General features: G+C 50.0%; 1 protein-coding gene across 1 annotated transcript; it reads left to right on the plus strand.

Moving 5' to 3' along the window:
• The first annotated feature begins 14367 nt into the window (after positions 1-14367).
• On the plus strand, positions 14368-41178 carry LOC149857426 (uncharacterized). The gene is made up of 19 exons (XM_090061864.1): positions 14368-14409; positions 16141-16212; positions 16460-16567; positions 18350-18457; positions 19862-19954; positions 20293-20376; positions 26556-26660; positions 28644-28736; positions 29095-29159; positions 29968-30076; positions 30465-30518; positions 32034-32096; positions 33198-33314; positions 36517-36633; positions 37651-37740; positions 39465-39545; positions 39836-39886; positions 40488-40575; positions 41117-41178. Exons 1-19 carry the CDS (start codon positions 14368-14370, stop codon positions 41176-41178), a joined length of 1602 nt encoding a protein of 533 aa, XP_089917990.1.
• Positions 41179-71070: the final 29892 nt, after the last annotated feature.

The following is a 71070-nucleotide window of genomic DNA, read 5'->3' on the forward strand; positions in this document are numbered from 1 at the left end:
TTGGACTAGATGAGCTGCTCAGGTCCCTTCCAACCCTACCTGCTATGAAATGATGAATCAGCGAATTTTGCACAGTCATGGGTTGTGTACTGGGCTGTTGTCAGCTATAAGCCCACTGTTTTCTTTTTTAAGCAACTGACATACTGAATGGTGTTTTCCATAATTCACACTGGCATTGTCAGCACAGTAGACAGACATGAGGGATAAATCAGGCCCATTAAAATCTAGCACTCATGTTATTGTCACTGAAATCACAACTGCTGTCTCATTGTGGTCACTGTAAAAATCCAACACACCTGTCTGAATACCCTGTGTTGGTGCAAAATGCCTCAGAGCAACGGGGAAGGGCTTAGTGCTTCCTTTAATGCATAAGATGATACACTGTAAAACATGTAGGGCTTCTTTAATTTGCTTAGTATAAGCTCTGTGCTATATGGAGCAAGTACACTTTCCGTTACAACCACAGAATTGTGCATCCACATAATATTTTCATTGCCACATCTGGGTTACTAAACGTACTGCTAACCAGCTTGTTTGTGCAGTCTAAAGATCTATGAGAACGGTAATGTTGGTTTGTGTGGTAAACCATGTTTCTCTGGGCTACAGCACATTTATTTACCCATTTACATAATTTTTTTTCACAGGAAATGTTTGCCTGGCGTCAGAAAGAACATTCGCTTTGTGTCCATCTGACTTTGAATGCTTCTTGATATTGTTTTCATCCCAAGTCCAATTCAATTGCAAAACCTGTTCTATATAAAGCACAGAAAGCTTTAGTTGAATCTTGGATATTTCTGAATCTACATATATAACTTAACTCATCCACTCTGAATTTACACGGATGTTAACTTTTTTTCATTGGTGGGATTATGGAGGCTGAGGATCCTTTCTCTAAGTCTGGTGTATCATTATCAGTGCCTCTTACTTTTGGGGTCAGCCATTTTGCATAAAAAAAAGAAAACCCCGGTTGGTTTGAAATTTGGTGCTTAAAGATGTTTAAAAAAACAAAACAAAATTGTGCTTTATTTTAAACTCAGTGTACCCCTGCACAGAGCTTTCTGCATGCCCTGAAGAGGCAGCACATTAGCTAGCCCTGAGTCATCCAATGTGTGAATCAGCTTTAGATAAAGCGCCAAAAAGCCTCTCTGAAAGATGTGATCTATACAGATGCTACAGAGCCAGATTGGACTAACGCTCTGCTGCTTCTGGTAAAAGGTGGGGTTTTTTTTCCCTTTTTTCTTTTCTTTTTTAAACATCTGTAAGCATCCAATGATACTACTGTGTTGAGGGCCATCTGGGACAAATGCTGTCCTGGAGTCATGGGGCACTTGTCCGTGATATTAACTTTTTCCTGCTAAAGCTGTTCCTGTTTGTTTTTAACTGTTGTAATGTACCACAACGAATGACTTAATGTGTACTGTGTTTAAGTCTCATTATGGGTTAATCTGCTATTACTGATAAAAAACACTAGGGGGTGCCACATAACAATTTTACCCTCTTGACCTCCTAGTACTAAATTATACCAGGAGGTAAAGTTTAGGAATTTTGTGATTGGTTTATATTTATTTTATTTTATTTTATTTTTCCTTCCCTGGGCCCCTTCACCAGTGTGGCAGGGTAGGGTTGGGGCTGGTCTGGTCAGGAACACAGCGCAGCTTTGCCTTTGCAGGCAGTTGGAGGTGCTGGGAAGGCCTTGGGGGGCTATAGCCCCACCAAAATCACCTTAGCCCCTCATAGCTACCCCTCCCAGAGCTGCCATCCACCTGCAGAGGCACTCCTGGCTTGAGCTGGCCCGGCCTGGTGCATGTGCACGGGTGCAGGGAAAAAGCCGGGCAGCAGCACCTGCATGTTAGTGAAATGGGACTGGTGGAAAGCGAGATGGCATATGGGGCTGTAGGTCAGGTGTGCAGGGGACCAGCAGGTGCAGGGGGGAGGGGCTCTAGGTTGGGAGTGAAGGGCACTGGCAGGGCTGGTGGGAGCAGGGGGCTGCAGGTCAGGAGTGCAGGGCACTGGCAGGAGGGCTGGGGGGCCAAGGGCTGTGGGTCTGGAGTGCGGGGCATTGGCAGGGGACCACCAAGGTCCCAGCAGGAGACAAGACACTCACCGCTCCTCCACCAGTTCAGGCCACTGCTGGGGGAAGCTCACAGCCTCAGGGCACTGCAGGGGAAGCTCACAGCCATGAACCTCCTTGAGGTCCTTGTAGCAGAGGAACACGGGGTGCACTGCCCGTGCCTGCCAACAGTCCCCCACACACTTGTGCCATAACCACCAGGCCACTGCGGGGAGAGGAGAGGCTTTTAGCTCAAAATGCAGCTTGATTAGACACTCACTTTTCCCTCTGAGAGCTGTTTTGCTAAATAATTTTTAACTGGGCATAACCACATATCCCCATAATGGAGCATATCCTGACAGATTAATTCTTCACACAGGAGAGTTGGGAAGAGGTGGGACATGTGCCTTTCTTGGCTTTGCATGGAGGGAACGGGTGGTAGAGGTGGGGATTGACCCCAGGCCTCCTGAAACCCAGCTCAGAGCCCTTACTGCCCCCATCTCTGACAGCGACCTTCAAGAAAGTGTACTAGCAGAAGCAGAAGGAGCTGCTCAAATAGTATGAGAAGCAGGAGAAGAAGCTGAAAGACCTTAAGGCCGGTAGAAAATGCACAAAACAGGTGGTAAGTCCTGAGATCCAGACCGACTCCAGGGGCACTGCCTAGCCCAGGGGGGTGGGTACATAACAGGAGCCCTTTCCCCTCTGGAGATACTGGCTGTAAGCTGCTCCCCAGTCAGTTGAGTCAGGCTGGTTCCCGGTGGTGCGAACTTTTCCTATCACATTTCCCCACTGTAGTAACTGACCGTCTTGCAGGACACATTGCTGGGGGAGAGATTCCTGACCCACAAATCATAACAGTGTTACAATAGCAGGGCATGGTGGGGGTCAGGAGGGTCCCAAAGGAAGCACATATTCCAAGCTTGGGTCAGCCGGCTCAACCTGGGGAGATTACCTGTCCCATCTGGCATCTGTGGAGGGGCAGGTCTTGCGGCTAGGTGGGCTCATGATGCTGCTTATCTCCAGGAAAAACAGACAAAAGAGGCCTTGACCCGGAAGCTGCAGAAATTCTGCAAGGAGAACCAGGACGAGAAGTCCAGTGAGGCTCCAAGCTGCTGAAGAGGCCTTGGGAAAACAGTGAAATTCATCTTCCCCAACCCCCTACTGCTCAGCCCTCCCATCCTGGGCTTGCATGGTAGGCCCTGGACACTGGGAAACACTGTGCTGCAAGGGCTTGCAGGGGGCCCTCTCCCTTCAAGATACAGGGGCCTCAGGTGAATTTTGGGATGGTCATAGTTCCTCCCAGCCACCCTAGTGCCACCTCTGTGCATCAGGCTCCAAGCCCCAGCCAGGCTTTGTGCCAGCAGTAGCTGTTTGCACCCCTTGGTGGACAGCAGGTATGAGGCAGTGCATCCCAAATTGCCTCCCCCACCATCTGCTCTGAAGTGTGCATGCAGTCTGTATGTCTGTGTCTAGTTCTGTGTGTGTCTGTGCACACGTGCACTCGTGTCTGGTTCTCCGTGTTCACATGAGTCTGGTTCTCTTTTTTCTCTCTTGTCACAGCATGCTAAACAAAAAAAGAATATGCAACAGCAAAGGTAGCATATGACATCCTTAGAATTTTTTAAAAAACAGGTATTTACTATAAAAAATGATAATTATTAACTATATTAATGTGTGGTGTGTCCTGCTGTGTACCCCCTGTAGTGGGCCAGTAGGGGGTGCTCCTGCGCTGAGCCACCCACCTCACTGTGCCCGACCACCTTCCAGGCTCTGAGTGCCTCCCTGGGGATGCCTCACATCTGGCCTGTCCCCTTCCTGGAGCACACTCGCTAGCCTGGGAGTAGAACTGCCACCACCCAGGGATGGGTTTGATTCTGGCTCTGTGCCCCCTGGGAAACACAGGCCTAGGAGCCCTCAAGGGTACTTGACTCATTTCAAGAACTTGGGATGCTTCCTTTGGTCAGAAGCACAAGTAGTGGTCTCCTTTAGTCAGCTGGACCAAGGGGACCCCAAGGCATAATCTAGACCCACTCCCAAAAAGTCTTCCATGCTAGGGACAAAGGAGAAATGTATTGGTTACAAGGGGTAGGGTTGGAATAGGTTACAGGATAGAGAAATATCAGACAAATCCCATACAGCAAATTGGCATGGCTGGGTAGCCTTTGATCATGCATCTGAGTTACTGCAAGCTATATATCTAGTTAGATCTCAGGTAGCTTACTCACAAGTATCATCCAGAGGCAGGTGGAGATTCCCTCTGGCGGCAGGCAGTTCCTTGATCATGACTTTTGATAGAGAGAGCAAGTTTCAGATGGTCCAGCTCTTCTCTCTCTCTGAGTCTTCCTCATGGCTGCTGCCCCATCCTCCAGGCAGTCCTTAATTTATATAGCCCTTATGACCTCATTTACCTGGTCCAATGGAGGCCAGCACCTGTTGGCTGTCAGCCAACCAATTTGAAATGTATCACTAGTTGCTGGGCAGACTGGCAGTTCCTAGCTCCCCAGGGAGCCCAAGCCCCTCACCCAGGTATGTGATGCCAGTCACGTAGGCAGAGGGAGCAGGATTCCCCCCTCCCTCAGGAATGTATCCAGCTCAGGTTACCTAAAGAGATAGGGTAAGGTGTGTGCCCTCTGCAGGGCCCATCTTAACCAAATTGTCACAGAGTAGAGTTTTTGGGGAGAAACAGAGGTGGCCTTCTGCACACCTCTTCCCCTCCCCACCCCAGTTTTGTTTTTCTGGCATGCTGGCACTCCAGCACCTTAGAAAGTAGACATCGTGTATTTTTTGGCACTCTGGCCAAAAATGTTACCTACCCCTGGACTAGAGGTTGGGGAGTGTCTGGAACCTTTGCCTGAGCAAACGGGTATGGTGCAGGGTGAGGGGCACCGACAGAGAAGTGGGGGACTCCTGGGCAGGGCTGTGTGGTACAACAGGGGTGACTCCACCCCTTCTGTCCTGGCAGGAACTCGGGTTCTTCAACCAGCAGTATGCCGACCAGCTCAACTAGCAGGAGATGGCCACTGTGTACCTGCAGTGCAATTTCATCTTGCCCGACCATTGCTGCTGAGTGCCGCTGGCTCTGCCGCCAACATTGCCAAGTGCTGCCAGCTCCAGCCCTCCCTTCCAACTCCCTGCTGTGCTTCACTGGCTACGGCCACTCACCACCCCTCCTGCCCCACGCCCCACACAGGCTGATATGCCCCAGGCCACATACACCCCTAGGGATGGCTCCGAAGCTGGCTGCCTGTTATGCAGCCAAGCCCCTCCACCAATCAGTAGTGATGGACAGCCCTCTTGGCCAAAAAGCAGTGATGGGCGGGCCAGCTGTGAGCCAGAAGCTCCTACTCAAGAGCAGAAGTGTTCAATCCCTGAGAGAGGATGCCTCACCATCAAGTGGGCAGTCACAGCCACCTCCTAGGAGCTCCCATCACACGTGTCACGAAGCACACACTTTTAACCTGTTGGTAAGTGGCTTTGCAGCCCTGTGTATTAGATATGCCATCACCCTGGGACCGTGCATATGAATGTGGATTTATTCAGGGTAAGTACAGAAGAGTGAGTCTGCAACTTCACTCTTAAGGCAGAAGGTGTGTAACAAGGTGGTCTGTGTTCCTAGGAGAAGGCAGCTAGCATAGCTGAAGAGCTGCAGCCCTGGGAAGGCTGATGGGGGGGGGGGTATGTGGCCAGCTGGGAATGAAAAGCTCCATTAGGCAGAGCCAGGGGGTGGAGTCCCCAGGGCAGGAGACCTCTGGGCTGGGAGGAGCACAAGCCTGGAAAGGAAGGCTGAAGCCAGAGCAGACCCATCCCAGAGTCCAGATCATAAGGGTTTGTTTGTTTAGTTTGTTTGGGGGAAGGACGGTACAGCTGGGTAGGGTGGGAGGTGCTTCAACAGCAGAGGCCAACAGGTTTCAAGCCTGCATCTACTGAGGCTTGTCGAGAGACACTTGGGGAAGGGCAAAATGCTAAGTGAAAAGACACCAAGGCAGCAACCCACTACAGTCCTGCTGGTTCCAGCCCAGGTGATTTTCCTGACCTGGCAGGGGAGATCCCACCCTTCCCGGCACCGGGTGACTTAGCATAGCTGAGGGTGAAGGCCTGTCCCTTGCACTGGGGCACGCTGAGCACTGCCAGAGTCCATCATGCCTCCAATGGGAGAATCTTGGCTACGCAGTTTATGGTGATGGGCATAATCAACTGGTAGGGGGTGCGCATGCCCCCCATGATGGGGCTGGTGGCCCCACTGACGGCTGACACTGATGCTGTTGGTAGGGCTGATGCCCCCCTGACAGGGTCGGTGGCTTCTGTGGGTGCCCCCCCCCCGATTCAGGAGGCACAGGTCCCTCATGGTGTTGGGGCATTGCTCCCAGGCTTTCGCCATCACTTGCTCCTTCAGCCTTTTGGCTTGGGGCAAGTGAGACTCAATAGCATCTGAACCCTAAGGTCTCCAGGCTTGCATATCGGGTGCTGCTTTGGATCTGGGGGTGTCTGAAGCCCTAGGCTGAAGAGTCCAGGAGGGAGGAGACTTGCCAGTAGTTGCTACACAGACCTGAATGATGCAGCTCTACTTGGCTGATTCGACCCCTGACAGGATTTCCAAAAAAAAGAACTCAGAAGGGAGGGAGGGAGCCTGCCCCTGAGTGTAGGGTCCATGAAGCATAGGCTATGCTTAGGGGGGCAAAGGACGGCATGTGCCCCCCCGAGGTTGACTGCTGACGGCTTCCGTGCCCCTGCCCTCAGTGCCAACATGGCTGCTGGTGGCTGCGGGCAGTCCCCACCCTCCGCTGACAGCGCGGATGGCGGCTGCGGGCAGTCCCTGCTTGCCGCCTGCCACTTGCCACCCACCCTTTGCTGCTGACACTGCCGTGGCTGCCTGTGGGCGGGTGGTCCCCACACAGCCTGCCCTCGCCACTGATGTCACAGCGTCTGCCTGCAGGTGGGCACCGTGCCCCCCAGCCGCTGGAGGCACTTGTTGTTCATGCCGTGAAGGGAGCAGGCATTGACTTCCAGTGTGTGACACCACCTGGCAGGGGGAGGCTCTCGCCTCCTTTCATGCCCCAGTAAGGGACTGTTGTGCACCCCCTGTCCCACATGCTCCATCAGCAGCTGCCTCTGCCACAGTCCTGCCCCTCGAACCATGTGTGGCTGAAACTGGTGCAGCTGCTCCATACTAAGAGCAGCTTAACAGCAGTGGGACCTTGCAGCAAGCTTTTCCTGACCCCAGGATCTCGCCACCCAAGCCAGGATGGCTCGCATGACCCCTGCTGCCCCTAACCCCACTCTCTGCTCTGAACCAATCCCAGTTCACTCAGACACATGCAGATTTTAGTCCTTTAATTTTTTACAAAGCTTTTTTTCACTCCTTTCTCTTTATTCCCCTGCCTCACTTCATGCAGTTTATCCAGATTTCTCCCCTCACAACCTCTGCTCTGGCAGGTTTCTGCTGGGGGTGCAGGGATAAATGACCCCATGCTGGTTCCTTTGGCTCCCAGCTACATGCCACCCTCCTCTTCCTCTCCTGCCTCAGGGGAGGAGGAATAGAGCCCTGGCTCCTGTCCTCACCTCTGCTTGTCAGCTTTCCTGTGGCCAGTCACAGTCCTGCGGTCTGAAATGACATGAAGCCTTCACCTGGGGCTGCCCTGAAAGCACCTTCACTTCATGGCATCATAACCGTCCCCAGATTTCTGGCGTTATACAGGGAACTTGTTCCATGGCCCCACAGGAGTTCACTCCTAAGACATTTCTGTCCTCCTCAGGTTTTGAAGACTTGTATCATGATACCTGAGAGACTGCACAGTTAGTCTGTGCCTCTTTCCTCTCTAAAGAAAGAGTATAAAAGCTCCTGCCCCCTTCCCCTCCAAGGTCAAGATTATTTCTAGCTGCGCCGGTGACCGTTTTCCATCTAGGAGCCGAGATATGCTGAAGTTAAAGGCTTCTGCTGGGAACAGGTTAACCTGCTGCAGACTTAGGGGAGGGAACCTTCTTTGCTCAAAATGACAATGCAGGCACTCAGGAAATGGTCAGCACCACGTGTTGTTTTCCCTGGGGTCAGCCACTGCAGAGGGAACAGGAAGGCCAACTGCGAAGGCCTGAGAAGCCCCCTCCTCACTCACAAGCTTCAGACGCTGCTCTCTAGCGGTTTGTAGTATAGAACATGCTGTGTTTGCAATGCTGGGGCCGACTCTACCCACGTCCTCACCTGCATAGCGGGAAGGGGAGCCTCCCTTGACAAGCCAAATAACCTTGCAGACCGTTATAAAACTATTTACAGAATTTAATTATTTACAGGATAAAATATAACTAATAAAATAAAACACGGTGCTATACAACATAAACCCAGATATGGTGGCTTGAAGATTAATGGCTTCTCTGATACACCTTATATCATGGGAAGGCATACAAATTACCCAGGCTAAATAAAGAACTGATAAATCAACATTGATACACCACTAATACCCCATCAGGATCTTATTTAAACACTTAGTCGATAACTTTTATGCACAAGGTGACCATATGTATGCTGTCCCCTGGCTTGGTGTCTGAGGGAGTGGGACCGCTTCTGTGTCCCTCACATGGGAGCTGTGGGTGGGTCCCTGCTGCTTGCCTTCCTCTGTGCGAAGTTCAGAGGTCACGGTGTGGCAGGCAGTGGCTCCTCCCTTGCAATTCCTGCGAGACGGCTCATCCTGGCACAGCAGGGAGCGAGGTCTGGGCTGCAGGTTCTAGCAATTCCTCCCGCCAAGCACACCTCGCACCACCTGGCAAATGTGGCCTGCCCTCCCTGGGCCCTGCCTGGCACCGGGGCTTCTGGTGGGCTGGAACAGTCCCCTGCCCCCACCCCCACTCTCCCAGTGCTCCCTCTGGCGCGCTGCGCCCGCTGCTCTCGGTTGGGTCGCTGTCTCACCTGCAGGGAAGACCAGGGCAGTCTCTCACTGGTCCTGCTTTCTCCTCCCCCTTTTTCAATAAGCTGTCTCCGTCAGTCCCAGGCTAGGACTCTTCCCAGGCTTTTTGTTAACACATTTTCTCCCATTCAAAATCCCTGCTGGGGTTACAGTCACTCTTCCCACTTCAAAGACAGCTGCCTCCAAAGCAGCTTCACTCACCCTCAGTGCAAACGGGGTCCCCATTGGGACAAACTCCCTCTCTTTCCTCACACGCTGTCCCTCTGCAAGGGCAACACTTGCTGTCCATTCAGGTGGGTGCAATTTTAATGCTGCTGCATGTTAAAGTAAGCACATTATGGTAGGATCATGGGAAAACAGAAAGGCAAAGGGTTCCAGCAAGCACCAGTGAGAAAGACATGCCTCTTGCTCAGTCTCCTTTCTGCTGTTATCCCACCTTCAACCCAAAGAGTAGATGTCAGTCTCTGGGTCTGTGCATCATTTCTCCTCAACATGTATCAGGAGAGTTCCCTGTTATCCCATTTCACTCTTCAGTCCGCTCCCTTCTCACAGGACTGCATCTACACCAGCTGGTCACGAGCCCAACACTAGTCAGCCTACATTAGGCAGTTATTGTCATCTGTGTCTTTGTAGAGGGGATGCCTATATGCAGCCTCTCTCTCTCAACTCATACAATCATATTTCAGAAAGAATACCTACTACAAGAGAAGATCTTCTCAAAAAAAGAGTGGGGTTACAGAAATCCAGTCAGGCCCTGAGTGCAAGGTTAGTGAAAAAGGCGCTGACATGAAGATAATTCCCATATTTCAGGAAACTAAAGGAGGGGCAGGCTGAAAACTAGCAGTGTATGCTAAGGCATTGCTAATGGAAAGATGCTTCGTATTACAGGTCCAGGCACAGGAGCATAAGGTAAACCAGCACTGATTACGAATTTAATATTTACTCTAGACAAAACTGGGAGTTCGTACATCAAAAAGGAGAAAACACAAACTCCAAAATGAACTTGACATTGAGGAAGCAAGAAAGGACGTCATCAAGTGGCTGCATACATAGATCTGCCAAAAGTAGGAAAACAGGCACATTTGTAAAACAAAACCCAAGTGTTATGTTGCTGAGCCATTAGTGTGGGGAAATTTGATTTTAGGGAAGGAATCTATCCCCCACAGTCCAAGGGCTTCATTTGTTCTCCTGACAGTCACGTGGGGATGTCACTGAGGGTAAGGGAAGTTGTGGGCATGCACAGAAAAATGCCACTCTGGTGCAAGCTGTCCTGCAGCTCCTCAGGCTGTGAGAAGGTCAGTGCCAAGGTGAGCGGGGCTGTGCTTGGACAGAATGTAGATTGAGACTTCCCAGGGAAATCCAAAGGTCACAATGAGTAGCACCTCTGCTGACTCTGATGTGCAGGGATGGTCCAAGACCAACTGGGTACTGGGCCCACCCACCAGAGGAGCCTGTTTCCCTGGTGCAGTGTCTACTCACGGCACTTGCACCATTAACTAAGGACAGTTGGAAAGAGCTGTTGGATTCACTGTGTTTTCCCTGGGTCTGCTCACATATCTGTTCACACACCAGGATTGCAGCACGTGGCTGTTTGCACAGTGCTGGCTAAAATGTAGGAGAAGAGCCCTCCTCCCATATCCCCCAGGGGTGAATCATAGAAAATTAGGACTGGAAGGGACCTCAGGAGTTCATCTAGTCCAACTCCCTCCTCAAAGCAGGACCATCCCAAACTAGATCACCCCAGCCAAATCACCCCAGCCAAATCTTTGTCTAGCTGGATCTTAAAAACCTCCAAGGATGGAGCTTCCATCACCACTCTGGGTAACCTGTTTCAGTTTTTTACTACCCTCCTAGTGAGAAAATTTTTCCTAATATCTAGCCTAAACTTCCCTTGGTGCACCTTGAAACCATTGCTCCTTGTTCTGTCATCTGCCACCACTGAGAACAGTCTAGCTCCATCTTCGTTGGAATCACACTTCAGGTAGTTGAAGGCTGCTATTGAATCCTCTCAGCTTTTCTCTAGGCTAAGTAAGCCCAGTATTCTCAGCCTATCCCCACAAGTCATGGGGCCCAGCCCTCTGAACCATTTCCGTTATCCTCCACTGAACTCTCTCCAATTTTTTCACATCCTTTCTGTAGTAGGTGGCCCAAAACTGGACACAGTACTCCAGATGTGACCTCGCCAGTGCTGAACAGAAGGGAATAATTACTTCTCTTTACCTGGTGGCAACACACCTACCAATGTAGCCCAGTATGCCATTAGCCTTCTTGGCAACAAGGGCACACTGTTGGCTCCTATTTGGGTTATTGTCCACTGTAACCATCAGGTCCTTTTCTGCAGAGCTGCTGCCCAACAAATCAGATCCCAGGCTGTAGCGGTGCATGGAATTCTTCCACCCTAAGTGCAGGACTTTGCATTTGTCCTTGTTGAACCTCATGAGACTTCTTTTCTTCCAATCCTCCAATTTGTCGAGGTCACTCCAAATCCTAGCCCTACCCTCCATCATACATACTACACCTCCTAGTTTGGGGTCATTTGCAAACTTGCTGAGTGTACACACTATGCCAGGGATTTTCAACCTTTTTTAACACGTGTACCCCTTCTGACTCAAAGTTTCTGCTCATGTACCCTTTTATATTAAAATTAATTGGGGAGGGGACTGAGCGTGTGATGGTGAATTCCAGCAGGTGATGATCGCTGTCGCCCAGGTGGTCAAGCACCCACAGCCCCCTCACCAGGTAGTCACCCGTGGCCAGCACCAGGTCCAACAAGGCATCTCCCCTAGTGGGGCTGTGCACCTCCTGGGTTAGATGGAGGTCCTACATTTGGGCTAGGAACCTATGTGAGCGGTCACACCTGGCTGACTGCTCTTCCCAGCAGATGTCTGGAAAGTTCAGGTCACCCATGATGACCATGGCCTTTGACCTAACTACCTCCGTGAGCTGACTTAAGAATTCCTGGTCTAGCTCTTCCCCTTGGTTGGGAGGTCTGTAGTAGACCCCCACCGTTAAGTCTCTTTCCCCTCGACTGCCTTGTATTCTAACCCAGAGCACTTCCATGTGCCCCTCCTCTGACTCTGTGCTACCTGATGAGGATGTGTATTCCTCCTTAATGTAGAGTGCCACACCCCCGCCTTTCCTCCCTGTCCTGTCCCTGCTGTACAGCCTATAGCCCTTGATATTCACCACCCAGTCATGCGTTGGGTCCCACCACGGTTCACTGAGCCCCACTATGTCTGGGTTGGTGTCAGCTAGCAGGAGGGGTAAGTTCCTCTTGCTTGGTTCCCATACTACAAGCGTTTGTGTAGAGGCATTTGAGGCCTCCTGTGGATGTGTGCACTGGCCCCCTACTCTCAGCATTGTCCTGGTCCCTGTCACTTACCTGTGTATTTGTTCCACTCGTCTGTCTAGGCTGGGCTGTACTTGTGAGTGCTGCTTGGTTTAGCAGTCCAAGACTTTCTCTGCCCTTGTCTTCCCCTTCCCCCAGTGAGCCTAGTTTAAAGCCCGCCAGAGGAGATCCGCCAGCCTAGAAGAGAACACATGCTTACCTCTAGAGGAAAGGTGGAGCCCATCCCACCCGAGCATGTCTCTTGGTGTGATGTGTGGGTCGTTGTCAAGGAAGCCAAAGTCCGCCTCAGGACACCATTCGCGAAGCCGCCAGTTGGTCTCTGAAATGCACATCTCATGCCATCTTCTACATCTGCTCACTGGTAAGACAGAGGAGAAAACCACCTGTGCATCTACCTCCTTCAGCATGCAACCCAGAGCATGGTAGTCTGCCATCAGGTGGTCAGGGCTTCTCCTGGCTGCATCATTAGTACCCACATGGACTAAGACCATGGGGTAGTAATCGGTGGGCTGGATCACGGCCTGGATCATTCCTGTCATGTCCTGAATCTTTGCTCCAGGTAGGCAGTAGACCTTGCGTGTTCAGGGGTCCTGGCAACAGATGGGGCTCTCTGTGCCTCTCAGGATGGAGTCGCCTATGACGATCACTCGACGCTTTCTCCTCCGGGACTGCTTAGCTCCTTCGGCCTGTTCGGGGCATGGAGAGTGTGGAGTTGCCTCCTCTCCGGTTGCCTCCTCTCCCTCCTTCTCCTCCAGTGTTGCCAGGGCCTCGTACCTGTTCTCCAGCCGGACTGGAGGAACTGGTACTGCTGTGTTGCGAGCAGCCCTGGTTCTGGAGGTGGCCGTCTGCCACTCTGCAGTGGAGGCGCCTCCCGAGGTGCTTCTTCCTTGGGTGTGTGGCCCTGCAGGGAAAGGAAATAGCCATCAGTTTCATCCTCCGCCTCCCTGATTCCCCTCAGCCTGCTAACCTCCTCCTGGAGCTCCCTCACCTGCGCCTCCAGGGCCCTAAGACGGGTGCCTGCAGGACAGGTGTGGGGGTCCCCAATCCCTCCCCCCTGGGCCTTGCTGGGCAACCCCTGCAGAGCAGGGGGTGGGGGGACGCCAGCTCCCCCATGGGCTCTGTCTGGGTGGAGGCCTCAGACAAGCCCCGGGTAGGCTGCGGCCCCCGGGCAGGGGCCCTGGCAGCACTCCGCGTCATCACCATCGTAGGAGTTGCTGCTTGTTATTAGTTTAGTGCACTGCCTTCGCCCTGCCCTAGTAGGAGTCTCCCTCCTGCTCGCCCGCTGGCACAAATGCCAACACAAACACCAGCACGCTCTATTCGCGTGGTGCAGCTCGGGAGCGCAGCTTCCTACCGGCTCAGCTAAGAGGGATCTGGGGGGCTTCCCCACCAGATCCGGCTCAGCCGCATCCGGTCCCTCTGCCCACTTACCTTAGGGGCATCAGCTGATGTTGCCCCTGCTGCTGGCTCCGCTGCTGCTGCATCTGCCTCCGCCTTGGGTCAGGTAAGGGGGCACACGTGTGTCCAGTACACATGTGTGCCTGGATCCCTCCTCTCCTCCCTGCTCCTGGCTCCCAACCTTCTTCTCCAAGTGCTTCTAGATGGATTCCTTGAGGATCTGCTTTATGATTTTTCCAGGGATTGAGGTGAGGCTGAAGCGAATGTCCAAGTGTCTTCTGCAGACCCCACTGGATCCATAGTCTGGGCACACAACCCCCCGGGACTCTCTTCGCCCCCCTCTCTTCCCATCCTTCCTGACCACTCCCCACCTCTATGCTGTCACCAACTGCTGTGCAGTTGTGATGTCATGGGGGGTTCCGGTGTCCCTGGAGACAGAGGTACACACGGGCTCTGTGGCCAGCAGGGTTCAGTGCGGAGGCAGCGGTGGTCGGAGGTGGAAGCTGCATCTGTGCTCAGTGCTGCTCAGGGTGCAGTAGTTTATCCGCAGCATAGGGATCCCTGCTGTGCTTCTCTGAGTGTCAGAAGCCGAGACACAGGGTGTGAAGGGAAGGGATCTTCTGGGCTCAGGAGCAGGGGTAACTCCGTCCCCTCCCTGTCCCAGGTGCCAAACAATGGCATCAACAGGACATTTTTTTCATCGGCTTCAGCAACAGGTAAGAAGAGATGTTGTCTGGAGGGTGAGATTTGGGATGGGGAAAGAAATGGGGGTGGATTGGATGGACAAGGGTCCAGAGGGAGGGGAGGGGTGTGGAGACGATGGTGGAATGGCTGTACCTGCTGAGAAGAGAAACATGACGGAAGAGCTTGAGGATGGGTAGGGTGGGGAGGAAGGACAGATGGGAGAGGAATAGGGGACATCAGAACAGAGGATGGTCAGAATCGGCAGCCAGAGCGGGGCCTTGTGGGGAAATTTCAGGGTCAGCAGGGAGCTCAGGGCATCATCCAGTCCATCCCCTTGCTTGTAGGCAGGATCAGTGACACCTAAACCACCACAGACAGAGGGGTGTCTCACCTGGTCTTAAAATCCTGCAGTGAAGGCGATTCCACAGTATCTTCCAGTCCACAGTTATCCTTACAGCTAGAAAGTTATTCCCTATTTCGAACTTCCTTTGAGATGGTTTGTTCTCATGCTTTTCCCTGGGAACAAAGAATCACATAATTTTTAGAAATAAGTCTTTCACACCTTTAAAGATTGGGAACCTATCTCCCCCTCAACCCTAGGCTGCTAGGAAAAGGAAATAAATCCAGTTCCTTTCATCTTTTCATGTGAGTCATGTCTTTCAAGCCTTTTCTCATTCAAGCCCTTCTTCTCTCCCCCCAGTATGTCAAGTTCTCCGAAGGTCTGGGGTTCAGGACAGGACAGCTGAGCCCTCCCAGCACTGGGGAGAGCAGAGTTGCTTCTCATGTTGGATAATGTACCTGTCAACATTGGCGACACATAGGGGGTGCATGTGGGTGCACATACACTACTGAGCTTGGCAGTACACTCCCTGCAAAAAGTGTCACCAGTGTTGCCAGCAGTGCCTGTGGGTGGTCATCACTTACCACCCCTGCCCCCTTGCCGTCAACACCGCCGACGTCTCTGGGCAGTCCCTGGTGGCTGCTGGTCACTGCCACCACTGCCAGCGGCATCTATGTATAGTTGCTGACCACTGGTCAGCACTTGCTACCTCCCAGGCCCTGCCCACCCCCAACACCGCTGCAGCCACCTATGGGAGCTCCCTGCTTGCTGCTGCCATGCCCCTGCCGCTGCTGCATGTGGGCGGATGCTAGCCTCCAGGGGCACGTGGCATTCATGCCCATCAGGACAAGCTGGAATGACATCCAACCTTTTTTTTGCCTCACTTCGTTTCTGTCCCACTCCAACTTCCAGCCCTTTTTCTGCCCACCCTGCTATTCACCCATTCTGCATTTCATTTCTCTGCCATACTGCATATGTCTGTTGAATTCCATCTTGCTGATTTTGGATTTTGTCTCCAGCTGACCTAGAGTATTTAAAATACTTTTCCTGTCCTTCAAAGCAGTTGCTACTGCTCTTTGCTCTGGGACCTCCACAAACTTTATCAGATCATTGACAATGCTGCAAAGGTTACTGAAGGTAGTGTCTAAAGCACTCAAGGATGCAGTTTATTGGACTCTGTGGAGTTGGACACTCTTACCTGTTCTTTCCTTTACTTTCCTGCCTGTGCTCCTGTCCCTTTCTGAATTCCCCTATCAATACAGGGCATAGGTTGGGTCTGGCAGCCACCCCTGGCATGCAATGCAGCAGTGGAGGGGGTGGGATGACCATGTGGTGCATAGCCTGCAGGCCTGGGACTCACCCTTGATCCCGCTCACTAATGCAGTGTCACTGTCTTTCCTTGCAGACATCCCACCCAACCCAGCATGGACAGTACCTCCACGAGGAACAATCCATTATCCCGAAACGGGCCAAGATTCGCCGCCTTTCTATAGAGGTAAGAAGGAAGGGAAATTGATGGGGTTTTTTGTCACAGAGCAGAATGGACATGCTCCACTGTCAGGGAAGGACAGCAGGTCCCTCCAGTGGGTGCCTTGATGGGAAGGTGAATACTCCAGGCACTAGATGAGAGGTGCCCACACATTGCAGCTGTGAAGGCAGCCGTGGACAGTGGGTGGCTTGAGGGGGCTGTGGCTCACTTTTGATCCGCCTCACTTATGCTCTGTCCATGTGTTTCCTCACAGGCATCTCAACAGACCTCAACAACCAACAAGATCCAGCTTGGACGTCGTGTCCATCAGGAGGAAGAGGCCTCAGCGAGTCTGAACAAGATTAGCTGCCTTTCTGCTGAGGTAGGAAAGCAGGGGAATGGAAGGGGCTTCATGTCACAGAGAAGAATGGACCCAGGGGAGACTTTTCTGCCTGGAGGTGCAGGAGTGGCTGGGGGGGGTGCCATGCAGTGTAGCAGTGTGAGTGCCTGCACATCACAGGGGCCCGCGTCTCTCCCTGGTCTGGCCTGCATGGCTTGCATTGCAGGTGCAGCCCTTTAGGCATGCAGCCCACATACAGGGAAACTGGGCAGCCCTGGGATAGGCAATGCCATGAAGAGCACCCCAGGGCTGCAGCTGTAAAACACACATGGGTCATTCATACCACAAAGCCTGCACAAGAGACAGTTGTATAAAGCTACCTCTTGCCTCAAGAGACCAGGCCATAGCGTCATCACACTTGTAGGACACAGAGTTCTCCATTCCTCACTAGGACCATTGGTAACTTGACTGGTCACTTTACCAGGTCCATGGCATAGTCCAGATGCTGGTATAGTGGTCGGCACTGGATTTCTGACCCAGGTACCTTGTTCCAGGCAGACCCAAAACTGTCAGGCCGACTACAACCTCTCCATTCAATAATAGGCATTTTTTTTTGATACACAGTAATAGCAAATAAGAATAATGCAAACAAGTTTACATCTACCAGTCCTAGAGCTGTCACAGAGTCAAGGTACATGTGGCTAGTACATGAGCTTCACTCTGAGGTTCTCTCTTGAATGTCAGCTGTCATCAGCCTGGAGGCTGGAGATTGAGGCCTGGCTGGGGTGTGTGCAATGGGCTGCTGGTGTGCCCACTGTCCATGGTGGTGTGCCCACTGTCCACTGTAGTCATCATGCTGTCCACATTCTGTCTTGTCAGCGTATTTCTTTGTTCCAACAAACCCATCACATGCACACATCTTAATTTGGGCTTTTTCCCGTCTCTCCTAATTTGATCTGTTTACCAAAATCGGAAATCCCAAGGGCTCTGCAATTTGGCATTGTGACCTAATGCCAATGCTGCAGTCCCATATCTTTGTTTGGTTACACTGTTCATGCCTTCAATTTCCCATTCTGTATGTCTCTTTGCTGCTTACCTCGAAGGAAACTTTGTCACAAATAGGCTTTTAGAAATCAATTAATCCTTGCCATTGCTCTGGACCATTGTTCTAAGGCAATATCTACCTTACTTACAAGCCAATACCCAAAAGTATACCTCTAAATATCATTTTGTAGCCAGACCCCAGGAGTCCCCACACACTCCTCACTGCATGGGCTGCACCGCTGGTGCATGGAATTCCGGGCATGTCCCTGCCACGTGGCAGCGGGAGAGGTGCCCTCTGCGGCTGCCAGTTGAACAACCCTGCTGGAATCTAGCTGCTTTTCAGCAGCACTGGCCAATGCACAAATCAGAATGAGAATTTCACCTCCCATGGGCTGCAGCTGCCTTTCCTAGAGCCTGGAGTCTGCAAACCACAGAACAGGATATGACTAGTATTGCCACTGACCCCATGATGCTCTGCATCTACCTCCTCTATCTCTCCCTGAGCTGTGCCCATACATTTCACTTGTTAGGGGATGAGGATTGGGGGCAGGAAATGATTCTTAGTCCTCACTCAGATTCTTCCCTTGAGAGGGGCTTCCCTGGACTCTGCATAGTGGTAGCTTGGCTCTCATACATGGATCACTGTATAGCTGGCTGCAGTCACACAGCTGGAGCTGTGGTTGTTAGTGGGGAGCTAAGTGCGACTCACACCTGCTATTGGTTTAGTTGACTCACTCTTGATTGCACGCACTCATGTTCTGTCACTGTGTTTCATTGCAGGCATCCCAACATGCTATAGACACTGGAAACCCCCCTCCTGGACATCACATCCATCTGGGAGGAGAGGTCTTGTCTACACCGGTTGAGATTCACCATCTTTGTGCTGAGGTAGGACGGGAGGGGAATGGAACAAGCTTTTTGTTGCAGAGCAGAATGGACCCAGTGCACTGTCACAGGAGAATTTCTCTCCAGAAGGTGCCCAGGCCCAGCACCACCTTGGTACAAACTGAGGGAACTTTTGCATCTGGAAAAATTTGTCTACCATGTGGAGGTTTATCGCTGGAGCAATGGCCTGCCACAGAGATGGTTCCATGAGCTTATCAGCTAGCAGCACTTTAGCTGTTGTAGCCAAAAACGAAGTTTTATGCTGGATGCTCACCTGCAAGTCCCTTGTTCAAGTGCAGAAGTTGTTTTCTGCTACTTTGGATGTGGAACTTTCTTCTGTCTCCTACCAGAGAGTCCCTTTGGAGGTTCTGTTTCTGAAGTCTAGTTTCAGCCCATGGATGCTCATTTGGGTGGTGGTGGGTGTTTCACAAGGAATCTGGACATCTAAACCTGCTGGAGGTTTCTTATCCACAAAACATCTGGTTTTCAGTCTCACTTGAAAGTCCCTTATGTTTGAAGAACAGTAGATGTGAGTAATCCCAGCAGCTTCAGAGGAACATGCACAGGAGCTGGGGTAGCAAAATCAAGGCCCCTACTCTTGTTATAAGATCATTTTCTTACATGCGAAAGTCCTGCAGAAGAAACTCCTCAGTGCACAGTTCTGGGTGAGAACTCAAACATGTACAAAATACATTTCTTGGAGCCCTAGACACACACTCACCATTTTCTGCACCTGCTGTTTACACGGCAGTGACTTCTAACATTTGCCATAACAGGAGCAGCTAAGCCTTGTATGACAATATCCTGCACTATGTGCAGAAGGGCTGTGGCCTCACTGCCTAGACTCATCTCCCATTCTCTTTTCTTTTCCCTCAGTTTGAGCTCCAATAAACCAGTGTCTTGCTATGAGCACCCCCTTGCTACAAATTCAAAATGTTCAGCCCAAGAGGATGAAACCTTGTTCCTGCACAAGCAAAACTCAGGAAGGTTTAGTTAAAGTTGAGGTTTTCTTTTAGAACCTAAGTGTTCTTTGTCATAAAACACCAGGCTGGACTGAAGTCCTGCATTGCCATGGACATATTTCCAGTAAACACCCTGATGAAAGAATTGTGCCTCCCATTTTTTCTCTACTGGTCTCTGCAGGGACTAGATCCAAACTCTATACAAGTCAATGAAGAGACTCATTGACTTTCTGGGGTTTTGCTTAGTTCTTTACCTGGTTTCTAATGTGCTAGCACTGGTTGTAATGGTCTCTGGAGCTTTCCACCTCTCACTGTTGCAGCACATGTTTTGCCATCTTAAGCACTGGGTGATGTTCTTCTACTTGTCCTTTGCTTAACTCTTGCCATCTCAAGCAGCTTTCTGGCTTCTAAAGTCTTACAAATAACACAAAACTTCACTTTTCAGGCAAGAAAGAAGCCCATGCCTGGCTCAAGCCAAGCACCATCACGTAAGATGCTGACATGGAGAGCCAAGCATACTCCTGCCCTATGGAGGAAGGTATGAAATCCTTTTAGAGGTAATGGCACCTTTGCAGTTTACATATCATCAGGAAGGATGCTTATTAAAAGTAACTGACAGTTGCCCTGTTCAGACTGGCTGGAGATTTTTATACAGAATTACTTTAAATGATGACTCTGGCTCTGCTACTGGATTGGGTTGATGTTAAAGGGATTCCATGTGTTGTTTCTTCTCCATTGTCTCCTGTAAGGACAGGTACAAGCCCTGGAGAGGCCAGTGAATACATTGCCTTGAGTTTCCTGGCTTTCTTTAAGTGTTTTGCCTGTTATTTAATGATTTACTTTCCTTGGAAGACTGTCTGTGTTTTCTTTCTTTAGATCGTGGCAAAACAAGAGGCTGCATCCAAGGATGGCCAGGCAGCTGCATCAACCCCTTCCCAAGGACCTTGGCTTCTATTTCAGGTGACAATTGAATGCTGCTGTACTTCAATAGGTAGAATCTCTTTCCCCCTGTGGGGGCTCATTGCATCCAGACATATGGAGACTACATAGTGTTGTGAGCTCTGCTTTGAAAAATGCTCCCCCTCCAAGCATTTTTGGATAAGAACGAAAAGAATAATAGTTCCTTCTTTCTAGGTGTCAGCTGGTTTTCTGCCCCTACCTGGACTGTTCTTCCTCCAGGATTTAGCCTTGTCTTTTAGGAATGGGACCACTGGAAAGAAAGCCGAGTATCTGTTGTTCTGGGTTTGGGAGAGCTTGAGCCAGAGGAGATGCTTTGTTCTGTCTTGTGTGAGGGAAATGTTACAGTTTCTGTTCAGATCTGAAGTTAAATCTCACCTGTCTGTCCATGAGCGGTGTCTGAAGCATAGGCGGCGGAAAGTGGGAACTAGCGGGGCTCAGTCTCTCCAAATGCAGGGCAGCAGCAGGCATTGCCATAGGGCAGCCCAGCCCTAGGCTGCCGCTGCAGTGTGGGAGGGGTGAGCACACTCAGCTACCCCACGTACTTGTAGTCAGGATCATAGCTTCAGTCCATGGATGCTAATTTAGGGTGGTGGTAGGTGTTTCACAAGTGATCTGGACAGCCAAACCTTCTAGAGGTTTGTTATCCACAAAAAATCTGATTTTCAGTCTCACTTGCAATATTCCTCACATTGTATAAATCAAAGCTTGTTTGAAGAACAGGAGATGTGCAGGATCCCATCAGCTTCAGTAGAACATGTGCACAGGTGCCTGGCTGGGAAAATGAAGGCCTTCCTATATTATCATTTTGTTACATTACAGTCATAACCTCCTCCATGCACAGCTCTGGGGGGGAACTTGGGCACAGCTCTGGGTGGGAACTCCAAAACCCCTGGAGTTCCCATGTGATATTAGTCAGGACCAACTTCTAGCCAAGTGGACAGGATGGACAGAGAGACAAGGTGATAGAAATGCAACATGCCCTCGAATGCCCATCTGGCAGCATGCCACTGCCATCACTCACATTAGTGCCCCTGCCAAAGAAGCCAACTTTGTGATGCGGGATCAGACCTTTGGTACTGCTGGAAGCAGAGGTTTATGGCCCAGCCTCTCCCAGGCTCATGATGCAGAAAACATGAATGGTTGCTATAACAGGTCTCATATGACTATATCTTGTACCCAGCGCATAAGGGCTGTGTGCCCCTTGCCTAGACTCACTGCCCATTCTCACTTCCTTCCCCTCATCTTCAGCTCCAATAAACCAGCCTCTAGCGGGGAACACCCTCTTGTTACAAGTCCGAATTTTTCACTCCAACATGATGAAACCATGTCCCTCCATAAGCCAATGTCTGTCCAAACTCAAGAAGGTTTAATTAAAACTGAGGTTACCTTGTAGAACTTAAGCATTCTTTATCTTCAAATACCAGGCTGCATTGAAATCCTATGTGGCCATGCACATATTTGGACAATTTTTTGGTGGAATGGGGATCAGTAGCTATTCAGCACGGAGCTAGGGATACAGGCTCTGAATCAGAACATCCCAGACCTTAAATGCTGGAAGATGCACATGGGAGAAGAACAGTGGAAGAAAAGCGTGGTCAGACACGGTTCACTCTCCCTTTCAGCATCCAAACTTTGCTGCTGTGCAACATGGGAGACTAGGCCAAATGAACCTACAGCCTGACCGAGTAAATAGCAGTTTTTATGTTTATAAGCCATGTGAAATCCAATTCTGTGGAACTTATTTAGTCCCTAAGCCAGTGGTATGCAGCTCTTGCTGTCTGTGAAACCATTGGGAGTAGTTCACAGGCCCAGGACATGAAAGGCCAGCTGAAGTGGAGCAGGAGAGCAAAGTAGCCCAGAGCACAGTGCTTGCGGCGTATTGGTGCTTTTCAGCTAGTGAATGCAGGGGATCATGGCCTGAGGCAAATGAAGCCTTTTAAAACCCTACGCAGAAGGAAGATCTATATTAAATCAATCTAAAGGTGACTTCTAATAGCAGAGTGGACACCTTTATACAGCATCTTAGCTGAAATAGTCTTACAATGCGATTTAACTCACTGATGAATGAATTGCCTCTCCCAATTTTCTCTTCTGGTCTCCGCAAGGACTGGATCAGAACTCCACAGAAGTCAACGAAGAGACTCATTGACTTCCTGGGGCTTTGTTTAGCTCTTCACTTGGTTTCTAATCCTGTCCTGTCCTGTAGACGGCCCCTGGATCTTTTTGCCTCTCACTATTGAAGCACATGATTCACCATGTTAAAAGCTGGATGATGTTCTTCTGCTTCTCCTTTGCTAAGCTCTTGGGCTTCTTGGTAGACTTATGGGTTCCAAAATCTCACAAGTAACACAATGCTTCGCTTTCCAGGCAAGTGGAGAGCCCAAGCCTGGCTCAAGTCAAGCTCCATCGTGTAAGATGCCAACACGGAGAGCAAAGCACACTCCAGCCCTTCGAAGGAAGGTATGAACTCCCCTTAGTGGAAGACGTCACTGCTTCATTTTACCAGTGTGGATGCTTATTAAAAATAGCCAACAGTTGCCCTCTTGAAGTGGGATGAAGATTTTTATACTGAATTTATTTTAAAGGATGACTCTGACCCTGCTATTGGATTGGGTTGATGTTAAAGGGGTTTCATATGTTGTTTCTTCTCCATTGTCTCCTGTAAGGACAGGTACAAGCCCTGAAGAAGCCAGTGAATACATTGCTCTGAGTTTCCTGGCTTTCCTTCGTTGTTTTGTCTGTTATTTCATGCTTTTCTTTGGCTGGGGGCACAGAACCGTTGGAAGACCGTCAGACTACTTGTGTTTTCTTTCTTTAGATTGTGACAAAGCAAGAGCCTGCTTCCAGGATTGTGCAGGCAGGGCAAGAAGCCTCTTCCCAGGGATTTCCACCTCAGGTGATAGTTGAACACTGCTGTGGTTCAGTGGGTAGAGTTTATCTCTGCCTGTGGGGACTCATTGTCTCCAGGTATGAGGAGAGCTCACAATGTGAACTCTGCTTTTAAAAGGCTCCCCCTCCATTCAGGGTGTGAGGTGTCCCGTGTTTCTGGGAGTCAGCTGGTTTTCTGAGCCTACCTGGGCTGTTCTCCCTCATGGCTCTCCCTGGGCAGAGACTGCCAGCCCTCTGCTCCTCTGAGTTTCCAACTATTTGCTCCCCTATTGTCCGTCAGACAGGATCTTTCTCCAGGGCATGTTTATGGTCAAAGAGTAACTTATCAGGTCAGAGGGAAGGCCTTTGGGGTTTCCACAGTCTCCCATGTGGATCAGTTGTCCTGTCTGTGAAAAGGAAATAGCCTCTGCTCTAATCCCTAAACAGCATGCAGAAGCTTAGTGACAGGGCCCCATCCAAGACTTTTCCTCAGGTGACTATCCCCCTGGCTTGAATGGGACACAGCCCCATGGCCAGAGCTTCAGGGTCAGAATAGAAATGCTATGGACATGGCACCCAGTTAGCAAGTTGGAAAACATTTTGGAGCTAGGAGTTGTCCCTGTTCAAGTGCTAAATGTGACCTGTGAGATGCCTACAGAGCTATTCCTAGTGAACAGGCACAGGACTTTTCCTGTTCGGGGCAGCGCTGGCCCTGGTTCAGGAGCAGGAGTAGCTGGGATAGTGGGGGACATACTCCCTCTGCCCCAACCCAAACCCCAGGGACCCTCCAGGAGTTGCGTGCTGTCGCAGTGCAAGAGCTAACTCTGTATTTTACTGTCCAGGCTTGGGTCACTCCAGATGCCAGCCCAGGGATGTCAGGGAGGGGCACCAGCAGGAGAGTAGAGGAATTGCCTCGCCCACTGGAGGAGTTGGTGAGTGTGAAAGTCAGGTTTCCTGGCTCAGGGAATTTTTTTAAATTCAGCCTCTTAGTTGCAGGAGCACTTTGCTGGGAGAAGTATTTGACTTGCCGTTTGGGATAACTGCTGTGTGAATGCCCAGCTTCCCCCTAGCCACTGCATGGGTGAGACCATCTCCTGTGCTGGAAGTTCAGTGCCGAGGCATCCCTGTGCGGCCAGTGACCTGTACCGAGCTTAGATGGAGTCTGGGGCTAACTCAAAAGGTCACGTAGCCCCGGGGAGAAGCTGCAATCTGGAGGCGTTTCTGTGAGGGAAAAGTGCAGAGTGATCAGTGACGACTCCTTAGTCAGCAAATGCCTCAGTGTATGAAAGGCGCCTTCTGCTAATGATCCGATCTTTTCAGAACAGAGACAGCGCCGAAGCTGCCGTGTCAGGGAAGCAGCTGGGCCAGGCAGAGGTGAGTTTCCCTTTACAGTTGCTGCTTGAACCTGGTCTAGGATCCCTTCAGACTGTGGTCATTGCTTACCCCTACCCATGGGGACACTTCAAACTGCTGGAGGCTGGATTTCCAACATGTGTCCCCAGCAGGCAGCAGCTGTCAGTGCCGGGAGGACAGTAACCCATGGGGGCCACCTTATGTGGCCCAGATGGAAGTTTCTGACTTGTGGGACTTTACTGATATTAGTCAGGACCATGTGGGTCATTCATACCACAAAGCCTGCACAAGAGACAGTTGTATAAAGCTACCTCTTGCCTCAAGAGACCAGGCCATAGCGTCATCACACTTGTAGGAGACAGAGTTCTCCCTTCCTCACTAGGACCATTGGTAACTTGACTGGTCACTTTACCTGATCTTTGTACGGGGAGAGGGTGGGCCACAGCTGCAGCCTGGACTCAGCCTGTGCTCCCTGCCTCGGTGCCTCATCGTTGCGGCTTTGAAAGCGGTGGACACTGCCATGTGTCTTGCTGCCTGGCACGCCCAGCAGCAGGATGCACGTGGTGGCGCCTGCCGCATTCAAAGCAGTGGTGGCGAGGCATGGAGGCAGGGAGTGGAGGCTCAGCTGAACTCACACCTGCGACCTGCACTTGTCCTGTGCAAAGATAGGGGGCCATGTGCCACCCCCCCCCCCCCACCTGGAGGACGAGGCAGGCACAGGGATCCCAGGGTTTCCATCACCTCCAATGGCGGTGCAGCCGAGGCTGGCCCTGCTCTGGGCCCTGGCTCTGGGGCTCCCCAGGTGATGTGCAGCTGGGGCTGGGGTGGGGAGGCAGCCAGGGTTAGCGCAGCCAGGGCTGGGAGGCAGCCGGGGTGGGGGGTTGGGGCCAGGGCCAGGACTGGTGGGGTGGGGACTGGTGTAGCCAGGGCCGGGAGGCAGCCATGGCCGGTGCGGCAGCCAGGGCTGGTGTGGTCAGGACCAGGAGGTGGCCGGGAGATGCCGCTACCCTCCTGGCCCTTTCCCCTCCCCCCTCAGACTTTCCCATGGCGGGGGTGGGCGTGTGTGCATGCATGTGTGCGCGCATGCTCAGCCCCAGCCCCCGCAATTTTTTTTCTTACACCGCCTGTGGTCTCAGGACTTGATTTTTCAGGCTGGTGGTCATGACAATGGTATGTTTGGGGGAATTACTAGCAAACTAAGAAGTCAAAGAATTTCATTTGAATTTAGGGATTTGCATTTCAAAACAAACACCTTCAGGTGAAGCATCAAACAAAGTTGCTTTTCAGCTAACGTATGAAACATCTCATTTTAAAAATACTGAACTGAAGTGTTACATTTGCTTTGTCCTTTTTTCCATTTTCTTAGGCGATGGAATGGGAGGATTTTCAAATGCCTTCACAGAATGCTTTGCCTAGCTTTATGCTTGGTGAAAAAAAACTTTAGTGCAAAGAATTTTGTCCTGCCATCATGCTTGTTAGAGTCTTGATTTCACATGCATGACATACGTAACACTACCTCAGTGTGGAAGCATCTGCTTGCATTTCTGAGAGTCTCTGAAATACAAATTCCTCAGCGAAAGGGAACCATATTCCAGTCTTCCAAGGGTAATTGGAGAAGGGGCTGCCCATGAACACGAAGGGCCACCTCAGCTTCCACACAGAAAGTCTCTCTTGAATGTCCATTTCCAGCTCCTGAGACAAGTTTGCTGTTCCCATTGTAATGGTGCCCATCATGTTAACTTGAAATCCTTTAACTTCTGCCCACCTCTGATTGTCACTCTGAGAAGGGCTTCAGCTCAGCTTCCATCTAGGGGCCACTGTATAATTCACTGCAGTCATGCACCTGGAGATGCAAAGATTGCCCTTGGGAAGCTAAGTGTGATGAGCGTCTGCTATTGGTTTCATTGGCTCACTCTTGATTCCACTCACTCATGCTCTGTGGATGTGTTTCCTTGCAGGAGTCGCATCATAGGAGAGACACCAGAAAATTAACTCTTGGGCATCATGCCCTTGAGGAAGATGTCTCAGGGAATGTGGCCAAGAGGTACCGCTTTTCTGTTGAGGTAGGAAGGAAGGGGATACGGGAGGGGTTTTTATCACAGAACATAATGGACCCAGCGCACTATTAAGGAGAAGTTCCCCATGCCCAGTAACACCATGGTACAGACTGAGTGAACTTTTGCATCCAGAAAGATTTTCTTGTTAAGTGGAAGTTTATCGCTGGATCAGTGCCTGTCACTCTGACCCTTCCATGAGCTTACCAGCTAGAGGCACTTTAGCCCTGAATACCAGGGAAGATCAGGCTTTATGCTGGATACTGATCTGCAAGTAAGTCTGTCGTTCAAGTGCAGAAGCTGTTGTCTTCTACCCTGGATGTGGAACTTCCTTCCATCCCCTACTGGACAGTCCCTTTGGGGAGTCAACATTTTAAGTATAGCTTCAGTCTGTGGATGCTCATTTAGGGTGGTGGTAGGTGTTTCACAAGTGATCTGGACAGCCAAACCTTCTAGAGGTTTGTTATCCACAAAAAATCTGATTTTCAGTCTCACTTGCAATATTCCTCACATTGTATAAATCAAAGCTTGTTTGAAGAACAGGAGATGTGCAGGATCCCATCAGCTTCAGTAGAACATGTGCACAGGTGCCTTGCTGGGAAAATGAAGGCCTTTACTCTTCCTATATTATCATTTTGTTACATTACAGTCATAACCTCCTCCATGCACAGCTCTGGGTGGGAACTTGGGTATGTACAAAGCAAAATCCCTGGAGTCCTGGGAAATCCCTACATCCACTCTATACACAGCAGTGACTTTTAATGGTTGCCATAACAGGTCTCATATGACTATATCTTGTACCCAGTGTATAAGGGCTGTGTGCCCCTTGCCTAGACTCACTGCCCATTCTCACTTCCTTCCCCTCATCTTCAGCTCCAATAAACCAGCCTCTAGCGGGGAACACCCTCTTGTTACAAGTCCAAATTTTTCACTCCAACATGATGAAACCATGTCCCTCCATAAGCCAATGTCTGTCCAAACTCAAGAAGGTTTAATTAAAACTGAGGTTACCTTGTAGAACTTAAGCATTCTTTATCTTCAAATACCAGGCTGCATTGAAATCCTATGTGGCCATGGACATATTTGGACAATTTTTTGGTGGAATGGGGATCAGTAGCTATTCAGCACGGAGCTAGGGATACAGGCTCTGAATCAGAGCATCCCAGACCTTAAATGCTGGAAGATGCACATGGGAGAAGAACAGTGGAAGAAAAGCGTGGTCAGACACGGTTCACTCTCCCTTTCAGCATCCAAACTTTGCTGCTGTGCAACATGGGAGACTAGGCCAAATGAACCTACGGCCTGACCGAGTAAATAGCAGTTTTTATGTTTATAAGCCATGTGAAATCCAATTCTGTGGAACTTATTTAGTCCCTAAGCCAGTGGTATGCAGCTCTTGCTGTCTGTGAAACCATTGGGAGTAGTTCACAGGCCCAGGACATGAAAGGCCAGCTGAAGTGGAGCAGGAGAGCAAAGTAGCCCAGAGCACAGTGCTTGCGGCGTATTGGTGCTTTTCAGCTAGTGAATGCAGGGGATCATGGCCTGAGGCAAATGAAGCCTTTTAAAACCCTACGCAGAAGGAAGATCTATATTAAATCAATCTAAAGGTGACTTCTAATAGTAGAGTGGACACCTTTATACAGCATCTTAGCTGAAATAGTCTTACAATGCGATTTAACTCACTGATGAATGAATTGCCTCTCCCAATTTTCTCTTCTGGTCTCCGCAAGGACTGGATCAGAACTCCACAGAAGTCAACGAAGAGACTCATTGACTTCCTGGGGCTTTGTTTAGCTCTTCACTTGGTTTCTAATCCTGTCCTGTCCTGTAGACGGCCCCTGGATCTTTTTGCCTCTCACTATTGAAGCACATGATTCACCATGTTAAAAGCTGGATGATGTTCTTCTGCTTCTCCTTTGCTAAGCTCTTGGGCTTCTTGGTAGACTTATGGGTTCCAAAATCTCACAAGTAACACAATGCTTCGCTTTCCAGGCAAGTGGAGAGCCCAAGCCTGGCTCAAGTCAAGCTCCATCGTGTAAGATGCCAACACGGAGAGCAAAGCACACTCCAGCCCTTCGAAGGAAGGTATGAACTCCCCTTAGTGGAAGACGTCACTGCTTCATTTTACCAGTGTGGATGCTTATTAAAAATAGCCAACAGTTGCCCTCTTGAAGTGGGATGAAGATTTTTATACTGAATTTATTTTAAAGGATGACTCTGACCCTGCTATTGGATTGGGTTGATGTTAAAGGGGTTTCATATGTTGTTTCTTCTCCATTGTCTCCTGTAAGGACAGGTACAAGCCCTGAAGAAGCCAGTGAATACATTGCTCTGAGTTTCCTGGCTTTCCTTCGTTGTTTTGTCTGTTATTTCATGCTTTTCTTTGGCTGGGGGCACAGAACCGTTGGAAGACCGTCAGACTACTTGTGTTTTCTTTCTTTAGATTGTGACAAAGCAAGAGCCTGCTTCCAGGATTGTGCAGGCAGGGCAAGAAGCCTCTTCCCAGGGATTTCCACCTCAGGTGATAGTTGAACACTGCTGTGGTTCAGTGGGTAGAGTTTATCTCTGCCTGTGGGGACTCATTGTCTCCAGGTATGAGGAGAGCTCACAAAGTGAACTCTGCTTTTAAAAGGCTCCCCCTCCATTCAGGGTGTGAGGTGTCCCGTGTTTCTGGGAGTCAGCTGGTTTTCTGAGCCTACCTGGGCTGTTCTCCCTCATGGCTCTCCCTGGGCAGAGACTGCCAGCCCTCTGCTCCTCTGAGTTTCCAACTATTTGCTCCCCTATTGTCCGTCAGACAGGATCTTTCTCCAGGGCATGTTTATGGTCAAAGAGTAACTTATCAGGTCAGAGGGAAGGCCTTTGGGGTTTCCACAGTCTCCCATGTGGATCAGTTGTCCTGTCTGTGAAAAGGAAATAGCCTCTGCTCTAATCCCTAAACAGCATGCAGAAGCTTAGTGACAGGGCCCCATCCAGGACTTTTCCTCAGGTGACTATCCCCCTGGCTTGAATGGGACACAGCCCCATGGCCAGAGCTTCAGGGTCAGAATAGAAATGCTATGGACATGGCACCCAGTTAGCAAGTTGGAAAACATTTTGGAGCTAGGAGTTGTCCCTGTTCAAGTGCTAAATGTGACCTGTGAGATGCCTACAGAGCTATTCCTAGTGAACAGGCACAGGACTTTTCCTGTTCGGGGCAGCGCTGGCCCTGGTTCAGGAGCAGGAGTAGCTGGGATAGTGGGGGACATACTCCCTCTGCCCCAACCCAAACCCCAGGGACCCTCCAGGAGTTGCGTGCTGTCGCAGTGCAAGAGCTAACTCTGTATTTTACTGTCCAGGCTTGGGTCACTCCAGATGCCAGCCCAGGGATGTCAGGGAGGGGCACCAGCAGGAGAGTAGAGGAATTGCCTCGCCCACTGGAGGAGTTGGTGAGTGTGAAAGTCAGGTTTCCTGGCTCAGGGAATTTTTTTAAATTCAGCCTCTTAGTTGCAGGAGCACTTTGCTGGGAGAAGTATTTGACTTGCCGTTTGGGATAACTGCTGTGTGAATGCCCAGCTTCCCCCTAGCCACTGCATGGGTGAGACCATCTCCTGTGCTGGAAGTTCAGTGCCGAGGCATCCCTGTGCGGCCAGTGACCTGTACCGAGCTTAGATGGAGTCTGGGGCTAACTCAAAAGGTCACGTAGCCCCGGGGAGAAGCTGCAATCTGGAGGCGTTTCTGTGAGGGAAAAGTGCAGAGTGATCAGTGACGACTCCTTAGTCAGCAAATGCCTCAGTGTATGAAAGGCGCCTTCTGCTAATGATCCGATCTTTTCAGAACAGAGACAGCGCCGAAGCTGCCGTGTCAGGGAAGCAGCTGGGCCAGGCAGAGGTGAGTTTCCCTTTACAGTTGCTGCTTGAACCTGGTCTAGGATCCCTTCAGACTGTGGTCATTGCTTACCCCTACCCATGGGGACACTTCAAACTGCTGGAGGCTGGATTTCCAACATGTGTCCCCAGCAGGCAGCAGCTGTCAGTGCCGGGAGGACAGTAACCCATGGGGGCCACCTTATGTGGCCCAGATGGAAGTTTCTGACTTGTGGGACTTTACTGATATTAGTCAGGACCAACTTCTAGCCAAGTGGACAGGATGGACAGAGAGACAAGGTGATAGAAATGCAACATGCCCTCGAATGCCCATCTGGCAGCATGCCACTGCCATCACTCACATTAGTGCCCCTGCCAAAGAAGCCAACTTTGTGATGCGGGATCAGACCTTTGGTACTGCTGGAAGCAGAGGTTTATGGCCCAGCCTCTCCCAGGCTCATGATGCAGGAAACTTTGTACAGAAAGTTTCCCTTTGCAGGCTCTGCCTTTCTCAGACTTTCGCACTGAAGGGCCAGGGGATTCATGTTCTGTACAGACATGTATAAAACCCCGGCGTGCCTAGGGGCTGTTGGCCAATGTCTGCAAGCCTGGAACCTGTAAGCTCGGGTCGTAGAGCCTGGAGGAAGAGAACCAAATTGTGGGGGGAGTGAAAAAAAATTGTGCATGTACATGCCCCCGTCCCCACGGAAGAGTCTGGGGGGGGGAAGGGCCATGGAGAGGAGCGGCATTGCCCAGCACTGTGCCAGTCCCAGGCACCTGCCCCATTCCCGGCCTCGGCGGGCACCGCGCCGACCCTGGCCTGGGCCCTGTTCCTGGCAAGCATTGCACTGACTCTGTCCCCAGCGGGTGCCGCCCCGGCCCTGACTCTGGCCACGTCTCAGCCTTGGTCCTGGAGGGTGCCACGGCAGCCCCATCCCTGCGCCAGCCCTGGAACTGGCGGGAGTTGTGTTTGTGCCAGCCCTTCCCCCAGCCCTAGCCCCACTCCCCCCCTCACTGCTGCCTGTGGGCACCCCTCCCCGCTCCTGCTGCAGCCGCAGGAAGGCCGTGGCTGAGCTGCCTCCCTGCCCTACCACTGCCCTACGTTTTGCTGCCTATGCTGGCAGCCTCAATGGATGGGTGAAACTCCCAAGGAACTTTTGTTGGCTGGTTGGAGCCGTAGCTGTGGCTTGAAATGCTGTGAGTGATCCCCTTGGTTTAACGGCACAATCTCCCCTTAGCTGGTTGAGCAGATGTGGACCTTTACCGGCGGGAGCAGGTTTTGGAAACTGCTCGACCAGTTAAATTCCCTGCAGGGAAATAACCGTGGGAATGTGCTGTGCCTACAGACGAGTTTTCTGGGAAGGACTGGCATCTGCCTGAGCCCCAGTCTCCACCACCCAGTTGTCTTGCCCTTCTCTCCTCACAGAGCAGACACAGCCACTTCACTTCAATGTTTTCTGTGTTATTTAACGCTTTGCTTGGGCTTGGAGCAGAGCCCCTGGAAGACTGTCTGACTACTTCTTGTGTTTTCTTTTTTCAGATGCCTGGAAAACAAGAGCCTGCTTTCACAGATGGCCAGGCAGTGAAACCAGCCCCATCCCAGGTACCCTGGCTTCCCTTTCAGCTGACAGTGAGTGCTGCTCTGGCTCCCTAGGTAGAATCACTTTCTGCCATTGGAGATTGCTTGTCTCCAGGCATAAGGGCAATTCACAGTGCAGTGAACTTTGCTTTAAAAAGTGCTCCCTCTCCCTTCAAGGTGTGAGGCACAGTCCCTTGTCTCTGGGTGTCAGCTGGTTTTCTGCCCCTATCTGGGCTGTTCGCCCTCTCAGGATTTAGCCTGGTCTTTTGGGAATGGGTCCTGGAAAGGAAGCTGAACAGTGCTGGGGCAGTGGTTCTTCTGTGTTAGGTAGATCTTGAGCCAGAGACGATGCTACATTTTGTTTGGCCTGGGGGAAATGTTCCCATATCTCTTCAGTCCTGAAGCTAAATCTTCCCTGTGTGTGTCCATGAGAAGTGCCTGAGAACTTGATTTTTCAGGCTGGCTGCCAAAGCAAATCTCGTTTTGGGGGAATTAGCAAAAGAAGCAGTCAAAGAATGTTTTGACATTTCCATTTCAATTTGGGGATCTGCATTTCAAAACAAATATGTTCAGGTAAAGCCTCACACAAAGTTGTTGAGCAGCTGGAGTGTGAACCATCTCACGTTTAAAATACTGAAATGAGGTGTTACATCTCTTCTGTCCTTTACCCCTTTTTTAGCCCATGGAATTGGAGGAAATTGAAATGCCTTTGCACATTTATTAGCTTAGCCTTAAGATTTGGTGGAAAAAAGTTTAGTATAAAAGCTTCTCTCACACTAACATGTTCCTAACAGCCTTGACTTCACGTGCATGTGACAATTAACACCACCTCAGTATGGACACATCAATATGTGACTCTAACAGTCTTGGAAATACAAATCCCTTCATTGAAAGGAACCATATTCCCCACTTCCAAGGGAACTGAGACATGGGCTGCCCATATAAATGAAGGGTCGCTTCAATATGGACCCCGTGCACTGTCAGGGGAGAATTTCTGTCCAGAAGATGTCCAGGCCCAATACCAACCCCAGGTCTCTCTGAACCAGTTAGTCGTGAAGGCGCCCCCCCTGCTCTACCTTCTGCCTGACTCCAGTCTAACGCAGCCGACCCCCTCTCTCCACTCAGGGATCGCCGAAGGTGCAGGAGAGACGAGCCCGGAGAGACATCTGCTTGTTGCCCTGCGTGTATTTTGGAGCAGCTTATAGAGAAAGCCTGGCTAAGTCCCCCCAAATATCCGCTGAGGTAAGGGAAATGAATAGGGAAATCTTCAAGTCATGTTTTTCCAAAGAGAGCGGTGGGTGGAGAGTGAGGCTTTCCCACATTCACCTCCTCTCCTTGGAGGCAGAGGGGTGGAGCTGTCTCTTGTGGGGGCCCAGGCCAAGTTACCCAGGCACCAGTGCCCAGAACCCCTGGGCTCAAGGTCAGCAAGATTCATGAAAGAGAGACAGACTCCTCCTGCCCTAGAAAAATTGCTTTGTGTGAGTGCCTGCACATCACAGGGGCCCACGTCTCTCCCTGGTCTGGCCTGCATGGCTTGCATTGCAGGTGCAGCCCTTTAGGCGTGCAGCCCACATACAGGGAAATTGGGCAGCCCTGGGATAGGCAATGCCATGAAGAGCACCCCAGGGCTGCAGCTGTAAAACACACATGGGTCATTCATACCACAAAGCCTGCACAAGAGACAGTTGTATAAAGCTACCTCTTGCCTCAAGAGACCAGGCCATAGCGTCATCACACTTGTAGGACACAGAGTTCTCCCTTCCTCACTAGGACCATTGGTAACTTGACTGGTCACTTTACCTGATCTTTGTATGGGGAGAGGGTAGGCCACAGCTGCAGCCTGGACTCAGCCTGTGCTCCCTGCCTCGGTGCCTCATCGTTGCGGCTTTGAAAGCGGTGGACACTGCCATGTGTCTTGCTGCCTGGCACGCCCAGCAGCAGGATGCACATGGTGGAGCCTGCCGCATTCAAAGCAGTGGTGGCGAGGCATGGAGGCAGGGAGTGGAGGCTCAGCTGAACTCACACCTGCGACCCGCACTTGTCCTGTGCAAAGACAGGGGGCCATGTGCCCCCCCCCCACCTGGAGGACGAGGCAGGCACAGGGATCCCAGGGTTTCCATCACCTCCAATGGCGGTGCAGCCGAGGCTGGCCCTGCTCTGGGCCCTGGCTCTGGGGCTCCCCAGGTGATGTGCAGCTGGGGCTGGGGTGGGGAGGCAGCCAGGGTTAGCGCAGCCAGGGCTGGGAGGCAGCCGGGGTGGGGGGTTGGGGCCAGGGCCAGGACTGGTGGGGTGGGGACTGGTGTAGCCAGGGCCGGGAGGCAGCCATGGCCGGTGCGGCAGCCAGGGCTGGTGTGGTCAGGACCAGGAGGTGGCCGGGAGATGCCGTTACCCTCCTGGCCCTTTCCCCTCCCCCCTCAGACTTTCCCATGGCGGGGGTGGGCGTGTGTGCATGCATGTGTGCGCGCATGCTCAGTCCCCGCAATTCTTTTTCTTACACCGCCTGTGGTCTCAGGACTTGATTTTTCCGGCAAGGGGAGGGGTGAGCACACTCAGCCACTCCGCGTACTTGTAGTCAGGATCATAGCCTGTAGCTTCAGTCCGTGGATGCTAATTTAGGGTGGTGGTAGGTGTTTCACAAGTGATCTGGACAGCCAAACCTTCTAGAGGTTTGTTATCCACAAAAAATCTGATTTTCAGTCTCACTTGCAATATTCCTCACATTGTATAAATCAAAGCTTGTTTGAAGAACAGGAGATGTGCAGGATCCCATCAGCTTCAGTAGAACATGTGCACAGGTGCCTTGCTGGGAAAATGAAGGCCTTTACTCTTCCTATATTATCATTTTGTTACATTACAGTCATAACCTCCTCCATGCACAGCTCTGGGTGGGAACTTGGGTATGTACATAGCAAAATCCCTGGAGTCCTGGGAAATCCCTGCATCCACTCTATACGCAGCAGTGACTTTTAATGGTTGCCATAACAGGTCTCATATGACTATATCTTGTACCCAGCGCATAAGGGCTGTGTGCCCCTCGCCTAGACTCACTGTCCATTCTCACTTCCTTCCCCTCATCTTCAGCTCCAATAAACCAGCCTCTAGCGGGGAACACCCTCTTGTTACAAGTCTGAATTTTTCACTCCAACATGATGAAATCATGTCCCTCCATAAGCCAATGTCTGTCCAAACTCAGGAAGGTTTAATTAAAACTGAGGTTACCTTGTAGAACTTAAGCATTCTTTATCTTCAAATACCAGGCTGCATTGAAATCCTATGTGGCCATGGACATATTTGGACAATTTTTTGGTGGATTCATGAAAGAGAGACTCCCCCTGCCCTAGAAAAATTGCTTTGTGGAGTGGAGCTGAATGTACACAGTAGTAGTTCAGTTATGGTAACAAGAAGGGCCCATCCCTGACAGTGCCGGACCACATGCTTCATTACATATCTGCTGAGAGCCTGCCAGCCACCCTCTCCTTGGTGTTCCCAATTTTTCCTCCCTGTTGTCAGACTGGATTCTTCTTCAGTTCATGTTCATGGCCATATTGTAAGTCATCAGGTAAGGGGGTTTCCACAGTCTCTTGTGTGGATCAGTTGTCCTGTTCGTGAAAAGGACATAGCCTCTGCCCTAATCCCTAGACACTCTACAGAAGCTTAGTGACAGGGACTCATCTGAGACTTTTCCTCAAGTGACGATTCCCCCTGGCTTCATTGGGACACAGCCCCATGGCCACAGCTGCAGGTTCAGAACAGAAATGCTGTGTTTGTTAAGTTACAAAATGAAACAAATTACCCCTCTCCCCATCCTGAATATCTAAGAATCCCTAATTCAGGCTAGAAAGATACTGTGGACCAATCCCATGACATCCAACTTGCATGTGGGGAAGCATTTTGGAGCTAGGAGTTGTCCCTGTACAAGTGCGCTCGTAAATCTGACCTGTGAGTTCCCTACAGCTAGTCCCATCAAAAGGGTGCACAACTCTTCCTCCTGCAAGAGCACGAACCATCTTACATTAAAAGTTCTTAAGTGTGTAAAGCAATTAAGTGTTTAATTTAAAATCCACCACATTTTTATTGAGTCAGGAAGGAAGGAGAAATGGGATGGAGTTTTTGTCTCAGATCAGAATAGACCCCGTGCACTGTTAGGGGAGAATTTCTCTCCAGAAGGTGTCCAGGCCCAAGACCATCCCAGGTCCCTTTGAACGAGTGAGTCCTGAAGTTGTGCTGTTTCATAGGTCAGGAAAAGTCAGGAAGACTTCTTGCTCTCAACAGGGCTTTATTGTAGCTACTAACACCCACAAAAAGATGGCTGACAGCTCCTTTTCGATGTTTTCATGTCAACCCTCAGGAAAGGAGTAAACCCTTACTGCTACAGATGGTGCCTTCCTGCCCTGCCTTCTGTCTCACTCCAGTCTAACACAACTAACCCCCTCTCTCCACTCAGGGATCGCCGAAGGTGCAGGAGAGAAAAGCCCAGAAAGACATCTGCTTGTTGCCCCGTGTGCATTTTAGAGAAGCTTGTAGAGGGAGCCTGACTGAGTCCTGCCAAACATCTGCTGAAGTAAGAGAAATGAATCGGAAAAATACCAGGTCACAGTTTTCCAGAGAGAGCAGTGAGCAGAGTGTGAGGGTTTCCCACGTTCACCTCCTTTCCTTAGAGGCAGAGGGGTGGGGCTGTCCTTCATGGTGACCTAGGCCAAGATACCCAAGCAGCAGTGTCCAGGGCCCGTAGGCTTCAGATCAGCAAGGTTAATCAAAAAGATCCCACTGCTCTCGAACAATTGCTTTGCAGAGTGGAGTTGAATTTACTCAGCAGATATTGAGACCTCAGTTTAGCTATGATAACAAGAAGGGCCCATCCCTGACTGTCCTGGAACACATCGCTTCATGATCCTATCCTCTGTTCCCAGTGCTTTACTCCCCCATTTTCCATCAGACAGGATCCTCCTCCAGGCCATGTTCATGGCTGAAGAGTAAGTCATCAAGCCAGAGGGAAGGCCTTTGGGGTCTGGCAGTCTCCAGTGTGCATCAAATGTCTTGTCTGGGAAACTAATTTACCCCCTGCCCTCATTACTAAATATCATGCACTAAGGCAGTGACAAGGCCCCATCTATGGCTTTTCCTCAGGGGAGGAATCCCCCCGGCTTCAGTAGGATATAGCCCCATGGACAGAGCTGCAGTCAGAACAGAAATACTTTGTCTGTGAACTTACAGGATTCAACAAATTACCCACCCCCCGTCTCCTCCCAAATATCTAAGAATCCCCATTTGAGCCTCGAAAGTTACTTTGGACCAATTCTATGGCATCCATCCAGTGCGTGGGAAAACATTTTGGAGCTAGGTGTTGTCCCCGCCAAAGTGTTTTGCTAAATCTGATGTCTGAGATGCTCACAGAGCTATTCCCAATGAACGGGCACTGGACTTTTCCTGCCTGGGGCAGCGCTGGCCCTGGATCAGGAGCAGCAGCAGCTGGGATAGTAGGGGAAATACTCCCACTGCCCCGACCCAAACCCCGGGGACCCTCCAGGAGTTCTGTGCTGTCGCAGTCCAAGAGCTAACTCTGTATTTTACTTTCCAGGCCTGTGTCATTCTAGATCCAAGCCCCAGGATGTCAGGGAGGGGCACCTGCAGAAGGACCAAAGAATTGCCTTGTTCACTGGAAGGATCGGTGAGTCTGAGACTCAGTTTTCCTGGTCCATGTGGAAAATTTTTATTCAGCTTCATAGCTGCAGCACCGTTTGGCTGGGAGATGTCTTTGTCCTGCTTCTTGGGAAGCTGCTGCAAGAGCACCCAGTTTCCCCATAACCACTGAATGGGTGAGACCTTTCCCTATACTGGAACCTGAATGTGGGTCTCCCCTGTACTATCAGGGACCTGTGCCAGGCTCAGGTGGAGCCCAGAGCAGACCCAGATGGTCACATGGCCCTGGGTGAATCTGAACGAGCTTCAGAGGCAGCCCCATCACTTGTACCCTCAGATTAGGTGGGTGTTACCAGTGATGTCTCTTGGTGTTTAGTAGCCCCACAGCTGGGACTCAGGAAAGCCTTAGACACATCATCTGGGGAGGGGCCCTAGGCAGGAACTGATAGCAATTGTGTGAGGTTTGGGAGGCCTCATGATGGAGCAGGGGCCAGCAGCTGAAGTGCTGGATGAAAGTGCTGGTTAGCAATGGAGTTTTGACTGCACCAGTCTGCGAGCTGTCAGCGTTCACCTGGGCACATCCATGGGCATTGCCAGGGGTGCCTGTCAGTGGGGATTGGACTTTGGCTAGGGAATTATGTTGGTTTTAATCAAACGAGTTGTCTTGGTGGAGTCACAGAATCACAAGACATTTGGCTGGAAGGGACCTCCAGGGGTCAGATCTAGCTGAACCCCCTGCCTGAGGCAGGATCTGCCCTATCCAAACCATCCCATACAAACCGTAATCTAAACCAGTGGTGGGGAAAATGGCAAATCTAGTTGGTGGCTGGACTCTGGAGACCCAGCAGCCCCTGCCAGCATTTTCCGCTGGACTCCATGGAGACCCCAGGAGCAGTGGGACTGTGACAGCATGGGGCCAGGGTCTCCATGGAGAGCAGCCCGAGTGGTGCTGGCAGGGCACATGGCTGGGCCGGGATCTGCTCCAGGGCTGAGGCTGGGATTTTGTGGCAGTGACAGCACAGTGCCCTTCTTATAGAGCAGACACAGCCAACTGTCCCTGTGTCCACAGTAACTCAGCCCCGCACAACCCCCAGGTGCACACTGCAGAAACTGCCTTCTCTGCCTGTAGCCCCTGGTCCATTCTCACTTACACAGTGCTGGACCCTTAGCTGAGTGTTTGAGCAAGATGCCTGGTGGCTCCCGGCTAACAGTCACGTGCTGTGTGAGTGAGGGAGAATGGAGCAGGGCTGTGGGAGGAGGACATACAGTCCCTGGTGTGCACAAGAGGTGATTTGGAGGCAGCGGGAAGGCAGAAGGGGTGGCCTTTCTCTGAGTTCAGATCTTTTCCAACAAAAGTGCCGTATCATCATGTTGTGACAGGGTTTGAGTGGTGGTGTTGCCATGGTGGAAACATGCGATAGCTAAAGGGATCTGTGGACAATATCAGGCCAAAGCTTGTCTCAGTCTATTCCAACCATGCAGCTGATCTCCCCCAAAAAAGAGCTCAAAACACAATAGTCCTTACTTCTCAGGTATTTGTCTCCTCCTCCTCTTTTATAGAGTTGAAACTGAAATCCCGTGGAGATGTTCTCCGCAGCCAGCTTCTGTATCTTTCCATTTATCCCAGTTGCAGCACCTGAGCAGCGACTGGAAGTGCTGGGCTTTCTACTGCCCCAGTCCTAACACAGTGGGGCTCCAAGGCACCTCTCAGACTTCACAGTCCTGGCAGTAACATTGAGTTAAATTTTCCAGGCAGGAACGCTTCGGAGTCCTGGTGAAGCAAAAGTGGCTGAGAAGGGGATGGTCCAGTATGTCCTGGAGTCACTGCAAAAGGTATCATGTCTCTTACCAGTGAACCACTTTTCCAGTCCTGCACTCCAGCAATGACCATGTAAGAAGCAAGCAGTCGAAACTGACCTCTCATGTGTGCGTTGTAACGTCTTCACATGGCAACTCAGCTGAAATTATACTGTACTGGTTTCTAATTCACTTGATCCCACATGAATTCTGCTGGCCTCTTGTTCTTAGTTGTTTTCTGTGACTTGGTTCTGAATGTTTCTTTTCACTGGGGGAACTGAGAGTCAATCTGAAAGATTTTAATGTTTTCTCTCTTTTAGTTCCAGATTCCAGGCAAAAACAGTGTAGTTTGGCGCAGCGTCCGAAAACTGACCTCGGTTAGTCTCCTTTTCAGCTCCCCCAGTGCCCCCTTACAGTAACTGCTTCATGCAGCCTCAGGCCTGTACAGAAAGTATCTTCAGACCTACATGAATTGGGGGCTTCCAAGCCCTCACGTGATTTATAGTGATGGGAACTTTGTGTAAAGCATAAGTGGCTGGCCTCATGAGCTGGCTGAGTTTTGAAGGTAGCTCCATCACCTCTACCATCAGACTTGGCTTGTGTTATTCACCAGTGATGTCTCTTGGCACCTAGTAGGAGCCCGAGATTTGGGACTCAGGGGAGGTCTTCTAGGACACATCCTCTAGGAAGGGGCCCTGGGCAGAAATTGATTGCAGCAACAAGAGGTTTAGGAGGCCTGACCCTGGAGCAGGGACCAAGACCTGAACAGCTGGATGGAAGTGCTGGTCAGCAGCAGAGCCAGAGGCTTTCAGTGTCCCACCTGAGAGCTGTGTCAGCACTCACGCAAGCACAGCTATGGGTATTGCCAGGGGTGTTGCTTAGTGGGGATTGGGCTGTAGCCATGGCGTTGTATTGGTTTTAATCCAATGAGTTTTCTTCTCTCTTACTGATGCCGTGTCATGATGCCTTTCACTGCAGACACTGAAGAAGATCCTAGGAGCTGTACTCCAGCATTTCCCACACCCCACTGGGAACACAGACTGGGACCCAAGGCTACCAGCTCCCCTCCCGGTAAGATGTGAGAACAGTAGGATCTCAATGGCTGCTTGGTGGCAGAGCTCAGTGGGGCGAGGTCCCAGGGCGTGGTGCCTGCCTGCTCTTGGCACCTTGGGAAATCTTCCTCATTGCATGGAGGTGTTGTGTGGGCATTGCTCAGCCCTACCCCAGGGAGACAGTTCCCACTGCTTGAGACTGGATTTTGAACATGTGTCCCAGGCAGGCAGTAGCTGTCAGTAGTGTGGGAACAGCAGCAGCTTGTGGGGTCCACCCTGTCTCTCTGGTGTAGGTTTCTGAGTCTTGTGACTCTGCTGGTGTTAGTCAGGACTAACTTCTAGCCAGTTGGGTTGGATGGACGGGTGAAGAAGGCTCTGATGGGCTGGTGCCCTGCATGTCATCAAGGTTGTCCTCAGGCTATTTGCTAAAGGTCCTGGCAAGCAATTCCAGCTGCATGATGGTCTCTACTCACCCCTATACATCACCCTTTGCTTTTTCCCCCTCCTATGCCACCTGGGAAGTTGATGATAGTTTTTCTGTTGCTTTTTTGTGTTTCAGGATCTGGTCTGTAGGGCATCAAGCTTGGAGGAGTCGATATGGAGGCTGCACAGTGTAGGGAGGAGAGAGCAGCTGTGAGGAACATGAATCTGTAGGCAGTTAGGGCATAAAATCAGCACCCGAATGATACGCCCCCTGCTTAGACCCCTCCCTCTCCACCCCTCACCACCCTCTCTGCCTCTCCTCTCCCCTTATATATTATGTTAGGTTAGGTTAGTTTATATTGTATTGTATTTTTATGTAATATTGTATGGGATTATTTCATATTATATTGTATTGTCATACACTGCCTTGTATTTTATATAAATAGATGGTTATTTATGTGCCTTTGTGTTTCTTTAGACAGATGTAGCCATTTATTGTAGCCTGTCCATAAAATGCAACTGCACTGACATCCATCTGGGACAGCTGGGTACAAAGCAGCAGTTGTTCCATCCTGCTCCCTCTGTGTGGAGCCGTGCCATGTGTGTAGATATGGTTGGGACCACCCCTGGTTTCCTGTTCTGCCCAAGTGCTGCTGCACATCTCCTTCAGGCCTTGGCACATTCTGGAAGGTGGGAGGAAAAATGCATTGGGAATGCACAGACTGGGGTACAGCCTGTGTTCAGTCATGCAGAGGAGGATGCTGCCTTCTGCTTTCTTGTTTTGTGGACCTAAAAAGTCCTCAGTGGCTGCTACCTTGGTATGGTCTGATCTCAGGTCCTGCCCCAATTCATAAGGACACCAAGGTATCTGGGTCAGCAGGGAATCAGTGTCACCAGCATGTGAGTTATGCAGTAGATGTAGGGGTGTGACCACACCACTGCACCCCTGGAAGAACCAGAAGCGTCTGCAGCAGGAGGAGAGGCCAGGACCCTCTGCTGTCCCTGCAGCACCCGCTGTACTCTTATCTCTCTTCCCTGGCTCCCTCTCGTCTCTGAGCACCGGGGCTGAGTCCCACAGTACAGCAGAGCCAGGTCTCACAGCTTTCCCAGCTGCACTGAGAAGCTGGCTTGGAAGAGGGCTTCTTCCCTGCCTGGTGGCAGCTCCACTGCAGTAAGCGTCACTGCTCTGGGTGGGCAGACCCCTGCAGTGCCTGCAGAGCCCCGTGGAGAGCTGTGTAAACCCTCCTGCACTGCATCAGAACAAGTGGACTTTGGAGTTGCCCCTGTGTGGGAGGACTTGGCGGGAAGTGACAAGGGCAGGTTTTCAGGGTGACACCCCCTCCATGATATCACTGTGCATCTGCCATCATCCCACACCTGCTGTCCGGCTCACTCCAGCAGGGTGGGGGAGTGTACCTGTGGGGAGAGAACAGCAACACCAGCACCTGCCTCAGCAGTGCCCGTGTGTAGGTGGCTGGTGAGTCCCAGACTCCTGCTCCCTCAGGGTGAAGGCAGGGCCCCCATCTTGCTCAGATTGACATTGCTTTTCCCTGCATTTTAGGAGAGGCTCATTTTAACCACCTTTGCAGCAGCAAGATGTTGGCTGCTGTGGTCCCCCCGTAACCATAAAAACTGACAGTGTCCACTTCTGTGAGGCATTGCATAGTAACTGAGCTTGTGTAAAAGCCACTAACTAGTTAAAGCAGCTGCAAATTTGGTCAAAGTAGAAACTTTGTCAGGGACAGTGGGACGAAGATGTTCAGAAAGAGAGAAAGTGTAATGAGAAAAGTCTCCCTGGCTGGGGGTATTTGTGCCAACAGGATTTTAGAGAGAGACCCAAGAGTGAAACCTCAGTGATGCAAATAACCTGTAAACAGGCAATAGTGGCAGCCACCATCATGGAGAAAGTACTGAAGATGCAAATAACAAAAAGCATAATGGTTGGACGCAAAGAGTGGGTGTATTACTAGACTGCTGCATTACTAGACTGCCCCCTGCACAGTCCAGCCAGACCCTGGACTGTCTCATCAACAAGGTAGAGAGCAAGACTCGCTTGCAAGGTAGCTAGTGTATTTCTAGGTATGGGGAGTGTGCGCTGTCTGCTGAATAAACCTAAGTGAGTGGAGTGGAAAGTCCAGTCTCTAGAGCTTTCTTTCTCCCAGATTCCCCAGTCCAAGGTGATGGCATCATCTCTCATCTTTAGCTGCAGCAGGTTCATGTGTTATGTCTGATGTGATAGGGCTGACTGTAGTTCGCTAAGCAGCTAGACAGTGGATAAATCTGGGATGGTTTGGACAGAGCTGATCCTGCCTCAGGCAGGGAGTTATTAGATGTGGAGGTTCTTCTGGCCCCACTGCTATAGGATTCTGTCATCTGACTTGAGCAGTGCAGCCCTGCTGCTGGGGGTCTGTGTGTGGGCTGCCCAGAGTGACTGCAGAGTGAGACCTGGCTTTTCCTTCCAGTGTGCCCGCAAGAGCAGGAAGTCTGTTCAGTTATCAGCATGAAGAATTGAAGCAGGGGTGGGTGGCATAGAGCTGTGTCTCCCTGGAGAGGCAGGAGGGGTTCAGCACAGCTGGGTTTGCAGGGCAAGGGGTTTGGCTCCCCTCATTGGTGACTTTCTCAGCTAAGTAAGTGCCAGGAGCTGGCTGGCATCTGCATGTACGCAGAGGTAGCAGGGAGGCTACCTGGGGAGATGTGTTCCTTTGTGTGGAGCTCCCTTAGCACACAGCCCTGGCACCGCATGAGCTCCAGCAGGAGACACAGGGCACGACTCACCCCCATGGTCACTGAAGAGTGACCCCTGCCCTCCAGTCCTGCTGCTCCCATGGGCCCACTGTCCATCTCTGCCCACCCACTCGCTGCCCCTGTGGCCCCTGTGCTCTCTGCAGCAGGGATACCTTCTTGCCTGTGTTGTGCTCCCTGGCCCCACCCTGCTCTGGTGGCTGCATCCCATGGGGAGGGCCATGAGCCCTCTCTGACCAACCCATGAGCAACATTTATGGGAATGTTCCCCACTTGTGACCTGTGTGTGACCGTGGTGTGACCCCTTGAAACATGGCACAGCCTGGGCTGCTTAACAATGCATCAGTGCTGCTGGGCCATAGCACCAAGGGCAGTGTGTGCAAAAGCTGGTGCCCTCTGTTCTGGAAAGCACTGGTCATGTTGAATAAGGGCTCAGGAGTGCAAACCAGTGCAGCCCAATGAGTTTGGTGCTGAGAGCTCTGGAGACCGCCCCCCGGTAAGGCCTGAGGTCGTATGTAACCCCTCCAAAGAATGGCAATGGCTCCTGGGTGGGAAAGAGTGAGCACATCCCATGTCCATCGTCCCTCACTTTAGACTGGTTGTTTCTCTCTTCTGGAGCCTGCTTCAAGTCTGGGCATTTCTGATCTAGGTCACATACAGCTGCCGCTCTGGAGGAAGGCAAACTTCACTGGTATGGGGGCATTGTCTTCTTGTCTGTCAGCCCCAAGATCACGGTGCTGCCATGAGTGCAGAGATGTCAGTGCTACAGCTCCTAGTAACTGTCTCAGTTAGAGCCTAGTGCCAGTACAAAGCATGCTGGGGATGTAAAGCAAGGATGAGCAACACAAGGCATTGGTGACAGGTCTTGTGATAGAGTCCAGAGGAGTGAAGGAGGCTCCAGCACTGTGTCCAAGGGGCTACTGCCTCCCCTCCCACCCTGGCCATCATGCCCAGATGGCCATGTTGACTGGCTGAGATGGGTGACAGGCTGAGTTGGGGATTACTGAGACTCATCTGGCCCTCTGACTACTACCCCATACTGCTCATCCAAGTGGGCACCAATGATACTGCCAGGGAAGACCCTGAGTGGATCAAAAGTGACTACAGAGCTCTGGGTGCAAGGGTGAAGGGGTCTGGGGCTCAGGTCATGTTCTCTTCAATCCTTCTGATAAAGGGAAAGGGCCCGGGCAGGAACGGGTGCATCCTGCAAATCAATACCTGGGTGCGCAGATGCTGTCTCCAGCAGGACTTTGGCTTCTTTGACCAAGGAATGACGTTCCAAGAAGAAGGATTGCTGGGACGAGATGGTATCCACCTGACCAAGACAGGGAAGAGAGTCTATGCGGACAGGCTCACTAACCTAATGAGGAGGGCTTTAACCTAGGTTCACCAGGACATGGAGACAAAGGCCAGAGTAAGTCGGGAAGTGAGAGACCTGGAGGAAAAACATGCAGGAGCGGGCAACAGGGGAGGTGCTCTCATAGCTCCTGAGAAATCAGGGCAATCAACTAGTTACCTCAGGTGTCTGTACACAAATGCACGGAGCCTGGGAAACAAGCAGGAAGAATTGGATGTCCTTGCACAGTCACAGAGCTATGACTTGTTTGGAATTATAGGGACCTGGTGAGAGAGCTCGCATGACGGGAGCACTATCGTGGAGGGGTACAAACTGCTCAGGAAGGACAGGCAGGGAGGATGAGGGGGAGGAGTTGCACTTATGTAAAAGAGCCATATGATTGCTCAGAGCTGCAGTATGGAAGTAGAGATAGGCCTGTTGAAAGACTCTGGGTTACGGTTTAGAGGGGAGAGCAAAAAGGGTGATGTTGTGGTGGATGTCTGCTATAGACCACTGGACCAGGAGGAAGTGGTGGATGAGGCTTTCTTCAAACAGCTAGTGGAAGATTCTAAATCACAAGCCCTGGTTCTCATGGGGGACTTCAATCACCCCAACACCTGCTGGGAGGGCAATACAGCAGTATGCAGGCAGCTCAGGAAGTTTTTGGAGAGTGTTGGTAACAACCTCCTGGTGCAAGTGTTGGAGAGACCAACTAGGGGCCATGCTTTTCTTGACCTTTTTGTGACAAAGATGAATTGGTGGGGAATGTGGTAGGGGGTGGCAACATAGCAGCAACCACAAGATGATTGAGTTCAGGATCCTGAGGGAAGGAAGGAAGGACAGTAGAGTAAGGACCCTGGGCATCAGAAAAGCAGACTTTGACTCACGCAGGGAACTCATGGGCAGGATCCCCCGGGAAACCAATCGGAGGGGGAGAGGAGTTCAGGAGAACCGCTGTACTTTAAAGAAACCTTACTGAGAGTGCAGGAACAAACTATCCCAATGTGCAGGAGGACCAGAAAGTATGGCAGAAGATCAGCCTGGCTTAGCTGGGAACTCTTTACTCAGTAAACTAAATCACAAAAAGGAAGCTTATAAGAAGTAGAAACTTGGACAAATAACTAGGGGGGAGTATAAGACCATTGCTTGGGCATTCAGGGATGAAGTCAGGAAAGCCAAAGCCCAATTGGAGTTGCAGCTAGCAAGGGGCAAGAAAGTAACAAGAAGGGTTTTTACAAGTATGTTCGTAACAAGAGGAGGATCAGGGAAATTGTGGGTCCCTTAATGGGGGAGGCAGAGGATGAAGAAAAAGCTGAAGTGCTCAATGCCTTTTTCGCCTCAGTCTTCATAAGCAAGACCAGCTCCCAGACTACTACACTGGGCAGCACAGTTTGAGGGGGAGATGAGCAGCCAACAGTGGTGAAAGAAGGTTAGGGACTATTTAGAAAAGCTGGACATATACAAGTCCATGGGGTCAGATTGGATGGACCCAAGAGTGCTGCGGGAGTTGGCTGATGGGGTGGCCACTGGCCATCATCTTTAAAAACTCATGGTGATCAGGAAAGGTCCTGGATGACTGGAGAAGGGCAAACACAGTGCCCATATTTACAAAAATATCCAGGGAACTACGGACCAAGCAGCCTCACTTCACTCGCTGGACAAATCATGGAGCAGATCCTCAAGGAATCCATTTCTAAGCACTTGGAGAAGAAGGTGATTAGGAGCAGTCAGCACGGATTCACCATGCCTGATCAACCCGATTGCCTTCTATGACAAGATGACTGGCTCTGGAGGCAGGGAGACCAGTGGATGTGGTGTACTTTGACTTTAGCAAGTCTTTTGATATAATTTCCCACAAGATTCCCGCATGGAAGCTAAGGAAGCATGGGCTGGATAAACAGACTGGCTGCACAGAAAACTGGCTGGAGCATTGGGATCAGAGGGTAGTAATCAGTGGCTCAATGTTTAGTTGGCAGTATCAAGTGGGGTGTCCCAGGGGTTGGTCCTGGGCTGCTTTTGTTCAATGTTGTTATCAATCACCTGGAAGATGGACTGCCTGGGCAGCAGCTCTGCAGAAAAGGACCTGGGGGTTACAGTGGACAAAAAGCTGGATATGAGCCAACAGTGTGCCCTTGTTGCCAAGAAGGCTAATGGCAGACTGGGCTGCATTGGTAGGTGTGTTGCCAGTAGGTCAAGGGAAGTGATTATTCCCTTCTATTCAGCACTGGTGAGGCCACATCTGGAGTACTGTATTTAGTTTTGGGCCCCTCACTACAGAAAGGATGTGGACACATTGGTGAGAGGCCAGTGGAGGGAAACAAAATGGTTAGGGGGCTGGGGCACACGACATGAGGAGAGGCAGAGAGAACTGGGCTTATTTAGTTTGGAGAAGAGAAGATTGAGTGCGGATTTAATACCAGCCTTTAATTACCTGAAGGGAGGTTTGAAAGTGGATGGAGCTGGACTGTTCTCAGTGGTGGCAGATGACAGAACAAGGAACAATGGTCTCAAGTTACAGCAAGGGAAGTTTAGGTTAGATATTAGGAAAAAGTTCCTCACTGGGATGATAATAAAACACTGGAACAGGTTACCCAGACAGGTGGTGGAATCTCCATCGCTGCAGATTTTTAAGACCTGGCTGGACAAAGCTTTGGCTGGGTTGATCTAGTTGGGGATGATCCTGCATTGAGCAGGGGGTTGGACTAGATGACCTCCTGAGGTCCCTTCCAACCCTAATTTTCTATGATTCTATGATCCCTGGCCCGGTGGAAGGGTCCCAGGTTCAGCCTTGATCTGCCATAAGGCCTGGCCTGGGGTCTGTGGCTCTCAGGTTGTCCCCCCAGAGGGTGCTGGCCTGGCTGCTGTCAACATAGGACCCACCCTGACAGACTTGTGTGCAACTGGCTGTTCTGCTTGGCTCCAGTAGACTGAATTTGATGCCGGGTTTGTCTTGGAGCACTCTTCACTGAACTTGGAGGGCCTTCAAGTGACCAAAAGCCACCACTTGTATTGCCAGGGACCAGTGAGTGCCAGGGGGCACATAGGAGGGGCTGCTCCCTGCTGTAGGGTCCAGCCCCATCCAGTGGCCAGTGAGTGGGCACCAGCCACAGGCTCTGGCTGCACCAAAGCATTAGGTGGGGATGTCTGCCTGTCCTCCTTCCCACCCCTCCCTCTACCTCTCCCAACTCTGCTCTCCAGGCAGCACTGGCACACTATGGGGGATGTCCAGGCCAAGTGAAAGCCCAGCCCAGCTGTGCCCTCACCCACCCCTGAGGCAGAGCAGCCTGGACAAGTCCTTGAAATCGCCCTGAAAAGTGACGTCTCCTTTCAAGTCCCCATGGACCTAATCACAAGCCCCCCTGTATGCACACACATGTATGCAATGCATGTCAACACCTCCATGTGCACATGGACACACCTGTACACACTCACCACAAAGCGCCAGGGTGTAGTACCAGTAACATACAGTGTCCGCACTTCTGATTTCTCTCAGTCTGTAGCCACCCACAGCTGTTATCATCAGACCAGTGATTTCCAGTGAGTAGCTCTGGTGAGGAAACCTAACTCTCCCTGTACCTATGGTCTGGGGTAGCTCTCCAGGTCCCCACAACATGATGACTGCCAGCAGCACCTCATTTCCTGACACAGCATGGAGAGTGTTAGGTGGGGACCACATGATGTGTCTGAACTCCAGTCCCTGGGAGAGCCCGAAGCAACAGGGAACCCAGGGTTTTCCTGGGGTCAGTTCCTTCCCAGGCAGGACAGCCCTGTGCAGATGGAGCTTGAATGTCCCCAGCTCCAGCCCTCCCTGTCCCTGAGTGACACCCCTATGTTGTGGGCACTGGGCATGTTGTGCTCATGCCATGGCTCTGGGCAAAGGCTGTGAGCATGGCTCCCTGCAGTAATGCCCGTGGCCTCAGGGCAGTCGCACACACACGAAGGCCTGCTTTGAGGAGGGGAGGGAAATGCGCTTCCCTTGCCCAGTGACACTGGCACAGCCCCAGTGCAGAGATGGTCAGACTGGGATAAAGGCCTGGCACTGTTTCCCCATACACAAATGCAACAGGTACAGACCCAGGCAGATGTGCAAATGTTTGAAGGTACCAGCTTGGGATTTAGGCTTGGTTTGTTTGTTCACATCAGGCTGTTGTAACAACTCACCACCTTGCTCCTTCCTTGTGTTGGGAACAAGTAAAGGTCCACATCTGCTCAGTGCAGGCACCACCTGGATGGTGGAGGATCAGCCCCTCCCAGGCAATGCTTTGCCTCAGGGCTCCCCAAAAAGCCTTGTCTGGTCTCCTAATCGCAGTCTGACTGCTCCCTGCCAGCAATGCCAATGCAGACCGGGGAAGTGTGTGTGTGGGGGGGACCCCTCAAGTTTGGGCTTCCCCTTAGCCCCTTCCCCCATCCCCCCCAAAGCAGCTGCCTTTTTTTTTTTAAAGGATTCTTTACACCCCATAATCTCAACCCCAAACACAACCAAAGAATTTATGACTATGGATGGCCGATTGTGGCGAATGACCAGGGTTTCATAGTTAACTCAGCCAAAGCGTTGGAGCAAGGGGTGGGGGAGGTAGAAGAGAAGAGGAAGTTTGTATTCTCCATTGAGTGTAGAAAACCAGCTGTCATTTAAAGACAGTAATAATAACATATAGCAACAATAACGATTACTTTTTACTCCCAGGCGAAGGTTTCTATTCCTCGTTCACTTTTTAAAATAAGCGTGGCCAGCCTCACAAGCCAGAAAGCCCTCAAATCCTTTTGCAACTGCTATGGATTTTGCAGACAATCCTTTTATTCTAATACGAATAGACAACAATAATGAACAAGAGCAACCCTGCCGAGCAGGACAGGAGGGGTCTTCCCAGGACAGTCGACCCGGGTGACCGTCCCAGCACTGGGCGGGCAGGGAAGGGGAGCCCTGCCGAGCTCCGCAGCGCCGACCACCTCGCACCTCGCCGTGACGCGGCGCGCGCATCCACCCGAACCGGCCCAGGCCGCTCCCGCTGCAGCCCCTGCGCTGGGCCCCGCCCCACGGCCAGCGCGCACCTCCCCGGCCACGCCCCCTCGGCCCGCGGGGCGGAGCCAGGCAGGGCCGAGCGCTTCCCCTGGCCACGGCAGCGCTCACTGGTGGGGAGGTGGGAGCGGATTGGTTGTCACAGACGCCCTTCAGGGCGGAGCCTTTAAGTAAAACCACAGCGCCGCTCCTTCCTGTTGCGCGGGGCGCTGGGCGTCGGGGCGGTGCACGTTTTGCTGTGTTAGGAAGACCGCGCGTTAGGGGTGCAGCCAGGGGCAAGGTGGAGGCAACCGCAGCGCAGCAGGCTTACCTGGCAGCACAGACCAAACCCGCCGCTTTTGGGGCCGGGTCTCTAAGCCCCCACATGAGCACCAGCTAGTAGGGGTGCCTGGGCTCCAAGCCAAGTTTGTGGAACTTTTGGCTAAAGAGGGTTGGTATCTAGGGACCTTGCTGTGGTGCAGATATTGGGAAGAGCACTCCTGGTAATCGTCCAACTAAAGATAATTAATGACTTAAGTTGAACTGTTTGAACGGCAGCAAGAAGATGTAGGATGCTGCCAGATGCTTGTGCAAGGGCCTTGAAATACTAGTATTGCTTGCCTTGTTGGAGCCTACTGGCTTTAGGTCCTGATTCCCAAGCTAAAAGAATAATAGAGATGAGATTAACTCAGCCACAGACATTTGGGTTGAGCTGTTAAGAAAGCCTGAGATTAGGAGGCTGCAGAAGGTATTGGGCCAGGAAGACCTAGAAAGAAGTTAATAATGTGGGTATCAAGGAAAAAATAGGTCTTAGCAATATTCCAGAGGCAGCAGCAGGTTTTGATGATGATAAACGGGTCTAGAACAGTGATTCTCGACCAGAAGCCACATCACAGGTTCTCAAGAAAAAACTAGAGATTTGAAGTGGGAATCTGTAGCATTAAAAAATCTCTGACCTGTCTGTCGTGATTGATTTGTTTCCAGGTTTGTTGCAACAGAAGAATTACTCTTTTTCTCCAGTCAAAACATGAGTGAAAACTAAGCTGGCATTTCCCATGGGGGCCTTCAGTTTCCACAAGCGAAGATTAAAATCACCAGTTTAGAGGAAGGGGGAAGGCTGGGATGGTATCCAGATTATAGGCCTGAATTGTCAGCTGGCGGTGTAGTGAAATAGGATTCTGGAATAATTGATTAAGAACCTTAACGCTTGCTCACTTAGATTGTGTGTGCGCAGATGTTTCTAGCAAGGTGTTAAGCTTCTTGCTTTGTCTGAGATGATCTGGTTTTATTGTGATGGAGATTTCTTAGGTATAGAGGACCTGCAAGTGATGATTTTGACTGGTAGTATAATGTTGGTGCCTTTTCCCCAAGTGTTATGGTGGGAATCATCAGCTCTTACTGTTTTGTACACATACATCAATCTTCTCTTCATTTTGCACATCCACCACAGCATACTCACGATTCCCAAGCATACTTGTCCAGTTATAACCAAGATAATGGGGTGGAGCAGGAAATTCCACACTCCTGTCACCATAGGAGACAATCCTAAAAATGTCTCCCACCACTGGGAGTCAGTCTTTGCTACTCTGTCCAGAATTTTTACAATCCCGGTATTATGTGTATGACTGCAATATACATTTGTTCTGCCTTTTCAGCATTGGCTTGGAGTAATTCTTTGACTCCATCATGCAGAATCATTATTTTTTAAAGCACTAGGTCCATACCTACATGTGTTGGCATTAATTTGTCATAAACTAAACTTCTCTACAATGGAAAAATTATAAATTGTTGGAACAGACATGTCCATTTCACACCCATGAATGTGTGACACATGAGAAGCATGAAAGATACTATTTTCCCATGTTGTGATACCTCTATACCAATGATTCAATATGATGGAATTGCACCATGTACTTGTACAAAGACATTGTTGATCTAATATACATATAGTGGTAGATGTGTTGTATGCCGGAATTATGTCAAAATGGCATTGATAAATAGAGGTTTTTACACCATTTCTACAACCATCTACCAAAGTATTATATACATCTTTGCATATGAAATCATGTTGGTTCAAGTTACAACAGCTCACATCTACTAATTCTGTAATTCCACCAGTTTCATTAGTTCTGTACTTTATGTTTGCCCACTGGGTCTTTATCTCAGGTTTAAATATTGATCCATTAACTCTTCTCTCAAAATATATAAGAGGATGTATAATTTTTACTTTAGCCTCAATGATAGTGTGAACATTGGCTATCAGTGCCTTTTCCTTTGGGCAATATTCAAAATATTCTAATGGCCACCAATTACACAGTCTTAACTCAGTCTTTGTAGCCACCCTTGTTATTAAATGGCTTATTTCTATGGGAATTATGTCAGAGTATCCTTGGCATACGATACTGCTTAATACGTTCTGTATCCAAGCCTGGGCCTGAGCACATGATAATGCAAGACCAGTATCGTTTTGTGACTTTAAAGTTCTGATAACCAGTAATTGCTCGGGTTGGTTGATTTTTGTGCCAAGTGGGGAGTACTTTGGTGTTGTTGACTGCTTGTCTTCCCAATTCAGACAATGAGGTAGTGATAGGGCTGCGTAGCTCTCTTAACTGCTGAGTGGCTTTAGACAGCTTATTTATTACCACTTCTGTGTTGGCAGTGCTGATAATTCCGAGTCCTGTACCTATACCAGCAAGGACAGTGCCTGTATCTCAGGGCTTTCTGAATGGTCTGTCTGGTTCAATGACTTTATTTACCCAATTTACCCATCCGTCAGTTAAAGTAGGGATATATGACTCACACTCAGGCAGGATATTCAATATACTAGCTATGTCTAGTTTTAATTTTACTTTTCGATTGCCATAGATCAGTTCTGTAATCAATAATCTTTCGATACTCGGTTGAACGTAAGAGATACCTGCATCAAAAATCACTAGGGTTGGTTCTATATTGATTCAAAAGAAATCTGCAAAATTACTGGTTTGCATCAGCCACCACCATCCTGTATGATTTAGATTGACTTCTAGTCCATTTCCCATAGATTAAACCTGGTCTCGACACTTTTGTATAATTTCTACACATTTCATTGTTAACATAGGTCACCCAACTACTATCAAAATCACGACTGCCATTATCAAAGGATACCTTTTCCAAATCATAATCAATCACAGTGATCAAGTATTTCTTCGACAATGGGTCAACTAAAACTACTGGATATTCATTTATCACTGTATATCTGACATTAAGCAAGAATGATGATTAATTATTTGCTTTGGTACCATCCAGGTGACACATGATTTAATAGCAGTATTGGTAGACTTGATACTTCTACATTCTCTTGGTTTTATCCTAATATCCATTGCTGCTATATTGCTATATTTTACATTACCACAGGTTATAATTAACATACCTTTTATAGCAGCTGACCATTCACATATACGTTTCAATTTACAGTGCTTAATGAGCTGTCTTGTCTGTACCATTGTACTGGTCCATTTACAGTTTGCTGCCAAGCTTGATAAATAGGTATTCCAGATTTGTCATATTCATTGTCAAATTGGCATGTAACATTAATTCCGGTCGGTCCAGGTAATTCTAGCATTGGAATTCTTCTAATAACTAATCTATCATAAAGTCCGCTTACGATCTTTTTCAGTGTTGTGTCCCACATAATTCTTGACCACATGATGTCTTCGGTGGTTAACTGAGGACAATAATATTGCAGCTTCCCATCTTCCTCTTAGAATGCCACTGGTCCAGACCCTCGTGTCCCATACAGATCATAGAATCATCGAGGTCATCATATAGATAGCCATCATGCTCATCCTCATGATTTTTCTTTGGAATATCTCGTGATGATGGGAGCTAGTGTTGGAGTGACTCTATTCAGATTGCTATAATCCGTGATGAGTCTCTATGTGACTCCATCAGCTTTTCTCACTGGCTACACTGGTGCATTACACTTCGATTGTGTCTCCATAATTACTCCCTGTTCTGACAATGCCACGATTGTTTTCTTAGTATCTTCTTCAGCTTCATGCAGATATCAGTATTGTCGCTGTGATGCAGGATCAGGACCTATTATCAATGTGTCCGCCAAGGTGCATCTGCAGTGAAGCTTATGCTTTGCCCATACATTTAGAAATTCCAAACACATTTTCGCAACATAGTCCGGTAGGTCTACAGGTAAACATAGATCTTCCTTTGCCTTTAGGGCTGCGCATCAATGACTCTCTGGAATCTGTACAGTTTTGTTTTCTTCTGTTCCAGGTGGTGAGGTCCTCCAGCCTGGTACACACACGGTCCATGGACAATGATTTGGATAGTCAATTATTACCCTAAATTCTTCAAGGATGTCATTGCCAATTATCCCTATCCTGGACAATTTGGCAAGACTGAATGAAAACCTTCCCGATTTATTTCCAATCTGAAATTTCTTCAGAGCATCCAATTCGGGAATCTGCTTCATTGAATCCCTCAAGGGTTTGTCATGTCCTTGGTGTCCAGTTTCGGAAAGGTACATTTTTGTCTGAAACGTGAAATCTACCAACTTTGTGGCTTTGTGCCTCAGCATTTTCTTCCCATGCAGAAACGTTGCCTGTATGGTGAGTCAACGCCACTCATTGATCTTCATATTTACCAATTTCACCAAATTTACAGGGAAATCCGAATCAGCCAAACTTCTGGTGCCGGAGTGGTGGTCAGAAAATGCTGGGCTATCCTAATTCGATTGACTTTGGCAAGTGGCAACCGGGGGCAGAAGGGAGCCCTTGCGGCAAGACTTGCCAGATCCTTGCTCCCGTTCCACCTTAGCAAGGACCTCGTGCAACCTTACGGTGCTTGCACCATTAGTTGTATCAAAGTTGTAATACTTCAATGCCTCCTTAAATAGGAGTTGATCTTAAGGTTGGCTCTGGAGTCCCCCAGGTATTGAAGCTTCTTTGGGGCTCACGACTATCCCTTTTGGCATAATCCAACTCTTTACCAGAGCTGAACTGGTGTTGATCCTTTTTTTCCTCTTTAAAGGTCACTTTGGAGATCCTGGAAGGTTTCTTTCTGTATTCATTGCCATCATCAGATGTGTTACGTTCTTGGTATTTAGGTTGTCTTTGGGGAGTATTCTTACTTCTATAATTATTCCCGTTTTTTCCAAAATATTTTCCGTTGTTTTGAAATTTCTGATTCTGCTGCCTCTGGTTTGGTCGTCTTTGTCCTGATTGGTTATGTTTGTCACCATTCGGTTCAGTGATTCTGGAACAGTACTTGTCTTTGTTATCTTGTGGGTTGTTAATCCCAGAAATATTTCCTTTTCTTTCAATTTCCAGGGCTTGATAGGCTTCTCTAGCCATCTCTTGGACTTCATCGCAAGTTGACTGATACCAACCAGTGCCTAAGAATACTTCGATACCCTTCATAAATCCTTTAATAAGTTGTTAAACAAATTCTTGTCAAAGTTTGGAACACGCCCTTTTTGTTCTTGTACAGTTTCAAACAACTTTCTATGGATGTAAGCTTCAGGTCTTTCGTCCTTGGTTTGCATTTCGTGGTAATACAAGACCTCAATTGGTGTGCTTGGACAATGCAAATTGAATAAAGCCTCTTTTGAACATTGATGGGGTGTTAACATTTCTGGACCTTATTTTTACTGGTAAAGCGGAAAAATCTTGTGGATTCATACATCCTTGGGCTATATCAATGATATCTACAATAGTATAACTATTATTCTCTCCTGAGAGCTCAACTTTCACTAACCAACTGACAAGAGTGTCTTTATTGAGATTGCTCTTAATTCAGCTGCTTTAAATGCAGTTATTATTCGTTCAGTTCTTGCTCTTCCAGCTGCAGTTTCAATTAATTGTATTTCTGATAGGTGCGATTGGAGCACTTCCAGTATTGTTCTTGGTTTTACTTCAGTGATTAGAATCACTTGAAATAGGACTGTCACTTTCACTAGTATCAGTTGAACTAGGAACGTGTTAAGGTTCCTGTCTCACGTACTTCTTTTGCTTTCATTTAGACAGTCTCTTTTGACAAATTTTCTCTTGTTCCTTCTTTTCACTATTGTCAGAGGTCTCAGTGTCCAAATCATAACTGCTAGGAGGAGATTGTACCCCTAATAGCCCACATCCATTCTGTATACTTAGCTGAACTGTCAGCTTCTTAATCTGTTTTTGGCATTTGGTATGACTACTCATTTTAATGTTGTCATTATCCCTTTCTCTTTGCATTACTCTGTATGCTCCTTGAATGTCATACAGCTGATTCTTACAATTCTCCCTTTCAGATATGACCACTTGTATATCCTTCTCTAATATTCTTAAGGATTTTCTTAACTCTCTATTGGTGTCATAACTGTCTTTCTGTTCTTGTTTAAATCTTTTATTTTCCATTTTCATCTCTTTAATATATATTTCAATTTCTTCTTTGTGTAAACTGTATTCCTTCAATGCTGTCATATTTTTCTGTTCTTCTTCCTGTTGTTGCAATAATCCTTCAATTTCAGTTTTTAATTTCTTAATTTGTTGTTCATTCTTTTCCTTATTATATAATTGCTTCTTCAGTAGCTCCTTTATCTTCTGATATTCTGTGTTCAGATTCTTTGTAATTTCCAATAATCTTATAATAGCTGTTTTCTTCATCCCTTTATTTCTATTTTTTTTCTTTCTATGTATTGAATTTGGTACAGAAGGTTTCATACAATTGAGATGGTCTTTTGTAATCATCTGGTGTTAATTTATATTCATCTACATTTACTGTAGAGAACCACTTATTCTTTAATATAATCCTTTCATTAATCCATTGTTCAAATTCTTGTACATTTATGTTCATAGTATTTTTATTATCTTCAATTGATTTCATCTTCTGGTGTTGGAGCTGTCCAGTTTTGATGCATTAGCTGCTGGCATCCTGTTACGGCAGGGGCGTTAAAGGGCAATGAGGTAATCTGCCTCTGAGTGACAGCTGGACTGGATACTTTGCTTCTGCCCAGTGGCAAAGCTGACGCGGTTGCTGGGCAAACTGGGCAGCTGCCGAGGTGACTCTCAGCACAATTCCAAGATCGCTGCCAGTTGCTTCTGGGACACAGACGAGACAACTTCAGTCACTCACACAGATGCTGACAGGTACTCACAGACCAACAGACGGATGATATTCCTCCCACAAAATATATTCTAATTAGTTACTTTTATTTAATTGTCAAGCCCACCCAGGGATGCCAAGAACTGTTGGAGGTTAATTATCAATTTAATCTCTAATTATTTGAGCCCACCGGAACAGCAGCTCTCTGTCAAATAACCCTCCAAAAGGTGGAGTGGTTCTTTGCCTGAAGCGTATTTAATCACCATGTGTATTAAATAAATAACTAAGAGAATTGACCTCAGACAAACTACTAGTTTATTAAGTGCACACTAAACACTGAGAACATTCTAATTATTAATAACAAGTGGAATAATAGCCACTTAATGAAACACCGCCAAACAAGCAGTAAACAACAAAAATGACCACATAAAAATCCTAAACAATCCTAAAATCCCAAAAAAGTCTGAGGGTAAATAGTATTAATAAGAGAGGAGAGTTTTATTTGGCTGGTCCAGAGATCTTTCGCAGATTTCTTCCTTGGAGGCTATAGGTAAGTATCCCACACCACCTGCTTTTGGCTAGAGGGTATACTTACAAAGAAATGAGAGTTGCTGCTAAAGTGCTGCCGCACATCCGAGGGGAAAAGCTCAGGGAGCAAACTCCTGCCTGTTCCAAGCTGAAGATACGTCGAGGCCGCGAGAGTCCCAGGGCGGTGTTCCCTGGCTGGGTGTCCCTCAGGCTGCAGGCGTCCTGCCCTTCATGCTCTGGACCCAATCACACCCGAGTTCTCTCACCCTTTTCCACGCTAGGCATTGTGTCCTCAGACACTTCAATCCAGTTTACTCGCAGTTCCCCTATCTCTCACAGACATACACAACCTCTCTCAGTCCCTCTCTTTCCCTCCAAAACAGCTCCAGTCACATATTCATGAGGTGACCTACTTCCTCATCTGTAACACAGTCCTGCCTGGCCCAAAAGAGCACACAAAAGCACAAATTCTACTTTTTTCCACCAGGGTCCTTCAAATAATTGAAACCACCAGTCCTTATTCCATGTTGTTTCCCATGTTTGTATTGGTACATCGGCTATTTTTCTAATCTCTTTGGCAATCTCTAAGACCGCTTTTCCGTTGTTGTCTATTTGGAGGCAACAATTAGAAAGGTTGAGTTTTCCGCAGACTCCGCCATCCTCTGCAAGTAAATAGTCTAAGGCCATCCGGTTTTGGTATATGGCTGCTCTCATCTGAGAACTCTGTCGGGCCAATAACTCGAGAGCAGTGGCAGTCTGGTTAGTAATTATTTCCAAGACTGCCTGCAACCTGATGATTCTATTTAGCATATATATTGGTGTCTGGTACCCCCAACTCCCATTATTAGCCCATGTAGCTGGTCCATAATACTCAATAATTCTCTGAGGAGGCCACTCATCCTCCTTCCACTTTTGGGAGCCACCCTGTGTCAAACTTACATCAATACTTCTCTTGGTCCTTTTCCAATCATCATACAAAGAGACTCCTAGCTTATTTCCAACCTCAGACGGTAACAAAAAGAAAGCTGGTACAATTACTCCCATATAGCAAGTTCCTGTCTACTCTTGTGGTAGTATTGTATAGGCCCGTCGTCCACAAATCCAATAGTATCCTTTTAAGGCCCTATTTTCTCTATTAGTGGCATTCAGAGGGGCCCAACCATAGGGCATCTCGGGAAACCCTAAACCTCCTTCTGGACCCAAAGGACCAGCGGCTGCGAGGCCTTCTTTCATGGAACATTCCCATAGCCCATTCTGGTGCTTGTCTGTCCAATCTGTCCAATCATTACTTTGATTCGTGGCACTCCAGTACTTACTAAACCACGCAATTGTTCCATTAGGATGCTGCCACTCTAGCCGATTATACCCTAGCCTGTTAGGATAATAAAGTTGTTCTAATTTTGTAAGGTTCATTCATCTTACTTTTAAGGTCCATATGCAACGGCTGTGTCCTAAACTTTTTCCTGTACTACTATTACTGATGCAATACTCTCCCAATGTCACTTGGGAAAGCTCCCAGCTGTGGTTCTTATTCCATTTTTGACTAGTACTCGTAATCTCTGCCTTATTACTTACTAGTCACTTTGGGGCTAAAGGAAAAGCCCTCCAAGGCCACTGGCCTCCGGCCTCTCGGAGCCCCCCACAGGCCCAGCAGTTGGTAAGATTAAAAGTACCTGCAATTCTTTCCATCATGTCAACATACAAATTTGTCCCTGGGGAAACAATTGGGGAAAGCGGGGGCATAGGCCAGCGGCTAAGGCTACGCAATTCTGCTTCTTTCATTATGCAGATAACAACAAGGCACATTAAAATTCCCACCATATTTTCCCTTTTATGAGATCAAACACAGCCTAAATGTTTCCCTTTTACTTTCTTGTCTAATTTTCTGAGCTCTGATTAAGCCGTCTCAGGCGCACCTGGAGATCACCAGTAGGTTCACAGCTCCACTTGCTGGCTTCTTGTTCCGAAGACGACTCAGCTTCCGGAGTGAGTTCGTCTTGGGAGTTGATGTCCTCTGACGCTTGTGGATGTCGTTTCACACGGGTATGGCGTATCCAACGGTCATGTCCAGCAATCCTTACAGCGGCGTGGGTTGTTAGAAGTACCTGGAAAGGGCCATTCCACCTCTCAGTCAAAGGTTCCTTTTTCCACCGCTGTACCAAGACCCAGTCTCCCGGGAGAAGTCACGTACTGGTACGTCTAAAGGCAGACGCTGAAAGGAGGCTGCATACCTGTGAAGAGAAGACAAGACAGACTGCAAAGCAATAACATACATATGAAGCTCACTATTACCTAATTCAAAAGTTACATTTTCTCACATCCCAGGAGGTAAGACTCGAGGGGGCTTGCCAAACATAATTTCATATGGGGTCAATTTGAGGCCCCGTCGGGGAGTGTTTCGAATGCAAGTAAGAGCTAGCGGCAATGCTTGAGGCCACTTAAGGTGTGTCTCAATACAGATTTTGGTGAGCAGAGTCTTTAAAGTCCTATTCATGCGTTCCACTTGTCCTGAACTCTGTGGTTTCCATGGTGTGTGTAGTTTCCAAGTAACCTTGAGAGTTTGCGCAACTTCTTGAACCACTTTTCCCATGAAGTGTGTTGTCCTTGATCCGACTCAATGGACTCAGGCAGGGAATACCGTGGAATGATCTCCTGCAACAAATACTTCACTACTGTAGCTGCAGTGGCAGTCCTGGTGGGCCAGGCCTCGACCCAACCAGAGAGCTGGTCTACCATGACAAGTAAAAACCCGTGATGTCCGGACCGTGGGAGCTCGGCAAAATTAATCTGCCATGCCTGTCCAGGGTATGCTGCCCAGGGTCTACCTCCCATTGGCACAGGGGGTTTTCTTCGAGGGTTTACTTTCTGGCATGTGATGCACTTGGTAGCAATGTGCTGAGTTTCTATATATAGCCCTGGAGCTACTGCTTGGCGGATCACTAGATCACCCATGGCCAAGCCTCCCATATGGGTTCTTGCATGGAGCTGTTGCAGCACCTCCCGAAGCAATGGCCTGGGTATCATGACTTTCCCTCCTGGTACTATCCACCACCCCTGGGAGTTCTTTTCTGCACAAGCTTTCTGTGCAAATTTATCTTCTTCAGGGGAATACTGTGGGACTAAATCCTGGACGTATGGCCATATGGCATGGGACATGGCCTGCCTGGATACCTCCTCCGCTTCTCCCCCAATAAATGCGGCTTCCTTTGCTGCCGCATCAGCCTTTGCATTTCCAAGCTTATGCTTTTCCTCAGCAGCCTTCCCATGGGCCCGCACATGAATGACTGCTACCTCTTTAGGCTGGTGGAGTGCCTCTAGTAGCTTGATAATCTGGGGGTCATTAGCAATCTTATTCCCAGAGGCCGTAATGAAACCGCTTTCTTTCCACAATAGTCCGTGCGTATGGACTGTAGAAAAAGCATAGCGAGAGTCAGTGTATATATTAACCCGCTGGTCTGTCCCCAGCTGTAATGCTCGGGTGAGCGCAGTGAGTTCCGCGGCCTGTGCCGACCATAGCTCGGCAATGACTCCCTCCATACTACCTTATCCAAGGTTACCACTGCACATCCTATTTGTCTTTTTCCATCGATGACAGAGCTGGAGCCGTCTACGAAGTATTCAACATCTGGGTCCTCAATTGGGTCCTCAGCAAGATTAGGTCGCACTTGCGTGGTTTGATTCAGGACCTCAAGGCAGTCATGCGTCGGTTTCCCTGGCTCCGGCAGCAAGGTTGCAGGGTTTAAGGCTGTAGTATGTTTGAAAGTAAGTCCTGGATTAGAGAGCAAAAATATCTCATACCGTGATTGTCTGGAGGGGTTAAGAAATTTCCCTTCCTCAGTCCCTAGGATCTGGGGAACTCCATGAGGAGTATTTCCATATCCGCACCCATGACTATCTTCTGGGCTTCTTCAACAACCACTGCTGTGGCTGCCACAGCCCGAAGACAGGCTGGTCACCCGAGTGCAACTGGATCTAGAACCTTTGAGTAATATCCCACGGGTCTCCAAGTCGGGCCCGATGGCTGTGTCAGCACCCCTGATGCAACCCCTCGATTCTCATGAATGTACAGTCGATATGGCTTTTTACTATTTGGGATGGCCAGGGCAGGGGGCTGGATTAATGCTGCCTTCAGCAGATCAAAGGCATGCTGCATTTCTTTATTCCATTTCCATTCAGTGAGACTCTCCTCAGTCAGGGAGTCATACAGTGGTCTAGCCTTCCCACCATAATCCGGTATCCATAATCGACAGAACCCAGTTAGCCCTAGGAATGCCCGCAGCTCCTTGGGTGACTTAGGTGGGGTTAGACCTTGGATTGCCTGTATGCGATCTGCACTCAGGGCTCTGACTCCTTTTGAGAGCTTGTATCCCAAAAATGTGACTTCAGGCTGACATATTTGGGCTTTCTCTGTAGAGACTTTATATCCTTTTTCCCCCAGAGTGTTTAGCAGTGACCTGGTGGCTTCCTCGCAGAGCTGCAAGTTTGGGCTTGCAACTAGCAGGTCATCTACATACTGGAGGAGAGTCACTGCGGGGTGTGATCCCTTCCACTCCTCCAAATCCTTCTGAAGGGCAAGTCCGAAAATATGGGGGGCTGCTACGAATCCTTGTGGGAGAACTGTCCACATGAGTTGGGCTTTATGGAAAGTATCTGGATCCTCCCATTCAAAAGCAAACAATTTTTGACTCTCTCGGTGAAGGGGAATGGAGAAGAAAGCATCTTTCAAATCTAGCACTGAAAATATTTCAGCTTCCCCCGGTACTTGTGTCAAAATCATGTGAGGGTTTGGGACTACAGGATGGTCTGAAAGGACCTTCTTATTTACTGCTCGTAGGTCTTGGACCAGTCTGTATGAGACCCCATCTGCCTTCGGCACTCCAAGGATGGGGGTGTTATAGGGTGAGGACCCTTCCACTAGCCATCCGCACCTCTTGTATTTCTCTATTAACGGCTTGAGTCCAGCTCTGGCCACTCGGCTGAGTGGGTACTGCTTTACCCGAACGGGTCCCTCCCCATCCTTGAGTACGATCCTTACCGGGGAGACGGACTTAGCTCGCGCAGGGGTTCCATCAGCCCATACCGAGGAGTCTACTCCAGTCATGTGATCTTTTGGACTTACTGCAGGGCGTCGGTCCTCCAGGAGAGCCATCTGATAGTTCGAGCTCTGCTTGACAGGTAGCTGGACCACCATCTGATCGTCTCTGAAAAAGATCTCAGCTTGCAATTTTGTGAGTAAGTCCCGCCCAAGGAGTGCAACCGGGCAACTTGGAGAATACACAAAGGAGTGCTCAAGCAAATGGTCCCCCACTTTGGTGAGGAGTGGTTTACAAACAGGGAGTCGGGATTGCGTTCCCTCAATCCCTTCCACAAGTACATGCTGTTCACTAGTTCCTGCACGGGGGGAGGGGTTTCTGGAATCATTGAAAATGTAGCCCCAGTATCCACCAAGGCTTCAAAGTTTTTGCCACCAACTCTAATGGTTACCATGGGATCTTCTCGGGCTCCAACCCGAAGGGTAGTGGTCTTAGATCCCCGTCCCCTTCATTCTGAGTCCTCACCCTTGTCTTCTGCCCGCATGAGGTGACCTCTCGGTTCCCTCTCTCTCTTCTCCTTCAATTTCGGGCATTCCCTCTTCCAGTGTCCTTTCTCTTTGCAATAAGCACAAACGTCTGCTCCCACTCTCTCTCCTTTCCCCTTCTGTATCCCAGCCTTTCCAGGGTTACCTCCAGTTATAGCAGCTGCTAGTGCTGCCATCTGTCGCTGAGCCTTTTTATCCTCCTTGCGCTCCTGCACTTGCTCACGATTCTCATACACCTTGTATGCAATTTCCACCAGCTCTGAAATCGGTTTCCCAGCACCTCCCTCAGTTTTCTGTAACTTCTTACGGATATCAGCAGCAGATTGACCAATAAACATAAGATTTACCATGCGCTGGTTATCTGGGGCTTCTGGATCCAGATCCGAAAACCTGCGAAACGCCTCATACAGCCTCCCAAGGAAAGCTGAGGGATCCTCCTCTCTTCCCTGTCTCACTTCATACAACTTAGACAGATTGGTAACCCAAGGCACTGCCTTTCCCATTGCTTCCACTATAATTCCCAGATACCGTGCACTCAGCTCTCTTCCCTCTGCAGTATGATTATCCCATCTCGGCTCTTCAACAGGGCAGGTATCACGCAGAGTACGATTGGCAGCACCCTCTGACTCAACTCTGGCTGCCGCAATACGTTCTGCTGTTCCCAACACTAATCTCCTCTCCTCCGGGGTTAGGAGGGTCTGGAGCATAATCTGGACATCAGCCCAAGTGGGTCGATGAGTCTGCCCAATAGATCGAAACAGGTCCCTCATCTTTTCAGGGTCTTCACGAGAAGAGGGGCTCTGATTCTTCCAGTTAAATAAATCTGAAGTGCTAAATGGGGTGTAGACAAAAGTTGCGTTGCCTCCTTCCCCAGTAACCTCTCGCATCGGGCAGTTCAGCACCGGCTGTGACTCTACAGGCTTGCGCAAATAATAACCCTTATTCCTCGATTCAGGTGGGGCACTTGGCTGAGGCTCACGCTCTAAATCATTAGGTATGCTTTGATACGTCGGTGGTGATCTCCCTAAGGGAGGGGGCGGTGGTGCAGAGGGACTGGATCCCGAGGAGGCGTCTGACTCATCTTCGCTACCTGACAGGGCAACCGGAGTGTGGGTCCGATACTCAGCCAATTCAGAACCCCCCCCCTCATTCGACTCAGGGAGTACAGGCAGTCCCTCTCGAGTCTTTTCCTTAACAACCATCACATGAGACTTTACTAAGTAATTCTTAATCCAAGGTGGCTGATTTTGAACCACCCACAACCAACAATCAATATAAGGAAACTGATTCCAATACCCGTTCTGCATAACAATTTCATGGATAGCTATCACTTCTTTTAGCACAAAGGATCCTTTCGGGGTCCAGTGGACCCCAAATGTTGGCCACTCGAGTTGACAAAACTTAATTAAATCACCTTTTTTCATTTTTACTCCGTAATCGGCCGGCTTTGCAAATTTATTAGTTTTATAATACAAATTCCAAAAGGGCGTATCTGGATTTCTACACGAGAGTGACTCGTACCCATTTGCCCACAAGAGTGCGCCCAAGGCACACCAAATACCAAAAGACCCGTACAACAGATGATTTACCATGAGAGCTGAGCCGAAAATTCCCCAGCAAACATGCACACCCCCTGCTCTGGATCCAGAACCAAATTGGGCAAAGGGAATTCGTATACTCACTCAGATACCCCAGAGATCTCGTTCCAAATACCAAGGTGTGTCTAGCCTCTCCAGAAACTGAGAATTTTGCACGGGATCCTTTTAACTTCCCGAATATCCCGACTTACGCCTCAAATTCCAGGGGCAAGCCCAAAAAGTGGGCTCGGTGCGCACGCCCCCTGGTACCGGAGGCGCCCTGCCGCTGGATTTCGGGGTTGTCCACGAGAAGGTCCCATCTGGGTCGCCAGATTTGTTGCAGAAATTGCTATGGTTCGTTTCTCGGGAGGCGAAGAACTCTCAGTCACAGACACACTTCATTAGTAACACAAAAGGCATATATTTGCAAATAGGGTCAGAGTGAAGACAAAAGACCACCCTCTGCCCGTGGGGAACACTTCTCAGCAGGCTTTATCTCCTCTCTCCTGAGCACGTGTGCAGAAGCAGGAACTCTTACATCTCGTTTCCGGTTCATACAAACTATATGAAATGACGTCACGTCATCCGTCGCATGTGCATTATAATTAACTACTTAAGTATGCGGGGCGGATAGGCTTATATGCATTAGCTAATTGCGCCTGCTCAGAAAGTACTTTAGGTTACAAAAAGTTCAAACTTTCTCTGCCCTCAAAGGACAGGACCATTAAAAATTGCAATTTACTCTTATCTGCATGAGAACGCTAAGGAATATATGCTTTACTGTAACAAAGAGATAGTAAATTTGCAGAACAAAGAGAGAGTGATACCTTAATACAAAGAGCCCTTAGTAGCTTCTCCTCCAACCTCCCCCTCCCACCAGGGAGAGCTGACAGCTGTGCTGTTCTAACAACACTATTGATAATGCATTTTCAATAATACTTCTAACAGTTGCAAGATGTGTATTTAGGTGTCCATACCATTGGGGAAGCTATATTGCCAGTTGTGCAGATGTCATGTCTTGCCATGACAAGAGAAATTAAATTCCACCCTAAGTGTTCAAAGGAGTCAGATTTCCTCTTGCAGACATCATGCTGGTTTGATTTTACCACCTTATGCTTAGCTACTAGGGCCGTGTGAGGCTTTGGATCCTGCTTTGGATCTGGGGTCACTTCGGATGCTTCGGCATCCAAAGCAGTATGCCCAGATTGAAGTGCGGGCTCAGTTAAGCTGTCTGAAGTGGTTCGGAGCTTCCAAAGCACTTCAGAATGCTTTGGATGTTTTGGACACTGAAACTGAAAGTTAGAAGAGGGAGGGAGAGTGTGGGGTGAGGGAGGGGGAGTGGGGGGAAAGCTGACGTGTAGGTGGCCAGTGAGAAGGATTTCTCTCTGGCTGCCTTTTCAATGACAGCATCTGTGGGGAGGGACTGGAAACAGCATAAAAGCCTCTGTTTGGAGGCATGCTGTGCCTTTTCCTAGCTTGTTTCCTCTCAGGAACTGTGTGAGAAAGGAACCCTTAGACTCAAGCATTTCATCTTGCTTGCTGTATTCAGTAGTTGAACTTGCCTGCTCCTTTTTATTGTTAGAAAGGATTGGGTAGGATTTAGCTTATCTTACCTTAGCTATTGAATTACTATTACTATTCAATTCATTTCTTTGAATTTATATTTGCTCTTTTATTTTTTATTTTGGAAACTTTGAAAAAAGAAAGCTGTTTTCCCTGCCAGTGTGATCCATCACTGTGCAGGGAGGCACACAGATTGCATGCACGCATGCACACACACACACATGCACACACACACACACACACACACACACTATAAAGGAAAATCAGATATTCATAGAAGACGACAGACAGCACACAATTTTTACATAACTCTTAACACTGAAGCAAACAATCAAAGAAGAGGCCAGTGCACACACACAACAGAGGGAATAAAACATACAACACAAAAGGATTGACACACTGTAGCAGGGCACTAAGGTGCCTGCTACTGACAGCAGTAATATGGGCTCAGCTGCCACTCCCCAGGGCAGCACAGGGGTGGGTTGCCGAGACAACCAGTTGGGTCAGCTGACCAGAAGGGGGCAGGACCTGGCCTATATAAGCAGCCTAGGCTGAGACCAGAGGCAGTTCCCTTCTGGCAGTTGAGGAAGAGGGAGCTCTGCTGGGAGTAGGCATAGCAGAGAAGCCTGATGGCCGGTGCAGCGTCTGCTTGATGATACTGGGTGGGGGAAACCCTGATAGGGATATGCATGATGGATAGTCAGGTTGGCTTGGAATTTATGTTATAGCCCAGAGGCTTTGTGTTTTCTGTTTTGTTGTTGTGTTACACTGGAGGACCAGGTGAGGCTGTAGGGGTTGGAGGAGGCCTCATAGGAGCTCCCCAATAGTGTGGGGGTTCCTGGCGCCAGAGACGGCGCTGTGTTTTGGGGTGTCCTGACCCCGGCCCCAGTGTGGGCAGTATTGGGAGGAGCCCAGTGTGGGTGCAGGCGAGAAGCCCCAGTGGGGTGCAAGACCCGAAAAGGGGGTCCGGTGGCCAGGCATGGCTGCAGCCACCTGAGCCTCGATTGTGAGGAGCCCAGTGGGCGTGAGACCTGGGAAAGGGGTCTGTGGGCGAGGCATGGCTACAGCCACCTGAGCCTCGATTGCAGGGAGCGCGAGACAGGCCGCCGTGCGGGCTGCGGGAGCCACGGGGGAGACGAGTCCAGGGACCCATGAGGGCATGGGCGACTGTGGGACTCATGTGCAGCCCCAGAGATTGGAGTGCATCGGGCAAAGACAGAGCCAAGATATATCAAGGCACCGTGCCAAGGAGGGTTAGAAAGGCAGCCTCCCTTTAACATATTAACATCAAAGACATGGTGGGCGAGATAGCGAGGGTGCATTAAACCCGATTTGGCACGGTAGGTAGGGGGTGCTAGGGGAGTTCACGGCACCCCTAAGTCACGCCTAACACACACACACACACACACACACACACACACACACACACACACCCCTTTTGTAGCACAGGAAAGATCAATATGAAGTGTGCTGTAAAGGCAGGTGCTGGGTCTTCTGGCAGGGAGAGGGGGTAGGGGGAGAGCTAGGGCCGTAAGCCCGCTCCCCCCCCCCCCCAAACACAGACGCATTCTCTTCCCGAGCAGCCATGACATTGGTGCTACCAGTGGAAGCAAGGAAGTGGGAGCAGTGTTTGCACCTAACATCTCTGCACCTGTACCACCTCCGCTCAGTCCAGAAGTGGGCACCAACAGTGTGGAATCACTGTCTCCTCCACCCCAATGTCGTCTCTCAGCGTGAGCCTCCTGCTGCCAGAGGAGGAGCTGGAGCTGGAACCAGGGGTGCTGAGCGCACTGACTTAAGCAATTCTGGGGACTGAGGGGGAATCAGAGTTTGTGCTCCACACCTCTCAAATTTTCCCTAGACCCAGGTCTCCCACGGAAAGCAGCACCTTGGGGGAGGCTGAGGTTGTGGAGGCAAGTGGCTCAGCTGAGGCAGCTCCTCCTGCTGTTGAGCCTTAGCCTGCTGAGGAGTGGGATAAGGCAGGATCCTCACCCTTAACTCAGAAGCGGGGGAGTAGTGTAGTGTGGAATCATTTTGAGGTGGCAGATGATCCTAGGTTTGCCATCTGCCAGCACTGTCAAAGGCACATGAGCCATGGCAAGGATGTGAGACACTTTTTTACCACGGCAATGCTGCTGCATCTGAAGAGGCAGCACCCTCTTCCCTTTCTTCTTGCTCATCCTGGCACCAGTGTGTGTGCACTGAAGGGGAAGTCTCCCACTTGCTCCAAAGCCCCCTTGCCCCCAAAGCAGAGGCAGGCCACCCTGGACCAGTGGGGGAAAGGTGGATAGAAAAGTGGGGGGGGGGGCGCGTTCCCAAGGCAGGTGAGATCACCCAGAGCACTGGGGAGATGCTTGCTCTGGATAGCTAGCTCTTGTTACTAGTTGAGCAGCCAGGGTTCAGGCGGTTCATAGCACTTCTGGCCCCATTTCACAAAGTGCCCACATGTACCACCTTTAGCAGGGTGGTGGTGCCCTCCCTGTATGAGGCATGCAGGGAGTACTTGAGGGAGGACCTGTGCAAGGCAGGGCTGCAGGTAGCCTTGTACTTCATCTCCAACATCTGAAGCAGCTGGGGTGGCAATCACGCTTACCCCTTCCTCACAAGGTCACTGGTGTGATCAGTCAGGCCGTTGGTGGGCTCTACTGCAAGCCGAGGTGCTGGATGAGTCCCACGTGGCAAAGGAGATCATGGGAGCAATGAACCACATGGTGCAGGTGTGGCTCATTGGGCAGGTCAAGCTCACCCGCAGGTTCATGGTCACCAACAACGGGGCCAATATGGTGAAGGCTGTCCATGATGCCAACTTTGTTGGCATCTGTGTGGCACACAGGCTGCACCTAATAGTGAGAGATGCCTTGGAGGGGGATATGGCTGCCAGTGGTGGTACTGCCATCACTACTACTACAAGCCAGATGATTTTGAAATTGAGGAAGGTGGCGGGCTACTTCCACCACAGCATCAAGGGGAGCAAGATGCTGTGGGAGAAACAGGCAGAGCTCAGCATCCCGCAGCACAAAATCATGCAGGATGTGGAGACTCGGTGGAACTCCACATACCTGATGCTCAAGAGGCTGGTGGAGCAGGAAAAGGCCATCCATGAAATGACCTTGCTTGGGGAGATCAGGATCAGTGACCCTCTGAACAGAGCTGAGTGGGGTACCATCTCCCAGATGTTGGTGGTCCTCAAGCCCTTCCTCAAGGCCACCAAGACCCTTAGCGCTGGTGATTCCCCCCTCAGCCGGGTGATTCCCCGTAGTGAGGGAACTGGAGAACGAAATGGAGAGGTTCCAGGGGATCAGTGTTCCTGGCTGGGGCAGGCAGCTGTCACCAGACATGCAGGCATTGGTGAGGCGGCTGAAGGAGGGGAGCAGGAGACGGCTGGATCCCTTGGAGTCCAGTATGGTCCACGTGATGGCATGCATGTGCGACTCGAGGGTTTCATAGTTTCATATTTCTAGGGTCGGAAGGGACCTGAGCAGATCATCTAGTCCGATCCCCCGCCATGGCAGGAAAGAGTACTGGGGTCAAACGACCCCAGCAAGATGTTCATCTAACCTCCTCTTAAAAACCCCCAGGGTAGGAACCTGCACCACTTCTCTTGGAAGTTGGTTCCAGACCCTAGCCGCCTTGACCGTGAAGTAGTGCTTCCACTACCACCCTCTGGGTGCAGCCCTCCAGCCAGTTGGCGACCCATTTGACTGTGTGGGTGAAGAGGAGCATGTGCACTGGCAGCATCAAAACCCTCAATCACTGGACGCAGGTGCTGGTCAGCAAAGTCAGGGAGGCCGAAGTGCAGAGGTGAGGGGATGTGGAAGAGGGGGCTCCACTTTCCCATGCCAGCACTCCCAGCATCAGTGCCAGCACCAGCCAGTATCCTCCATGCCAGCCACTGCCAATGTGGGCCATAGGCATGGCTTCAATGATGGGGTCCAAACGCACCGGACCCCAGCCTCAGGTAGGTAGCGCCGAGGCTTCGGTGGCTACCTATCTTGCTGAGGATGTGGAGCCACTGGACTGCGACCCCTTGGCCTACTGGGCAAACCACAGCCAGATATATCAGGATCTGGCCATGGTTGCCTGGCAACACCTGTCCTGTCTATCAACGAGTGCTCCAAGCGAGAGGGTGTTCAGCATTGCTGGGGATGTTGTGACACCCCACCGCACCTGCTTGGATCCTGCTTTGATGAAGCAGCTGGTGTTCCTGAAGGTGAAACTCCCGCTGCTGGGGTTCCCCAAGCTCCAGCTGCAGACAGACTGAGTGCCACCTTCCTCACTCCGTCTGCGTCAGTTTCCTTTTTTGAGATTTTTTAAAAGCTGAGTAATGCCCCGCTCTCAGCTGGAGGGGACAGGACTGCATCACCAACCAGCAGGAGAAGAACATGTCCCTGCTGAGCTCATTCCCCTGCCAGGACGAACTTGGAGGTATGGGATTGGGCCTATGGGGAAGGAGGAGGCCCCAGGTCCTGGGCATGACCACTAAAACTACACCCTGCCAGGGTAAGGAGGCCTGGTGGGACTGCTGGTGGCACGGCAGCCCCGTAATGCCAAGAACAATGATCCCCTGGTGAAAGGCGGGTAGGAGGTGCCATAACCTCCAGCTAATGCACGCACACACGCACAAAGTCCTGGCTGGGGAACGTCCTGACCTGTAACGTCTTTGACAGGCCTGACGCTTGCTGGTTGCAG

This window comes from Crocodylus siamensis, chromosome 9, assembly GCF_052110815.1.
Source record: "Crocodylus siamensis isolate JL-2025a chromosome 9, ASM5211081v1, whole genome shotgun sequence".
NCBI lineage: Eukaryota > Metazoa > Chordata > Crocodylia > Crocodylidae > Crocodylus > Crocodylus siamensis.

Excerpts from the sequence above, each read along its gene's own strand:
- LOC149857426 (XM_090061864.1), top strand. The coding sequence starts at position 14,368 with ATGGCATCAACAGGACATTTTTTTCATCGGCTTCAGCAACAG. Across the intron at positions 16,213-16,459 it reads TTCGCCGCCTTTCTATAGAG|GCATCTCAACAGACCTCAAC; the intron begins GTAAGAAGGAAG and ends GTTTCCTCACAG. Across the intron at positions 39,887-40,487 it reads GCGTCCGAAAACTGACCTCG|ACACTGAAGAAGATCCTAGG; the intron begins GTTAGTCTCCTT and ends CTTTCACTGCAG.